The sequence below is a fragment of the Lathyrus oleraceus genome, chromosome 7 (assembly GCF_024323335.1).
Source record: "Lathyrus oleraceus cultivar Zhongwan6 chromosome 7, CAAS_Psat_ZW6_1.0, whole genome shotgun sequence".
Lineage (NCBI taxonomy): Eukaryota > Viridiplantae > Streptophyta > Magnoliopsida > Fabales > Fabaceae > Lathyrus > Lathyrus oleraceus.
In genome coordinates this window covers 134,729,776-134,801,864 of record NC_066585.1, presented here as the reverse complement: position 1 = coordinate 134,801,864, position 72,089 = coordinate 134,729,776, and the positions used below count along the sequence as shown (strand labels likewise).

General features: G+C 35.6%; 1 protein-coding gene across 1 annotated transcript; it reads left to right on the top strand.

The window, feature by feature from the left end:
* The first annotated feature begins 41,445 nt into the window (after window positions 1–41,445).
* On the top strand, window positions 41,446–52,879 carry LOC127100825 (mannosyl-oligosaccharide glucosidase GCS1). Its single transcript, XM_051038108.1, has 22 exons — window positions 41,446–41,854; window positions 41,954–42,027; window positions 42,511–42,762; window positions 42,963–43,137; window positions 44,131–44,217; window positions 44,339–44,407; window positions 44,899–44,995; window positions 45,368–45,450; window positions 45,638–45,745; window positions 46,734–46,855; window positions 47,058–47,165; window positions 47,252–47,325; window positions 50,506–50,631; window positions 50,716–50,789; window positions 51,175–51,324; window positions 51,398–51,448; window positions 51,550–51,606; window positions 51,727–51,876; window positions 51,994–52,085; window positions 52,160–52,269; window positions 52,345–52,408; window positions 52,497–52,879. Exons 1-22 carry the CDS (start codon window positions 41,570–41,572, stop codon window positions 52,639–52,641), a joined length of 2,553 nt encoding a protein of 850 aa, XP_050894065.1. The 5' UTR covers window positions 41,446–41,569; the 3' UTR covers window positions 52,642–52,879.
* The last annotated feature ends 19,210 nt before the right edge of the window (window positions 52,880–72,089 follow it).

The following is a 72,089-nucleotide window of genomic DNA, read 5'->3' as shown; positions in this document are numbered from 1 at the left end:
TTACTGCCGCCAATGTTAATCATCCGTCTTTCCCGTTCACATCAATCTCACCTGACAAAGAGTTTAGCACAAAAACCATGTCTATGATGGGATATATTTGGTGCAAGGAGCGGAGAAAATATAAGTTTGTTAGAAGAGGATACGTTCCTCCAAGTGCTGACAGTGATGAAAGCGAAGAACAAGACGATGAAGTGGAAAATGAAGAAGAAGAAGAAGAAGAAGAAGAAGCTAGGCACGATGCTGCTTACAATGGTGGAGACGACAGTCCTTCACCCGTTGGCACGCATGACTACTCCGGCTCTGCTTGGGTACAGCAGCCGGATACATATGAAGAAGATGTTTCACGATGGGGTGGCTGGGGGGAATGGCAACATACGGGATGGACAACTCAACGTGAATCTTACCAGCCGTATCACCAAGTTGAGGAAGAATTTCCTCCATCCCCTCCACATCAAGCTGATTCTTCAGAGCTGTTGGAGATGATGCGGAGCATGCAACTTGCCCAACAATCCTTCATGCAATCCCAGGATGACCGACTTGCTCAAATTAACAGTCAACTTCAAATCCAAAATGAGCGGCTCGACAACCTCTCCACAAGTCTAAATGAACGGTATGCAAATTTGGATCGGACTGTCACCGGGAGTCTTAGGCATCTGGAAGGTGTGTGTGATTACCTAGAAACTCTGGCTGACCCTAGCAGAAACCCAAGCGTCTGCTACCATCCCGGCCACCGTCACTTAAGACAATAGCCCTTCATATGCATATTACATGTTGCTTGTTGTCTTTGAATGCATTCCTGTTTTTTTCTCTGTTATGCATGTTTATGCAACCGTAATTTCCTTATGTATTTTCTCCTTTTAATTAATGACTATTAGTAAGAAATGATATAAGTGTGATATTATTTCGTTGGTATCTATATCTCTGCTACTACCTGTGAATTTTTTCGTTATTATCTTGAAAAATCACTCTGTCTCTCTTTTTGATGTTGTCAAAGGGGGAGAAAAGTGCTGACAAAATGTCCACAACTAACAGTCTGACAAAATGTCCACAACTAACAGTCGCTTTCGCTTTCTGCAAATAGCCTTAGATTACAAAAGAAAGGGGGAGTGTGCAAAATGTGTCAATACCGCATGCTGTTTGTTACGTTGATTTATACAGGTTGTCATCATCAAAAAGGGGGAGTATGTAAAGACAAAGTGTCATACAACATACGATATCAAGTTTCGATGATGACAAAAGACCATCATGCACGTCTACAAACAAATGCAACACATTACCCACCATATCCTTTTCTACGCTCCTCTAAATCTACTATAATCATCAAAAAACATGTAGACAAAGTGTGATCATGACTAAATGCATGAAAATCACAAATCACATTTTTTTGCAGATTTGAAAGCTTTGAGTCGACCATAGGGGTCAGCTCAAAGCTCACGGGTCAGCGCAAAGCTCAACCCAAACTGGAGGATGGTCAGCGCAAAACTGCTTGCGTCGACCATAGGGTCGGCGCATAGCTCACGGGTCGGCGCATAAACCCCTTAAGTCGACCACACGTCAGCGCATGGCATAGTGATGCTATCCACGGGTCAGCGCATGAAATGTTTGAGTCGACCATAAGGGTCGGCGCATGCCCCACGGGTCAGCGCACGCCGACCTATGGTCGACCGTTCGCGCGCCAACTCAGTTTTCTGAGTTATTTCAAATATTTGAAATACTGTTATGTTTGTTTGATTTTGTCTGTTACTATATATAGAAGTCAAAACACTTCTATTAACTAACATTTGTTAATTTGTTTGCAAGTGTTCAAGGAAACAAGAAAGAGTGAAAAAGGTGTCAAAGATTCATCATCTTCATCCTCAACAGTTCACAATACATCAACTGCACACAATAATGTTTGATGTGATTCGTGATAGATTGAAGGTGTTAAGGTTCGTAGCTACGATTGGAGAATCGGGTTCGAGTTGAAGTCTTGGCAGGTTCTTTCTTGAATAAAACCATTAGGGTTTTGTCCTCCAATACCGGTTTGTGTTTGGGGGTTTTTGGACGAATTGCTTCATTAACATTCAGCTGAGCGAAGGTGACTGATAAGAGAACGTCTTCATCAGTCTAGTAGCGGATTCGGTGTTTGTGTAGTGAAGGATTCGGGTTTGATTCGTTCGTGTTCGTGATCAGCCGGGCCAAGGGGTTGAAGAACGGAAGGTTCCTCAACGAGTGGCAGGAAACGGAGGTCCAGCATCAACGATCAAAGGTCTTGATTCATCTTGAATCAAGGAGCAAGGATAAGAAGTATCATTCAACACATTGGAAGTTCTGTTGTTTACATACTTTGAAATCCTTGTAAAAACGATTAAATCTCACAGGTGATATCTAATTAATCATCTCAATTCTATTTTTAGAATTGAGGGCAGACGTACCCCGAAGCGAGGACGGCGGGGGAACTGCCTCATCAAATCTGCGTCTTCTTTAATTTTCTGCATAATCTGTTTTTCAGCTTAAAATTTAAGTGATTTTAGTTTAAGCAATTTTTACCAAACGCTGATATAAGTTGAGTAAGTGATTAAAACTGCTGTTTGAATACTAAGTACAATAATACATTGTACTAGGACAAATTGATCTACTTACTCAACTCAAGTATCACTTGGGGTGTTTATGCACACCAAGTGTTTGTAAATTTGCTTAAGCCAAAGTTGTCTTAAGTTTACATTCTGTTTGATTTGGCATTTTGTATCATTGGAACTAGGCTTGCTAGTAAGTGAATTATTTCATTGATTGTGCAAATAATTGTAGTGGCTTGTATTCCAATTCATCTATTATCCATTAGCTTAACGCATATCCGGTTTTCCAATAACGGTTCGTTTTAGACTAAATTTTCCTCGGTCGCTTCCGCACCTAAAACATTTTTAAAACCAACTTTTCTTCTAAATTGGTAGCGCCGACTCGAGTTTTTAATTGGGATCTATTCAACCCCCCCCCCCCCCCCCCTTCTAGATCCGTGCCATAGTCTAACATCTGGGACATCGTCTTCGACATCTTCTTCAGTATCAAAACTTTCTCTGACCTTTCTCTTCTTGACTTCCACTTTACTCCATGATTTTGAAGGACCTACAGCAACAGCCTTCTTACTAGTTTTGGCTGTCATCATCTCAGCCACAGACCTCTCTTTCCTGGTTTTCATTCTCTTTGCAACACTTGGCTCCAAGTGATGAAGCAAGGTGTCATCTTCCTCATATGAGCTTTCTTCTTCCAAATCAATCACTTTCTCAGCAGTGTCATGCTTCTTAGACTGAGAAGCATCTATAGGTTTCTTGCTAGCATGGTTTTCCCTAAAGAACACAGTCCTTCTGTAGCAATATCTTTCTCTGACCTAGATGAATCATCATCTTTCTCAGTTTGAGGTTCCACCTCAGGTGAGGGGTCCCTTCTAGACAGAGGAATCAAAACTCCCTTGACTGAGTGTCCTTCATTTAGGATCCTTGTGACCATATTCTTAATAACACGATCAGTATAATGCATGTCATCCTTAGGAGGAGGGTTGTTAGAATTGTTACCTTGAGTGTTTCCTGTAGTGGAAGAAGGTCCAGGGCGTCGCCTGGGATTACTGAAAGAGGAATAACTTCCAAAACATCTTCATCCAGAAAATCCATGGAGGGAGTTCTTGCTTTGTGAGTGGGTTTTGAACCAGAAGATGACGGATGTTGTGACATTTTGTTGAACTTGTGAAAATATTTTTGTTGCCCTAGCAGAGATGGTCGATACAATTTGATGAAGATGGAAGTGGTTGTGCTGAGGTTGAGTGTGAGAGTGGTATAGATGGTAGTTCCAATACTAGGTAATGATTTACCATAAATGGGACACTTTCTTTTAAGTGGGCAGACAATATTTTTATTACCTTTTCCACTCCAATTTAATTGCTATAAACTCTCATTAATATAAATCCCAAATTTCCCTCTTAAACATTCAAACTGATTAGCATCCAAAGCCTTTGTAAATATGTCAGCTAATTGCATTTCAGTAGTAACATGCTCCAGTGCTATGATTTTCTCTTCCACAAGTTCTCTAATGAAGTGATGACGAATATCAATGTGCTTTATCCTGCTGTGTTGAATAGGATTCTTAGAAATATTTATAGCACTCAGGTTGTCACAGTACAATGTCATGACATCTTATGTGACATTGTATTCAGTCAACATTTGTTTCATCCAAACCAGTTGAGAAAAACTACTCTCAACTGCTATGTATTCAGCTTCAGCAGTGGATAGGGACACACAATTTTGTTTCTTGCTAAACCATGATATCAAGTTGTTCCCCAAGAAGAAACATCCACCTGATATGCTTTTCCTATCATCAGCACTTCCAGCCCAGTCAGCATCACAGTATCCAGTCAGCATGGATCCAGAACCAAGAGTATATAACATTCCATAATCACTGGTGCCATTGACATATTTCAGTATCCTCTTCACTTGGTTTATGTGATTGACTTTTGGTTCAGCTTGATATCTAGCACAAACACCTACAACAAAGGCAATGTCAGGTCTACTTACTGTGAGATATAGCAGACCTTCTATCATGCTTCTGTACAAGCTTTGATCTACACTAACACCATTTTCATCTTTGGAGACTTTCAAATGTGTAGGGACAGGTGTCCTTTTATGACTTTCATTCTCCATGTCAAACTTTTTAACAATGTTCTTGGCATATTTGCTTTGATATAGAAAGATAGAATCTTCCATCTGCTTGACTTGTAGCCCAAGGAAATAGGTCAACTCTCCAACAAGGCTCATCTCAAACTCATACTGCATTTGTCTAACAAAATATTCGACCATCTGATCTGACATCCCACCAAACACAATATCATATACATATATTTGTGCCACCATGAGTTTTCCTCCTTCATTCTTCACAAATAGGGTCTTGTCAATACCTCCTTTCCTGTATCCATTGTTAGTGAGGAACAATGTGAGTCTCTCATACCAAGCCCTAGGAGCTTGCTTCAAACCATAGAGGGCTTTCTTCAATATGTACAGATGCTTTGAAAGATTTGGATCTATGAATCCTTTAGGCTGTTCAACATATACTTCCTCATTTAAGTAGCCATTCAAGAAGGCACTTTTTACATCCATTTGGAACAGTTTGAACTTCAGAGTACATGCCAGTCCAAGCAATAGTCTAATGGACTCAAGGCGAGCTACAGGAGAAAATGTTTCATCAAAATCCACTCCTCCAACTTGAGTATATCCTTGTGCTACTAATCTTGCTTTGTTTTTAGTAACCACCCCTTGTTTATCAGATTTATTCTTATACACCCACTTTGTACCTATGACATTTGTTCCTTCAGGTCTAGGAACCAATTCCCATACTTCATTCCTCTTGAATTGACCTAACTCCTCCTGCATGGCATTGATCCAGAACTCATCAGTCAAGGCTTCCTTGACATTCCTAGGCTCAATCTTGGACTCAAAGCAGCCATGTGAGATCACTTCCCTTGATTTAGTTGTGACCCCTTTATTTGGATCTCCTATAATGAGATCTTTGGGATGATCCTTCTGAATTCTGATGAAGGGTCCCTTGTTGATTTTGTCATCTTCAGGTTCAGCTTGAGGAGGTTCACTCTCCTTATTTTTGTCTGAGAAATCAGCTGGGGGATCATTCAGAGATGTCTCAACATCGTCTGTGACATCGGTCTGTTGATCATCAACCACAACATTGATAGATTCCATCATTACTTTTGTTTTGGAATTAAAGACTCTATATGCTCTGCTGATTGTTGAGTAGCCCAGAAATATTCCTTCATCACTTTTAGGATCCATCTTCCTTATTTGCTCACGATCAGTCAAGATATAGCATTTACTCCCAAACACATGGAAGTATTTGACTGTAGGTCTTCTCCCTTTCCAGACTTCATATAAGGTAGTAGGAGTCCCTTTCTTCAAGGTTACTCTGTTGTGAACATAGCAGGCTGTGTTCATAGCTTCATCCCAAAAGTGGTAGGGCAATTTCTTAGCATGAATCATAGCTCTGGCTGATTCTTGAAGGGTTCTATTTTTCCTTTCCACCACACCATTTTGCTGAGGAGTAATGGGAGATGAGAACTCATGATGAATTCCTTCCGAAGAACAGAATTCAGCAAATTTGTTGTTCTCAAATTCCTTCCCATGATCACTTCTAATTTTGATAACTTGACTTTCCTTTTCTCTTTGAAGTTTGAGACAAAGATCTTTGAAGACTTCAAACACCTCAAATGTTTCTCTTATAAATTTGATCTAGGTGTATCTGGAGAAGCCATCCACCACTACATACGCATACTTCTTCCCACCAAGGTTTTCCACCTGCATGGGTCCCATCAAATCCATATGGAGGAGTTCCAAAACTTTGGAAGTGGTGTCATGTCTGAGCTTCTGGTGTGACATCCTTGTCTGTTTTCCAATCTAACATTCCCCACAGACTTTTCCTTCATCAATCTTCAAGTTGTGAATTCCTCTAACAGCTTCAACAGATATAATCCTCTTCATACCTTTAAGATGTAGATGGCCCAATCTTTGATGCCATATCTTTACTTCTTCTTCTTTGGCTAAAGTACACATTGAAGAATAACCAGTTTCTTGAGAACTCCACATGTAACAGTTGCCTTTAGACCTGACTCTTTTCATGATCACTTCACTTTCTTTGTTAGTAATCAAACATTCAGTTTTAGTGAAGTTAACATTTAGACCTTGGTCACACAGTTGACTGATGCTTATTAAATTTGCAGTAAATCCCTTAACAAGTAGGACATTGTCAAGGTCAGGAACTCCAGGGCAGTCAAGCTTATCAATCCCCTTGATTTCACCCTTTGCTCCATCACCAAAGGTTACATAGCTGGTGGCATGAGGATGAAGGCCAGTTAGCAGGTTTTTGTTTCCAGTCATGTGTCTAGAGCACCCACTGTCAAAATACCAATCTTCTTTGGCTGAAACTCTGAAGGAAGTGTGAGCTATCAGACTTGTAACATCAGTCCTAGGAACCTATTGCTTTTTGTTGACAGGTTTGTGATGTTTGGGTCTAGGTTGATGATGAGCAGGACTAGGATAGCCATACAACTTATAGCAGAATGGTTTTATGTGGCCAAATTTTCCACAGTAATGGCATCTCCATCTTTGATGTTTCCCTTTCCGTTGTCTTACTTTATGATGTTGTGACATATGATGTGACATCTCTAGTTTGCTCCCAGTGTGACTGCACTTAGGTTTAGACTTTGGTTTGCTACCAGAGTGGCTGCACTCAGGTTTAGATTCATTGAACCCAATGCCAGACTTGTCTCCTGTTATTTGTCTAGTCTGAAGAATTTTGTCTAAGGTGTCAGATCCATTGTTTAGCATTCTTACATACTTGGTCATCTCATCCAGTTTAGAATTCAAGAATACAGCTTCAGTCTTCAACTTGGAGATGGTTTCCACATGTTCTGCCTTCTCATTCTCCAGCTGTGCTATCACTTTCTTCTGGCTTTCAACTTGTTGACACACTTCTGCACTTCTGTGACACAACTTTCTGTAGGTAGTGGCCAACTCTTCAAAGGTTACTTCATCATCACTTGAGTCTTCATCAGAACCCCATCTTTCAGTCAAGGAAGTCACAAGATTTGCAGACTCTTCTGTTTCACTTTCATCAGACCAAGTGGCAACAAGACTCCTCTTCTGTTTCTTGAGGTAGGTTCCATATTCAGTTCTAATGTGTCCATACCCATCACATTCATGGCACTGAACTCCTTTTCCCTCTTTGGGCTTTTCATCCGACCTTGTTCTTCTTCCAACATTGTTGGATTTACTGATGTCAGATGAGATGTTCTTGACATTAGCCTTAGATCTTACATCCATCTTTTTCAGAAGTCTGTTGAATTGTCTTCCCAGCATTGCTACATCATTTGCCAGATCTTCATCAATATCTTGACCACCTTCCTCCTCTTCCTCCTCAGTGTTTGACATAAAGGCTATGCTTTTGGCTTTCTTTTAGATCCATCACACATTCCCATCTCAAATGTTTGGAGGGATCCAATTAGCTCATCAACTCTCATATTGGAGATGTCTTGAGACTCTTCTATGACTGTCGCCTTCATAGAAAATCTCTTAGGGAGTGACCTGAGTATTTTCCTTGCTAATTTTTCATCTGACATCTTCTCTCCCAGGGCTCCTGAGGCATTAGCAATTTCAAGGATATTCATATGAAATTCATGAATATTTTAATCTTCTTTCATCCTTAAATTTTCAAACTTGGTAGTGAGCAGCTGCAGTCTAGACATCTTCACTCTAGAGGTGCCTTCATGAGTGGTTTTGAGAATGTCCCAAGCATCTTTAGCCACCTCCCAGTTGTTTACCAATCTGAAGATATTCTTGTCTACTCCATTGAATATAGCATTCAATGCTTTAGAATTTCCAAGAGCTAGATCATCCTCCTCCTTGGTCCATTGTTCTTCAGGCTTCTTATCAGTTGTAGCTTCTCCTTCCTTAGTAACTACTGGATATTCCCAGCCTGTTAACACAACCTTCCAAGCCTTATTATCCAGATATTTTAGGAAGGATACCATTAGAGGTTTCCAATAGTCATAGTTGGATCCATCCAAAATAGGTGGCCTGTGAAAAGATCCTCCATCTCTCTCCATAGTACCAGAAAGTATCGTCCCTAGATCTCACCCAGAACCAGAGCAGGATGCCTGCTCTGATACCAATTGAAATTTTGGTATCAGATATGAGATGTCGAAGGTAATGTCACGACACTAATATCTGAACAATACAGACAGGATAAGAGATAAAGAACAGTAATGCAAGAGACACAAGCAATTGTTAACCCAGTTCGGTGCAAACTCACCCACGTCTGGGGGCTACCAAGCCAGGAAGGAAATCCACTAAAATAGAATTAGTTCAAAGACTCTCAGTAAACAACACAAGTTACAGTCTTTTTCACCTAATCTCTACCCGTGTGACTTCTACCTAAGAACTCTTAGATATGAGATCCAACTCACTCCCCCTCAATCACACCAGTGATATAAACAAGAATTATAATGAAAATAAGACACTCTTCAAAGACACACACTTGATCTTACTTAACAACTTCAATCAAGTAGACACACACTCATGCTTAAAAGCTTTGAGTGACAAATTATAACTCAAAAATCAGACCAATTCAATCATCTATGGATGAATTGAATGGCTTACAATACACATGACCACACAAAACTAAAACCCTTATTCTCTCTCAATATTTCATTTGTTATTTCTTGTGTATCAAATCAGGTTTTCCATGTCCTTTTTATAGAAGCATTTGGCTGGGCTTGGACATCATAAAACCCTAAAACTATTTTCCATTCATATCTTCTCATGATAGTTGATTAGATCTCTTTGGAAAATAAGTTAATCTCGTTGTAATTACTGATTGATAGCGTGTTTAATCATCTCATCAATCAAACATAGATTTGCATTAAAAATGCAATCACATAATACATAACATTCAGACTGAATGTTCTGTATACAGATGTCATGACATCGGGTCTGACATCCTGGAAAAATCCTGCATAATTACATTTTAAACATCTAGCAGGTACATGATATCTTATGTTAAGACAACACATGTGACATCTTGTGAACACTCTAGGTTTTACCAAAATTGCTGCCAACACAAGAACCAACAAAACATGATGGAACCTTATGTGGGAGTCCTTGTCACCTTTAAACGCTATTAAACATGTTGGATCCTTATGAGAGAGTCATTTCCGCCTTTGAAGGCTATTAAACATGTTATACTCTTATGTCAAAATCATTTCCACCTTAAAGGCTATCACAGATGCCGAATCACTACGCGGAACTTTCGTCACCCCTGAAGCAACATGAAATGCATTGGTAAGAATAATAAATCCTAAACGTGGGCGAGGAAATTCCACGATGAGGGACAACAAAAAATAAATAAATAAATTAAATATAAAAAACCTTTAAGAACGATGTTCAACATTAAATAAAAGGTCTCTAGAATAATAAATAAAATAAAGAAAATAAAAAGGGGAGAAGTCTGCAGATCACCGGCCCTCTTCAGAATCTAGATTTTCTTAAGAAGTATCTATGAGGGAAGTCACCAAAAAATTGGCATCCTATGATGTCTTGTCACCCTCTAGCTCAAATCGAACATCCATGGAAGACGAAGCAATAGGGTCAGAAGGCCAAGGACCATCTGAGACATCCATAAATTGGCCATCACAAATAATTTTGAAAATTTCCATAGGGCTCAAATTTAGCTTAAGATATAGAAAGTCTATATGCTTCTTAGCCTTCTCAAAGTAGATATTGAAGGTTTATACCAAATTATCCTTCAGTGTAGATACCTCGTCCTCAAGCTTTTTATGAGTGTTGAGGGTCTTTTCCAAGGATTCTCGCGGCTCATGCTCTTTGGGAGCAAACTTCTTAGAATTAGACTCTTCCTCTTGAAGCTTTCCCGTAATGGTATCCTTCACCTTCTATAATGTCTCAATTATATCATGCCCCTTGGCCAAGTATCCTTTATACTTGGAAAGTTTTGCCTTCATCTCTGTATCAACATTGGCATGCTTCTCCCTATCAACATGCTCTATAAGAAGGACCCTTAGCAGGTAAGCCTCCTTAGCAAGTGATCCTCTAATCTTCAGGGAAAAGAGGGAGAACACCTGTAAACTTTATGGTGTCAAAGGGGTCATCATTCCACATGGAGGACTTGGTTGCTAATACCTTATTTTGAGGCAATGTAGGGCGCCTTCCCCCTCTGCAGTAGTCACTTGGGCCACCTTACCCATATGAGAGGAATCATCCTCCCGCCTTTGGATCTTTGGGAACTGAGAATCGGCTAGAGTCTTGCCCTGAGGTAACCGTTTAATCCCCTGTGAATCAGTCCTTCAAGGCAACTTCGAGGGCAAATCTTGGACATGTTCTCTGTAACAAAGGCAAGAAAAACAGTTAATACGAGTTATATGAGCTATAGAAAAGAACAACCTCACTAAAACCTATTTATATATTTGTTCAGGGATCCATGCTCCTTTTGGTCCAAAATAATCACGGTACGATACTCCATGACTTTAAAATTTTCAATAACTCAGACCACTTCAACCTCAGTAATAGTATTACAAGTATTGTTGTACCTGTTGATCTTTGTGGGACTATAAATCCAGACGAGGGAAAATTTAGGGGTGTCATCTTCCCCAATAATAACTAAATAGGGACTATCTTGTCCCCTAATTCTCAAAGTTTCTCTTTCCAACCTTTGAAGGTTTGAATTCTTCCAGGAAAACTGGTCAGGGTTACCCAACCTTAGGGAACAAACACTTTGGTGCAATAAATATAGAAACACATTCCAATGGTTGGGTAAACCCCCAACCGTTGTTAGATGATCTCAAATTCCTTAATCAAGATCCATCTGTTAGGTGTGATTTAGGAGGGGCCAAGTCACTATAAGAACCTCTACCACAAAGGAAGAAAGAGGGAGGAAAACATCAACCTCACAAATGGGGAATAATTATAAATAAAAGGAAGAAGTATAAGAGGCATTAGAGGCGAACACGTTGACCCTTTGTGCCAGAGAACACGTCTCTAGAATAATTTCTTCATCATCTGAGAAAGATAAAGCAAGATATTGGTGAAGGGATGATATTTGGTCACCAGTGGTGTAGATAGACCCAACTTCCCTTACATACTTGGGCTAATGGTCAGATAACATTCATTCAAAAATCTAAATAAATGGTTCCCATTGAGTATATTGGACGTGAGAGGTGCTAATACTTTTCTCTTGCATAATCGACTCCTAAACCCAAATATGGTTACGACGACCATTTTCTTTTCTTTTTTCCTTTATGGGTTTTATCGATATTTTCCCTTTACTTTTGGAATAAATAAAGTTTGGTGGGGACTTTGTTATCATCTCGAGCGTCTGAACGCCCATGATCATTTTTTGCGATGCAATAGAAGTGGGTCACTCTCCCTTAAATATCAAGAGTAAAACCACCCATTCTTGGAATGGTTTCTACATCCTAGGAAGACTCGAGTCTAGGTCAAAGGCACTATAAATACATCAGTATCATAATACTCAAGAATTAACTACATCATAGAGAAAATACACACATAAAGTAGCTTCTCATCTCACGTGAGCTAGCTCTTAATATCACATCAATCCTAAAGCCTCTTACATCTCTTATTCACTAGGGTTTGTTACACATTTGTTTATTTAGCAAGTACAAATAACAATGTAGAGTTTTACACAAGTAAAACACAACATGATACTCAAATTTATAAACCTCAAACAACTTGATTAATCTCTCTCAGTTGACTGTGCCATAAGTTGTTTGATATCTTTATATAGAGATGAAGATCCATCCAAAAAGGACAATAGGGAAAACACAAAATCAGACCAAATCCAATCTTTTGAAAAAATATGTTTTTTAATCAAAGAAGATCCAATCGAATATTTTCAATCAAATTTTGATAATTAAACATTTTGAAACCACAGTATTTTTAAAAATATCAGTAGAATCTTGAGCGAAATTGATCTTTCTGAATCAAATATTTTTGAAATAAATCTAGAATCCAGCCATAGTAAATCTTTCCAAAAAGCGCACAAGAGGAAAACCAAGCTAGGATATCTCAAAAAAATTTGAGACATCTTGCTCAACATTTTCCTATAAAAATAAGTTGATACAAATGTAATAACAAACTCCCTTATTGGATATTTTTTAAGCAAAGGTTTAAATACTTCTTCTAGAACAATAGAAAAGAAAAAGCACGCTCAGAAGATAAAACCTACGAACAACATACATAAAACATAACCCAGATTAGAAGTGTGACTTTCTCCCCATATTTTTCTCAAAATCTCCAAGGGAAAAAGAATGTAGAGTCAAATAAATTGCAATAAGCAAGACAAGGTAATAAACAAGCGCAACAAAATAAATCGGCCCACAAAACAACAGCAAATGAATAGATCAACAAAGAAAATCAAAGAGACTGAGTAGCACAACCATTATCACATGCATATTTATCCATATCAGTACCACCATCTTAAATTTTAGAGTCTGATATACCTATAAATTGGATCCTTTTTAATATCAGGTACAATAGGTTAAGGTGAAGAAGCACCAGCAGATTGGGGAGTCAATATTTTGATAATGACTTCACACAAAAGTTTCCTTGTAGTGGACGTGGCAATAATCTATTTAAGAACCTTTGCTTCATGAATCAAGGCCTTGAGAATATGAATTTCTCACAGGTCCTGAAAGGGGAGAAACATCTAGCGTTTCTTCATCAAAACCCATGCTAGTTTCATCAACAAGAGCAATAATGGGTATTTCAATGTTATTAACATGTTTCTAGACAAACAACTTGTAACTAAAATTCAACACACTTGAGGCAACACTAATCTTATCATAACTAGTAACAATATCATTCTTTTGAGTATTCAAAATACCACAGATTAAAAAGGAAAAAGCAAAAGGTAACTTGACAACATAAGACTCAACATGATTAACAAATTGATAGAAAAACATATTCTCTACTGTTAAAAAGTGAATGCTTTTACGGGATATGGGTACTTTCCTCTAAGGACCTATGAGGTCACAAATATCATTTTGTAAAAGTAGTTTCTTTTTACACGTTTTTGTGATTTACTATGTTCGTTAGTGGTGGTGCAAAGATACATTCCTCTCAAGACCTGAGAGGTTATTACTAATAAATGTATGATTTACGGTTACAGGGTGACCTACCTCTTAGTACCTTGGAGGCCGTGAAAAGTAAATGTCATACTATATCAGAGTTGTTATAGAAGTAGTTATTAAAATTCTCATATTTAGGGATAGATGATTTGAAAGAGTTAATTAACCACTTGTATCCATTCAATTAAATATGTAGAATAGTTCACTACTCCATCCGTCTCATTAAAAGTGTCTCATTTATAGGGATAGATGATTTGAAAGAGTTAATTAGCCACTTGTATCCATTCAATTAAATATGTAGAATAGTTCACTACTCCCTCCGTCTCTTTAAAAGTGTCTCACTTAAAAAAAAATCTGTCTCAAAATAATTGTCCTTTTACAATACCAATGCAGCATTTATTATTATTTTTCCACTATCATACCCCTATTTATTAGCTTTCACTTTATTCAATCATTCTTTTTACTATAATTAATAGGAGTATTCTAGTAAATGATATTAGTTTTATCATCAAAACCAATACATCTAATCATTTTCTTAAGAACCGTGAATTATTCAAATTAGACATTTTTTATGAGACGGAAAAAGTAATTTATAACGAAATCAAATCAACCGCACTCAACAAACCCCATGTTTTGTTAATCAATCACGCACTACCATCGCAAATGAACTAATCTTATCATTGTGCAAGCTTACACACAATTATTGTGGATATAATAATTACACTCACCATATTATAGGTTTTTATAGACCTAATTACTAGGACTTATTTTCCATCAGGCAAAATGGTGCCACTGCCAAAGATTTTTTGATAACTTCAAAAAGACATCTGCGGGAGATTGTACTTAATGTTTTAGCGCATTTTAAATTATGTTAAAAATATTTTCTTACTTTATTTTTATTTTCTGATTTTAGTTAGGATCTATTATAATATTTTTCTATTTTTAGGTAGGATTTGTTTTCCCTTAATGTGAGTTTTAACTTAGGAATTTGATTTAGCTTTTATTTAGGGAGTTTTGTATTTTTAATTTGTTTAGTTTTTTTCTTCAAATTTTATATTTATTTATTTTTTTATGTTTTTTTACTAGATCTTATAGATGGTATTTGTCGTTTGAGTTCCATGCAACGCATGCTATAATAATGTCAAATCAATTTTGGAGGCAACATCCATATCATTGTCAATGAAAAGACATTATGTGTGAATACTTTAACGGCGGTCACATGAACGACCATTCCAACTCTGAGGATTTCTCGCAGAAGAAACTAATTATATAAAAAATTATCTGAAAAATAATCCATACTTCGATGCATGTAATCATGAGAGGAAAGACAATCCAAATCTTGAATGGAGTAATAATCAGAGGCAAGTATAGAATCCAAGAGGATAACAACATCAATAATATAAATGAGAGAATCTTTTTCATTTTGGAGGAAGCCATGACTTAAGACAGGAAAATGGAGCATGACTTCTTAGAAGCTACCAATTTGTTTTTCAAAAAATTGGAAACACAAATCGAACAATTATCAAAATAGCTAAATGTCCTGTCAAAATGAAGAATATATAGATAACTTTGTAGATAATTCAAGTTTCAATATAAATAAATTGAAGGGAATGAGACTCCTTATGAGTCCAAAGAAGTTGTAAAAGAGAGCCTTGAAAAATTGAGTAAAAATAAAGATGAGGGGGTAGTTGAAAAATTTGAGTTGAGAGTGAGGAGCTTGGTGTAGAAGAATAAAAACAGTAAAATATAGAGATGGAGTTAGAAAATATTTTGATAGAATTTTTTAAAAATTCAAAACTCATTATAGAAACGTTATTGAAAAAGTTGTTGAATTTGAGAAGAAGTTAGTTGAGGTGAAAATAGAGTATCGTGTAATAATGGTAAAAGAAGAAAAATTAAAGAAAAAATACATTGACATGGGAAAAAGTCAGGAGTAAGAAAGAGAGATTTGTATATGAGTTCTGAGTCTCAAACAATATAACGTAAGAAGAAAAATTATTCTGAGTTCAATTGTTCTCAAACATCAATGGACAAGTGCCCCAAGAATCTAGTTGTTAGGGCATGAGAATAATTTTCTCTCTATATGAAATACATGAAATTCCTATCTAAAATTAGATATATTATCTTACATTTTATCCTCCTTAACACGAGGTTGAGGTGTCAAGCTCACAGTATGATGAACAAGGGTTTCTTAGAAGGCAATCCAAGGGTGGTAACAAGTTTTTATTTTTAAGTTTAAAGTTTTATTTTTCCCTTCTATTTTGTGTCTGTTTTCACAATTGATGGGTAAGACTTACAAAACCAAAGTTGTGATAATTTATTATTCTTATCTCTAAAATTGTTTGAAAATTTGAGTTTTAATGTATCTTAATTTTTTATTTTAACTTTACACTGCTAATGATAAATACAAATGGATTGTAAAATAAATCACGTACCAACATGCGAATGTTTAAGATTCATGAAAGTTCGAAAATACTAAGGTAATGATAACAAGTGATGATGAAATTATGGCTAAAAAACTTTTCAATTTTCAAATACCAAAACAAGTAAGGTTTGAACCGAATAACTATTGTTTACGGATTTTTGTGTGATTATGCGTGTATCCATGTTATAGTAAAATTCTCTAGAACTTAATTTATTTATCTATAATTAATTGTGTTATTATATACACAGTGAGACATATTTTTCTTGAAGTCTGGAACACCTTAGGATTACCCTTTTATTTATGCTAATTTTCTATGTTACAAACTATATAATTTTTGATGTTTCTAACATCGTATATTCACTACTATGGATAATGCATTTTACAACAGTTGAGAAAGAGATATAATCATAGTTGATGATTCATGGTAAAGTAATGTGTGATTATAAGTGAGCTACTTACGACCATGGTTTATTTCTCGTGGTAATAAACTGAAAAACGCATTACATATCACCACAATTGTAATAAATAACCATAATGAAGAACCAAAAGATCTTGGGTTTGATACCCAATAGCATGATAAAAAATTTACTAACAAGTGTACTAGTGTCGTCATTTAAGTAATAAAAATAATTCATCTCTACAAGGATTGCAAACTTAGAACAAGGTGCATTGGGCGATGTAATTAAAAATAGTAAATTTGAGGTTTTTTAGATTTGTTTTATTGAAAACACAAGAAGTAAGTTTTTATAACAATTTTGATAAAGGCGGTCAAGTCTTATTATCATAATCCCCTATTTATACTTGATTGATGAAACATGTGTTAACAGACATGCAATGACTATAGAGTTACATGACAGATTAAGTCTACAGCTACACTCAATTCCTTAGCGTGTAACTCACTAGCCTAAGTGTTAATTCACTGACCCCTTAGGTCAATTATATCGTAAAACCATGCAACACAACACGTTAATCTATAAGTCAGAATTCATAATCATACTATCCCTAGTCAATTAGAAAATTCAATAGTTAAAGTATGTCAGATAAATAGCCCTAGGGTCAGTAGTCATTAGTTATCAAGATCAATTTGAATGTCATAACAAATAAAAGACAATGAGCACAATCAATAACTGAGTAATAACAACGATTCAGAACAATTAGATTAATATCATCTTATCATATGTCCCAATCAAGTAAAAAATATTCATCATCAAATTAGACCTAACCTAAGAGGAATCTAGCTACTCATGTTGAAATGATTTAATACCATAAGTATAGATTCGAAGAACATGAAGAATCATTGAAGAATAATCTCACCAATGACTTCAATGGCCTCCAAAAGCTCCAAACTCGCCCTTAAATGTCAGTTATCTGCCTTGGTAGTCGAGCCCCTCTTATTTCTCCTCTTTTTCCTCATAAAGCTTCCAAAAAGCGTGTCATAAAAAAGTTGCAACGTGGGTGCGTTGCATAATGATGATCTCAATGTGGGCTTGTTATGGGGAAGTGCGATCGTGTTTTTACCAGAAGCAAAGTGGTGTGTTTTTGTTCTTATTTTCACCGATATTCTCACTAAGTGATTTTCTACATGTAGAAGTGCCTTTTCAAGCTTTTTTCCCACTCTTTTGCTTCTAACTTGCTCATTCTTTGTCAGATTTATCTGATTTTTCTTGACAAATGACGTGCAATGACAACATGTCATCAAAATCCCAAACTTGAAATGTTACTTATCCTCAAGTAACCTGTTTGCACACCGAAACTTTGTTAGAATAAATCACAAACGTTACCACATGAAAGCCACTTATATTTTTTGATCGAGACTTTTGTTCCCTGCTTTACTTTAACCAATTCAAATTAGTTCTTCCAACACAAGTACTCAACCTATCTCTCTACTCACCATTATGCATTCAATTTCAAGAGTGTTCACTTAATCAATATACAAGAGTAAAAATCAACGAATTTGTAAGTTATCTACAAAATCAGTCTGATCATATTTAAACACACACATTATAGGACTTTTAAGATTGTATTTTAGCTTATGTCAGGGTAGGATAATTTTGGGATAATCTTCTTAAACCTTGTAGTAGGTACCTCTTTGTCCTTTTTGTTATCTTCTTTCTTTCATATCATTCTTTATTTCATATTGAGTACCAGAGAATTTTTCTTTTCTTACTTTTGGTCTTATTATTTTTTTTTTTATTTTTAAATGTCATGCTTTTTACATCTTATTTTTATTTTCTTTATCTTTTTATTTGACCAATTTCTCTAGTACCCTCAACCCCAAATTTAAATGTTGCTTACTTCCAAGAGCAACCTGAAACTTAGTGATTAGTATATACTGAAAATGAAATTTATCTACCTACTCCAAGGAGGGTGAAAATATTTTATCTTTCAATTCAAAGGCTTATAATAGGCTAAGTCATCGAAGGAAAGGTTAAGGCTCAAATTCGTTAATAAGGGATATCAGTTATTATGCAAGTGTGGTTTGCAAGGCAACAAAGTTTTCACAAACAACTGCCTATATGTATGTTTATCAGAGCAACTTAGTCCAAACAAATAAAATTAAAATTCTAGATATTAAAATTGCATGAATACATTAAAAAAAAAAAACAATGAAAATATTATGGCTCATACCTTACTTGCTTAGATATCTGGAGGTTGAGTACCAATTATGGTGTTCCTTTTCTTCCTCTATCATCACTCTGCTTAGAACTTTAATCTCAATCACTTTATTCACTTTTTATTGTGACTGCTTTTCTATTCAAAGGTAAGATATTAATTAAACTGAAAAAGAAATAGGCACAAACAAAAGTCATTAATCAAATAACTAAACATTATAACATTTGGGGCTGAGCAAATTTTTGGAGCTCCCTCTCTTCAATTGATTGGTACAGAGGAACATAAAAAGAAATAAAAACTAAACTAAACTTGTTGAATTAGAAACTATCATCTAGGCTGTAGAAGTCACGAAGCCTAGTCATTTGCTCATGGTATTGATGATCTTGCCTAGCCCAAGTGGTCCTCATATCTGCTCAGCGGTTGGTTAAGGCTTGATCCTGCTCAGAAAAGTAGGATTTCATGGTGTAGCAGTAAAAAAATTGAGTTTAAGCTATTAATTAACTTAACTCACAAAGCAAGAGTCGTCACCGCGTTTTTATTATTTTCAAAGGAAAAGGGAAAAAGTACAAACAAAACTCAAAGAAGTTTTAAAACAAAACTCAAAGAAGTTTTAAAACAAAACTAATAAGAAGAGATAAGGGTCCGGGGGTTGGTTATGCAAAGGGAATGTATGAGCACCCTAAACATCCATGGTACTCCATGAGAACCTCTTTGAAGATATGTATATTTTAGTTTGAAAAAGGTGTTGTTTGCAAAAGATTGGAGAGATGGAAAAATAAGTATTTTTTTCTTAATTTTTGTGTTTGTCAAGACTTTTGAAGTCTCATGCCTACGAACCAACAAAGTGCAATGGAGGATCAAAACCTCGTAATTCATGGTAAAAATAACAAAGATGTTTGTTTTGATTAATTTTTAATGAAAATACATTTTGTCATTTTAAGGAGAATACTCAACTAGTCATCCACAAGTATGAGAACTTTGCATTATCATGAGAAGGACTCCAACTTGGATAAAGATCAACAAGTATGCCACTAACTCTCTTAGATGGAAAAGAATTATCATCAATACTATGGAGATAGGAGAATTATATCTCAACTATTGAAATGACTTATGTATAAACTTTGAGAAAACTTTTAAAAGAAGAAGTGCAAAAAGGGGCACAAAATGATTTATGTGAGTTATGCATTTTTAAGTCTTTGAAATTGGTCTGAATATGCTTAAGGTGGATTAACATTTATTAAGAAAAATATTTTAAAAAATCACTTGACAAAAGTCAAGGTTTGTTGAGAAAGTGATTCAAGTTTAAACACAAGGGGCCCATTTGTTTTGACTTTTTTTAAAAATGATTTTTATAGTGTTACATATTTTAGTGTAAAAAAAAATTACAAAGAAACTTTTCATAAAAGTTTCAAATGAAAATTTGGTTTGAATAGTTATTCTTAAAATGTTATTTTAGGTATTTCATCATTTTATCGAAACTTTTTTTGGATATCAAATTTTCAAAAAATCACTTAATTTTGAAGCTATTTCAAAAAGCTTTTCATAAAAATCATTTTTAAGATACAACTTTTTGAAAAAATTGTGATTTTGACTATGTTTTGATTTTCAATAATGTATATTTATGTTATAGAATGAACAATTCAATCTTTTAATTTATAAAAAATAAATTTAAAAAAACTTGTAATATTTTGAAAAACATTTTTGTAGAATCCATTTTCAAAAATAAAAAGAAAAAATCCATTTTTTTAAAGCTAAAACAAACTGGCCCAAGAAGGTTTTTAAAAGAGTGAGGAGATTTTGAAAATTAAAGAAAGAGAGGAGAACAAGAGACTATCCTAGAGCATAAAGTAAAAGATAGGGAGGAAAAATTTAACCAAGAGATAACAAACTTTATGACATAAGTCAAGCAAGAATTCCCTCATTTGGATTAAGTCTCAAACAAGCCCAATATGCAAAGAATAATGGTTTTAGGACTTAGTGAAATTTTTAGAGTACTCAAAATATTTATTTTCCAAGCAATCAAATGAAGTGTAAGTGGATAAGATCAGATACTTATGTTTTAGAGGGCTGCAATTGTATACATATTCTATAAAACTCAAAGTATTCACATGTTTGTGAGAAAAGAGTCAAGAATATATGTATATGTGTTCTATTTTTTTTATATATATCAGAGTCTTTATCTTCGATCATTTACTGCATTTGAATTTCATTTCAATTATCTTTTGTTTCTTTATATTTTGATTTCAATGTCAAAATATACTTTAAACCATCGATTTTTAAAGAATATCTTGAGATCATTTTGAATTTAATCTCTTAAATAAAATCAAACTTATTTTATTTATTAAATTTTACTGTAAACACTGTTTATATGACAAAATACCAAAAGTAAAGTAAGATATGATCTATTCTCTCAAACTAATTGTGTTAATGCATATGAAAATAAATTAAAATTTATGATGAATAATTAAATATCGACAAGTGCAAAGAAATACAAAATGGCAAAACAGATTCATGCATAAATAATGTATCTATGTGACATCATAATGTACTATGTCTACAACTATGTGGAGCACATAGGGGCCTTGCCATAGGAAGAAACAAAATTAAATATTGATCACTTCATGTTTGTCCTCAATATATGTCACTAACATTGGAAAAGACAGTGAACCTTGCCACCTACAGCATTATTTAATTATTAAAAATTACTAATTTCAAACAAGAAAGACACTTGTAGATCACATGCAGGGCAAGTTGATAAGTCCAACTATCAATTCATTTTTTACCATAAAAGTGATTAAGCACCAACTAAGAAAGGAGATCTAAGTTACATATGATTAATTTGGTTTTAAGTGTGGGAGATTATTTTTAAAACCAAATATCTAGTAGAGTAATATAAGATGGATTAACAAAATTTATATTTAATTTTATTGATTTAGAGAAAGTCTATAATAAAATGTCTAAAAATTTCTAAACAAGAAAAAAAATTGAATTGCCTATAACCAAGATATCTAAATATATAAGAGGGGTTATTGTTTAGTGGCCGAAAATATGGTGAAGAGACAAACAGTTTTTCTATTATAATGATTTTTTTTTAAATCTCAAGATTAATTATTTGGATAAAAATATTATCCTAAATAAATATTAAGACATAATTTACACTATGTATCCGATCTTATTTAATATATATATATATATATATATATATATATATATATATATATATATATATATATATATATATATATATATATATATATATATATATATATATATATATATATATATATATATATATATATATATATATATATAAACTGAAGTTGCTAGAATTTGAAACATATATTCTGAATTAGTTTATCCTTCGATTATCCAATACAATCAAAGAAATATATAGTATTTTTTTAGAAAACAAATAGCACGTCCAAGAATTATACCTCGATAATATATTTTATGACAATATTTTTATCTCACATAATATAAAATTGAGGTATAATTCTTGGACGTGCTATTTTTTTTCTAAAAAAAATACTATATATTTCTTTGGTTGTATTGGATAATCGAAGGATAAACTAATTCAGGATACATGCTTCAAATTCTAACAACTTCAGTTTATATATATATATATATATATATATATATATATATATATATATATATATATATATATATATATATATATAGGCGTCTTTCTTTTTTATTTAGAAATTAAGTCATCTATTTCTTTGAAATTACTCTAATAACTGAGGCGTATAATACTCAGATTTAACTATAAAAGGATTCATTCTTTAAGTTATGCCCTAAACCTAACTCATATACAACCAATTCATACTCGTAAACATTATTCTTTGGGATGAATTGAAAGACAGAAAAATTCTTTGTTTATGTGATGTTGTTCTTCTCACATAAACCTTGAACAAAATATTTTTCTATTCTTGCAATCTTTCTCACATAAGGGTGTTGTTTTTTTTTTATTGTTGTTGTTGTTGTTGTTGTTTCCTACTCTTGCCAATGTTTAATGGTAAAAAGAAACATTGTTATATTTTGAAATAACTTCTCAATGTTGTCCGTCAATGAAAAGATTCTATAATATATTGATTTATTCGGTTGACAACATTGAGAAATGTACTCATAATTATACTGTAATGATGTTGTTTCACAAAATAATATCTTAAAATTTTTATTTTGAATATAGTCATTTGTTTGAATATTGCAACATCCAAAGAAATTAGTGAATGGTAAAAAAAGGTTACCTTGATTGATTTTGTAGCCGATGGGTAAAGTCCCTATTTTATTTCTTTAGTTAATAAATAAAAATAATAAAAAATTTACCTCGGTTTGGAGTGAGAGTCGAGGGGAAATGTAACACTGTTTTGTCTAAACGAATCTTGGTTGTGCATTCATAAAATAACAACGCTAAAGATATTGTCAACACACCAATCCACAAGAAACTCATTATATCTAATAAGAACGCAAACACATACACTATAATTCTTGGACGCTACATTGTCAAACTTAAATGTTGATATTGAAAGCATTTTTCATGAAAAAAGAGAAATATTAAAAATGAAAGAAGTTTCGAAAAGATATCTTGGATTGTTTGCAAGTGTAGAAAATGTTTTGGTTCAAGGTTAGTGCTCTTACATAATCTCTTATCTTTTATATAAATATTTATTTTATTTATCTAATATTTATTTTATTTTATATCATAAACAAATGCATACAAAAGGCATAGAAAATATATTGCATGCAAAGCAATGCATGCAACAAATCTATCATTGGTTCTTCTTCAAGACTGACACACAAAAGGCATAGAAACTATATTGCATGCAAAGCGATGTATGCAACAAATCCATCATTTGTTCTTCTCCAAGATTGACAGTGATGATAATGAATTAAATTCGTCACAAAATTATACTTGTATATTGAAATGAAAACAATGTAAAATAAGAAACTTCGTATTTTAATAAAACAATGGATATATATATATATATATATATATATATATATATATATATATATATATATATATATATATATATATATATATATATATTCTCGGGTAGTATAAAAATCGAGGTAAAAAAACGTATATGCAGTTACTAAGGATCAAACCCACTACAAGTTTCACCTTTCTCCTCAGTGTACTTGCAACTGAAGAAAAAAGGTTGAGACTTACCACGACACCCTTTGTTATGTCGCTTAGAAAACTGAGGTAACAACCCTTACCTAACCAAAGTAAAATAGATTATATATATAATAGAACCAAAAGGATTTCAAGAATACATTATCATAAAAACAAAACACGGGAAAACTAAGGCACATGGATTCTATAGAATCCCAAAAGGGAAAGAACCACTCAAAAACAAAAGAAAGAACATTGGTATAAGATTCGAACAACTACAACAAACATCAATACCACCAATGAGTATTATTTTGGGCAGGCGTCAGACCCAATACAAGAAAAGTCATGATTTTGTCTATTACATAAATACCATCATTTGAATAAAAATTGGAGATATGGTACATAGAACCAAGCTCCTAAAGCATACCACACACAAAAATAAAATGTGATGGACCTATCTTTGAAATTCTAGTTAACAGACTATCGATGTCACACGGGATGTTATGACATCCGATTTTACGCAGATAGGAATGTATACAGCAGGTAAATGTAAAGGACAGTAAATAACACAGACAATTGTTTACCCAGTTCGGTGACAAACACACCTACGTCTGGGGGCTACCAAGCCAGGGAGGAAATCCACTATTAGCAGTATTAATTCAGGCCTTAAACCAACTGTTTAATCCTATCACTTAATACCTACCCAATGCAATTTCAATCTAAACTAAGACCAGATTTCCTACTCACTCCCCCTCAATCACCATAGTGATTACAACCTTTAATTGGTTTAAAGTTAATGGCGAAGTTACACTTCAAACAACTCTTGATTGTGCTTAACAGCTTTAATCAAGAAACACAGCACTCACGCTTAAAAGCTTAGAGTGACACAACACTTACAACTCAATGAACACCCTAGTCCAATGCAATCATCTAGGTGATAATTGCTTGGCTCACAAGTTAAACCTAATACAAGACACAAATAAAAAATACAGCAGTGAAGTATGATGGTACACTTAATGCTTCACGCTTAAAACCCCTGAAGTCTGAAAGTAGGATTGTCATCCTTTTATATTGCAGCACTTAGGCATTGTACTTGTATTTCCTAAAAATAAGGTTAAGCAAGTTAACCTAATTTCCACATATTAGGGTGCTAACAAATAGGCTATTTGTTAGGTCCATTAATTGTAGCTCAGTTGTTAGTTTCCTGGATTTTAGCTCAGCTGTTAGATTCCTGAAAAATAACCTGAGAAAAATACTGAAACAGAAAAACTAACCATCTTACACTTTAGCATATGCTGTCAGGAATGAATGTCATAACATTCAGTTTGACGTCCAGAACATAGGCCATATGCTAGGTCTGTTATTCTCCTGAAAAATAGACTGTACTAAATGTTGAACTGTAACAGAAGGACCAACCAGTCTATAATTCAGTATCAGCTGTTAGAGATAAATGTCATAACATTCAGTTTGACATTTAGACAATAGGCTTTATGCCAGGTCTGTTATTCACCTAATAAACAGACTGAAATACATACTGAACTGTAGCAGAAAAACCAACCTGCCTATAATTCAGTATCTGCTGTCAAGGATGAATGTCATAACATTCAGTTTGACATTCAGACAATAGGCTATGTGCCAGGTCTGTTACTCTCCTGAAAAACAGACTGAACTCAATACTGAGCTATAACAGAAAAACCAACTATTCTATAGTTCAGTATCTGCTGTCATGGATGAATGTCATAACATCCAGGTTGACATTCAGTAAATCCTGTATTAGTTAAACCTGCAGCATACTACTCAAGCATGTCATGACATCAGTCAAGACATCAGAGTACAGCTAGTGTTTTAACACAAAATGCAGTCAATCAAACATCTACAAACTCCCCATTTGGCAAATTTTTGGCTAAAACAACTTGGCATCACAACAGAGTTCACAGCAGCGGAAAACACACATCCAAGCAGAGAATTAACATAGCTAATACACTCAGAACAGCAACACACTCAGCACACATAGAAGTTAAATAAAAACTTCAAACAGCAGCACACATGTAGATAGCAAACAGCATCACACTCACACTCATCACACATAGAAGTTAAATAAAAACTTCAAACAGCAGCACACATGTAGATAGTAAGCAGCAACACACTCATACTCATCACACATAGAAGTTGAACATCAAGTTGCAGCACAACCTCTGGATTAGAGGATCTTCAACATCTGTTCAAGCAAATAAATATGTTGTCCTGGGGTACAGGTGTTACTCCCCCTTTTTGTCAAAAATGTTGCCAAAGCAACACTTAAACTTACAGACCAAAACAAAATAAATTACACACAAATTTCAGAACCACGGGAAATGATCTATTCATCTGACTCAGAGTCAGCATCATCATCAGTGCCATTATCAGGACTGGCATCCTCTTCACCCTCTGCACTTTGTCTTGCAACTCCTTCTGCAGCATCAGCAGCTTCACCAAGCACATCACCTTCAGTCATCTCCAATTTGATAATCAAATTTTCCAAAGTGAGCTTCCTTGCCTCTAACTCCTTGCACGTTTCTTTGAGTATTGCAATGACAGCAGCTTTACCTGGTTGATTGCAAACACTTGATGTCTCTCCTGTTGTCATGGCAATGTCAGGAACATGCTTACCTAGGAACAGTTTATGATTGAAGGCCAAAGGGCTCTCTCTTCTTTTCACAAAATCATTCTCTGTTAGTATGTTTACAAATTGATTCAACACAATACCACATATGAGGGAAGGAAAGGCTATAGGCCCCTTCACACTGAAGCTTCCTGTATGTTTCATGGTTTGATAAAAAATGTAGGTTCCATAGTCAAACTTGGCTTTGGTTCCAACAGCATATATGAACTTTCCAAGCATTAAAGCCATTGTAGATTTGTGATTGGTGGGCACCCAGTTAGCAGCTCCAATTTTGTGCAGCATAGCATACTTGACACTTAGTTTGCTGGCCACCAACTTACCTTTTAGAGGCCACTTCTTGACTTGATTAGCAGTGATGACTTGATAGATTTTGTTGTCAGTCACTTCAAGCTCAGGTTGAGCTACATCAGGTCTTCCCAAATACATGTTGATTACTGAGGGAGAGAAGTTCACACACTTGCCTCGCACATATACTTTTCTGAATTCCCTAGACTTTCCATTAACACATTCTTCAAATACATTAACAATAAACTCCTTTACCAATATCTCATAGCACTTTGAAGGCTGAGTCACAGTCTTCATTAACCCTGTCTCTTGAATAAGGTCTACAATCTCCTTACATTCCAGGACATTCTGAGCCAGTTCCCTTTCCAAAGCCAACCTCTTGTGATAAACATACTTCCACCTGTTCACACTAGAAGCAAAATGGAACGATATGTTGTCAATTGGTACCTCAGGGACACTAGCTGCTAGCTTGCTAGTGGTTGGCTTCTTCTTTGACAGAGAGGCAGTGACATCACATGGGACATCTGAGTCAGACTCCACAACCACAGACTTGGTCTTCATTTTCTTGGGCACCCCTTTGCTCCAAGATTTTGTTGGACCATGACCTTTCCTCTTGAGGGAACTCTCTTCCACCTTTGGATTGGGAGAGATTGGCACATCAATCTGCCTTTTGGGGGACCTCTGCACCACTGATTTCTTTTCTCTCCTAGTCCTAACCCTTTTGGCTATGCTAGGGACAACTGAGGTCAACAACTCATTATCAGAAAACTCCTCTAGGTCTACTGTTTCAGCTTCACAGTTAGGGTTGTCACTGACATCATGAGTGACACGGACTTCCTCACCACCCACATTGTCTAAGGGTTTGTCAACATTTGACCCTTCATGAGCATCAGTTTGCTCAGCTCATCAGATACATTCTTTCCTAAGGAGACTGTATTTTCTTGACATGCAACATTATCAGGTACAATAGTGTTTAAGGGAATGGAGACCCCAAGAACCTTATGATTACCAGATAGTATTCCACTCACCATAGTTGCAATGGCATTGTGCACATACCTGGAGCCTTATCTGGTTTGTTCATCAAGCGCGATTGCAGAGGAGAAGCCGGAGACCGTTTCTTTAGGTTTTCTTGCATGAGAAGTATTCGCAGAGTTAGCCACAGGATCTTCCCTGTTAGGGTTGCATGATTCAGAGCTAGTGGAATCAGACATGGTTGAGGAGGAAGAAGAGTTGGATTGGTGCGACATGATGAATATCTTAGAGGCGAAATGAAAAGTTTCTTTGAGAGAAGACTTGCGAGACTGAAAGTTGAAACGATGGAAGAGGTAACGCTTGTTATACGAGCAGTATCTATTTTGTGTTGACCAATCAGAGCGAACTATCAAATGTTTAATAATTTGAATTATTAAACAGGAAATAACTAACATCATTAGTTGCTATAATTCCTCAGAAGGACACATTCCCACTTTGCCCCTTAATTGGTCAAACTGAGTAACATCCAATGTCATGACATTTTGAGTGACATTGTACTCAGTCTGCATCTGGTTCATCCATACCAGTGGGGAACACCTGCTACCAGATGCTAGGTACTTAGCTTCTGCAGTGGATAACGATACACAATTCTGTTTCTCCCTTGCAACTACACCATTTTGATGAGGACTAATAGGTGAGGACAACTCATGACTTTCAATCTGCATGGGTACCATTAAGTGCATGGGCACAAGTTCCAGAAGTTTGGAAGATTTTGGATGTCCCATCTTGGGATATGACATCTTGGTTAGCTTGCCCTCCTGACATTTTCCACATCCTTTTCTTTCATCCATAAGCAGATTTGGGATTCCTCTAACTGGTTCCTTGGATATGATCTTCTTCATTCCTCTTAGATGAAGTTGTCCAAGTCTTCCATGCCACAACTTCACTTCCTGCTCTTCCTTGGCTAAGGGGCACTCTGAGGAGTAGTTTGATACTTTAGATTCCCACAGATAGCAGTTATCTTTGGATCTGGCTCCTCTCATCACTTCCTGATTGCATCCATTCATCACCACACATACTTCCTTAGTGAACTGTACATTGAAGCCTTGATCACATAGCTGGCTTATGCTGATGAGATTAGTAGTTAGTCCTTTTACTAACAGCACATTACTCAGTTTTGGAACTCCAGGACAATCCAGCTTACCAACACCTTTGATTTCTCCTTTAGCTCCATCACCAAATGTCACATACCTGGTAGTATGAGGTTGTATATCCACCAATAAGTTACTCATCCCAGTCATATGTTTTGAGCAGCCACTATCAAAATACCAGTCTTGTCTGGTAGATGCCCTTAGAGATGTGTGAGCTAGTCTAACAACCCATTGTTGTTTCTTAATGGAGGCATTATGCTTAGATGCCTTCTGCTTAGGTCTGACTTGAGGGGTCTGGTTAGGATAACCATGCAACCTGTAGCAGAAGGGTTTTATGTGCCCAAATCTACCACAGTAGTGACATCTCCATCTCTGAAATTTCTTCTTCTGATGGTTACTCCTCCTGGTTCCCTGATGTTGTGACATTGGTTGTGACTTCTGCTTGAGTTTCTGAACTTCAGCCTTTGAGCTTTTGAGTTCAGTTGAGGATTTCTTAACAAAGCCTAAACCAAACATGATTCCTGACTTCTGTCCCACCTTTAGAATCTTTTCCAAGGTGTCAGTTCCTTTATTCAGCATTCTGATGGATTTTGTCATTTGTTCTAGCTTAGATGTCAGTAATGATATCTCACCGTTTAGACCATCTATGACTGTCAGATGCTTCTGTTTCTCAGCTTCCAGCTCCTTGATGAGTTTCTTCTGCTTTTCTCCTTGGATGCACACTTCTGCACTCTTGACACATAGCTCTTTATATGAAGCAGCAAGTTCATCAAAGGTAAGTTCATCTCCACTTGAGTCATCATCAGAGGCACAGACACTAGTTAGTGCAGTGACATGTTTAGCAGATTCTCCTTCAGATTCACTCTCAGAATCTCCTTCAGACCAGGTGACAGATAGCCCCTTCTTTTGCATCTTGAGGAAGGTAGGGCATTCAGCTCTAATGTGACCAAAACCTTCACATCCATGGCACTGGATTCCCTTGCCTTGGGTGACCTTTTCTTCATGTTTTGATCTTCTACTGATGTCAGATAAAGAGTTCTTGACATTAGGTCTGACCTTTTGATCAACCTTCTTTATGAACTTGTTGAACTGTCTTCCAAGCATGGTTATAGCTTCTGAAATGCTTTCATCACCTCCAATATTTCCTTCTTCTGAATCCTCTTCAGTATTTGCTACAAAAGCTATGCTTTTGTTTTTCTTTTCAACATTCTCACACAAGCCCATTTCAAAGGTTTGGAGAGAGCCAATAAGCTCATCAACCTTCATATTGCAGATATCTTGAGCCTCTTCTATAGCAGTGACCTTCATGGCAAATCTCTTTGGCAATGATCTGAGAATCTTTCTTACAAGTTTTTCTTCAGCCATTTTTTCTCCTAAGCCACCAGAAGTGTTGGCAATTTCAAGAATATTCATGTGGAAGTCATGAATAGTCTCATCCTCTTTCATCCTCAGATTTTCAAACTTGGTGGTCAGCATTTGAAGTTTAGACATCCTCACCTTGGAGGTACCTTCATGAGTTATTTTGAGAGTATCTCAAACTTCTTTAGCCAGCTCATAGTGATGTACCAGTCTGAAGATGTTCTTATTTATCCCATTGAACTGTGCATTCAAGGCCTTAGAGTTTCCAAGGGCTAATGCCTCTTGCTCCTTGTCCCACTCTTCTTCAGGAATTTGCATAATGATTCCATCTTTACCTGTCTTCGTTGGATGTTCCCATCCTTTGTTGACAACCCTCCAGACCTTGCTATCGAGAGACCTCAAGAAGGCTATCATACGAGGTTTCCAGTCATCATAGTTAGAACCATCCAGCAGGGGTGGTCTATTTGAGTATCCTACATCCTTGTCCATGGTACTAGAAAGTAACGTCCCTAGATCTCACCCAGAAATTAACAGGCAGGGTGCCTGCTCTAATGCCAATAGAAATTCTAGTTAACAGACTATCGATGTCACACGGGATGTTATGACATCCGATTTTACGCAGATAGGAATGTATACAGCAGGTAAATGTAAAGGACAGTAAATAACACAGACAATTGTTTACCCAGTTCGGTGACAAACACACCTACGTCTGGGGGCTACCAAGCCAGGGAGGAAATCCACTATTAGCAGTATTAATTCAGGCCTTAAACCAACTGTTTAATCCTATCACTTAATACCTACCCAATGCAATTTCGATCTAAACTAAGACCAGAGTTCCTACTCACTCCCCCTCAATCACCACAGTGATTACAACCTTTAATTGGTTTAAAGTTAATGGCGAAGTTACACTTCAAACAACTCTTGATTGTGCTTAACAGCTTTAATCAAGAAACACAGCACTCACGCTTAAAAGCTTAGAGTGACACAACGCTTACAACTCAATGAACACCCTAGTCCAATGCAATAATCTAGGTGATAATTGCTTGGCTCATAAGTTAAACCTAATACAAGACACAAATAAAAAATACAACAGTGAAGTATGATGGTACACTTAATGCTTCACGCTTAAAACCCCTGAAGTCTGAAAGTAGGATTGCCATCCTTTTATATTGCAGCACTTGGGCCTTGTACTTGTATTTCCTAAAATTAAGGTTAAGCAAGTTAACCTAATTTCCACATATTAGGGTGCTAACAAATAGGCTATTTGTTAGGTCCATTAATTGTAGCTCAATTATTAGTTTCCTGGATTTTAGCTCAGCTGTTAGATTCCTGAAAATAGCCTGAGAAAAATACTGAAACAGAAAAACTAACCATCCTACACTTTAGCATATGCTGTCAGGAATGAATGTCATAACATTCAGTTTGACGTCCAGAACATAAGCCATATGCTAGGTCTGTTATTCTCCTGAAAAACAGACTGTACTAAATGTTGAACTGTAACAGAAGGACCAACCCGTCTATAATTCAGTATCAGCTGTCAGAGATAAATGTCATAACATTCAGTTTGACATTTAGACAATAGGCCTTATGCCAGGTCTGTTATTCACCTGATAAACAGACTGAAATACATACTGAAGTGTAGCAGAAAAACCAACCTGCCTATAATTCAGTATCTGCTGTCAAGGATGAATGTCATAACATTCAATTTGACATTCAGACAATAGGCTATGTGCCAGGTCTGTTACTCTCCTGAAAAACAGACTGAACTCAATACTGAGCTATAACAGAAAAACCAACTATTCTATAGTTCAGTATCTGTTGTCATGGATGAATGTCATAACATCCAGGTTGACATTCAGTAAATCCTGTATTAGCTAAACCTGCAGCATACTACTCAAGCATGTCATGACATCAGTCAAGACATCAGAGTACAGTTAGTGTTTTAACACAAAATGCAGCCAATCAAACATCTACAATCTTAATCAAGTCCATGTTGATTCATCTGACACAAGGTCATTGATGAATCAACTAGCATTTGTTGTGTAGAGAAATCATTGGTCAATGAAGGATTGGGAAGAAAAGGGATTAAGATGAAGAGGGAAATGGAAATAGAAATCCGAATTGATCATGGGAGGAGTTTCATCTAATCAATATTATCCATTCATCTTGAGGGATGAAGTGTACACTTCATCAACCCCCTAAATCCAATAGTATTGATCAAATGGAAGTTCAAATCAACCATGATCAAGGCCAAAGGAAAGATCAAACAACACAAGGTCAACCAAATGGCTCAACAATATTTTTAAACAATTAAACAATTATCAATTTTAAAACGAATTAAAATGCATTTTTAAAAGGACAAAACATCAAATCCCTTCAAATCACCAAATAAATGGCCAAGGGACTTATCCTAGACCAAACAAGGTCAAATGACCTTAAACAATTTTTTTTGGAATTTTTAGAAAGTCAAAACTATTTTAAAATATTTAAAAACAAGTCAAAAATCATTTAATTCACAAAAAATATCAAAATTAATCCAAAAAATGATTTTAATTCAAAATATGGAAGAGGAAAATATTTAAAGATTTTTCGTGAAAGTCTCATATTTTTGGAGTAAAAATGAAACTTATATGAATTAAACAAAATAAGAATATTTAAAATAAAATCAGAAAATTAAAAGAAAAGGAAAAAAATATGGGCCATCAGACCTCTCTCATTAATTGAGGTAGGTGGCAGATCTGATGGCCACGCGCGTAGTGTTTATGATACACTTGAGTAAACACGGAGAAGAAGTGGTAATGCAAACCAAAGGCTATGATTAAAACGTTGGAGCAAGATCAGATGGATGGGATGAAGCCAACACATCACTGGAGATAGGGCTCCAATCATCTTCTCCGGTGGACCTCGCTAGACTGGTCCACCACCAAAGTTCACCAAAACTCAATCTTGTTGCCTATATTGATAGGGCTTCATACAACCAAAAATCAAGAGAAATGATGGATAATTGAGGGAGAATCGAAGAAGAGAAAATTATGAAAAATCACCTTCTGTTTGCAGCAATGGAGCTCAATCTCTCTTCCAAACTGCCTTGCCTTGCTTCTATCAACTTGCAGGAAGTGAATTAGATGTGAAAAGAGCTTGGACCCTTGGAGTTTCAATCCCAAAACAGAAGGGGAATTGAAGCTTGATTTCAAGTGAAATCTCAAGGTTATCCTATCAATGGAGGGTGGGAATGTTGCAGGATCAAAGCTTAGGCAAAGGGGTCCTCAATTCTGAGCAGAGGGCAGTGTATTTATAGCATGACAAGTTGCTTTCGACACACTTTCCAATTTTGTCCAAAAATAGCAATATGGTTGCATGCTTGCATGAGTGTGTACAAGACCCAAAAAATGATATGAACAAGTCCCAATTCGTGTGCTAATGATGTTGAAACCTTAATATGAAGCCATGCATTGTGAAATGAAAATTGGTCATGATAGTGTCCAAATGGGGCCATGCATTACACCCATGCGCAAGTCACTCAAAAATAATATAAATGCCATGATCTTGGACTTTTTGGAAAGCTAATATGAAGGGTAAAAACTTTGATGTTGAAACATTTTTCTTTTGGAGCTTGGATTATGATGAATCTTGATGTGGAAGTTGGAAGAATCAAACATAGTTGAAAATTTTCTAAGTTAAAAGTCAAACGACCACCTTTTCCACATTGAATAACTTTTTCTATGAACTTCAAATTAAAATGGTTCCTTCTTCAAAGTTGTATCTATTTCCATCTTCTTCAATTTGGTCACAAATTTGATACAATTTGAATCTTGCATGAGGGAGTTATGAAATTTAGAAGTTGAGAAAAATTGTTTGTTCAATGATGATGGCCCAAAATGACGTATAATGTTTCCTCTTGGTACATGCCCTTGTAAGTGAAATTTGACCTTTCTCAAAGGAGAAAAGTTGTATAAGACATCTTGAAATTGATCATGAATCTTATATGGCCTTCATATCATAAAAATTGAGCAAGTTATGGTCTTTTGGAGTTGATTTTCTATCTAGGGCACAAACAAAATGACCTATAATACTTCACCATAAAACATGAATTGCCAAGCAAACTTAGCTATTGATGCCAACATAAAAGTTGTTTGTAATATCATAAAGATTAACGTTTATCTTGGAATCATTTTGATATGACAAAAATTATAGGAGATAGGGTCTAGGGAACCCTAGATTTGACCAGTTGACTTGTCTGGTCAACCTTCTTGAACCAACTTGCAAACTTGAGGTTCTTTTGATCTTAGGGGCTCATGTAGAATCATATATGAATAAAATGAAGTTAAATTAAGTATCACATAATATCTTTGACCAATTGTTGAAGAAACTTGCTGAGGAAGTCACACAAGATACCTAGATGAATTAGGGCTTCAAAGGCAAACAAGCTTCAAAATCTTGATGAATTCTTGATAAAATTGACAAATAAAGAACATGGGGATCCATATATGAATCTTAGAACCATTGTGATCCTTTCCTTGATTGATCCCTTGTATTGAGGGTCTCAAACCCTAGATGTGAGCTTGATGAGGCACAGGTGGATGCACACACTACCTACAAAAGAAACAAAGCTACACATAGACATATTTTTGGTATTTTTGTTAGTTAACAAAGAAAAACAAAGTATGATACAATCAAAAATGCTTGGTGATCTCTCCCAATGCAAACCCAATGAATGAGGGGTGAGGAGGATACCAAGGTCTGGTCCCAAAGCCAATACAATTGATGAGATGACATAAGGGATCTTAGGGTCAAAATTGAGCTCTTACCGTCATAGCACACACTTCATAGAGGTTTGTGTTAGAAGTGAAAGCCTCATTCAGAGCGTTAAGTCTGGCAACAACCGCACCTTTAAACTGAGTAAACAATTCATCCAGAGATGTAGGGTAAATGTTGGTTTGAGAGGGTGTTTTGTCAGAGTAGGGTGATGGGTTCTGTCTGGGAGGGATATGAGCTTAACATATGACTCAATATCATAAACAATGTCTGGTTCTACAATAGGGATGTCAGAGTGAGTGGGGAATGATGATTGAAAAGTTTCAGAAGGAGTTTGTGAGGGAGGGTTTTATGGTTGAGTGAGTTGGTATAAGAGGGAAAGTGGTAATATTGGTTGAGGTGTAGATGAGATAGTGGAAGTTAGAATTTAAGAAAGTGATGGTGAGTATGGTGGAATGGTAAAATTTGGATTTGTAGTTTTGGGAGCAGAGAAAGTGAGGGGGTAACCTTGTAAAGAGGTATGTGGAAAGGGGATAGATAAATGGAGTGTGGTTGTTGGGATGGATGAATTGTTATCAACAGTAAGTAGACGAGTTTCAAAAGGAACAATCGTTCTAGAAGCAGTTCCTTCAAAAGTATCTTCAAAGGCATTGGGTTCTTTAGCAGAAGTATCTTGATTCTCCCTAGAGGCCTTAAACTTCTTGGCCATCCTCCCATAATGCTTCTTAGCAATCTTCCTCTTCTTCTTTTGATAAGTATCTAGATTCTCCCTAGAGGCCTTAAACTTCTGTCATAATATCATATGTATGACATTTCTCCTGAAATCCTACCACATCTTCCAGAGGATATGGCTTTGAGAAGATATGCAAATCTTCCAAAGGAATCCTTCTGTTGTGGATGATTTCCTTGGGCATTTCAGCAAGAGGGGTTATTACATCAATAATGATACCCATATTCTTAAGACCATCGTTAAACATCTTTCCAGCCATAGGTTGCATACCCTTGGAGAACTGATCATATGTTAGAGAGTTAATCAGTTTGATCTTCATCAAAATGTCTGAGATCATCCTACCAAGAGGAATGTAGCTCTTTGTCCTTTTTCTACCATCTCTAGATTCCTTCACACTATCCCTTAAGTTCTGAAAGAGTAGTGCAGGGAGATTCACCTTCTTCTCAGTAGCAATGTAATAAAGGATGTATTTCTAGTCATTGTTGATGTAGTCAGAAGAACTTGTTGATCTTCTGTGTTGAACACATCCCATAATGATTCTAGCTCAGACCCTAAGTTAAGAGTGAATATCCTTGATCTTTCTAGAGTGTTTTCCATATATGAAAATCACTTTGGAAATCTCATCCATATTGGACTCCTTTTCCAAAATTTGTTCAACCCTTATTCCAGACCCATCATGACCAATGAGTTTCGCAATAAGCTTTTCCGAAATGACAATCTTCTTTCCAAAAACAAAGGAAGTAACTTGAAAGGGAGAAGATTTGGCATGAATCCATAATTCTCTAACCAGATGATAGAGACTGGATCTTGAAGATGGTTGAATAATCTTTCCCAACCTTGAAATATAACAACAGTTAACAGATCAACACCATTATCTTTCATGTTATCAAACTCAACAAACAATTCACACAACACTTCCAGATTTGCAGCTTGAGTACTCAAAGTAATCTCAAGAGTATCATAAGCATCTTCAGTATGAACAAGTTGACCTGAAGAAGATTTCAAAGAAACAACTTGAAGCATATGAGGGAGTTGTGGTTGTGGTTGCAATGATGATGAAGAACCGCGACGAGTTTGTTGAGTAGAAATAATAACTAGTTATTGAACTTGTTCTCATTGTTGAGCTTGTTGAGAAGATTTTTGTGAAAAAGCCATTGTTGATGAAGAACAATGGGTTTTAAGGTTTACTGAAAGTTTTAAGATCAAAGAGAGAAAGTGCGGGGTTTAAAATAAAGTTTTTGCAATCATGAAAAAAAATTGAATAGTGCAAAAATTTGACAAGGGGTAAAGTGTGAAGATTTTACCTAATCTCAAAATTCATTCACCCAACATGTCACATCAGCATATCAAAAATGATTCAGTTTTCTAAGACATCTGTCTTAAAATAGTTCCACTAATCGAGACTGATTGATGGTTATTTAATGTGATATTGTTCAGTATCCATAAAGCATATTTATTTAACCAAACAAATTCTGTCTAGATATATCTGAACTTATGAAACCTTCTCACTTCAGAAGACTCACACTTCCTACACGTGTATAAATTCAGAACCCTTGAAAAAAAATACAAAATTTCCCTTTTAAAGCCTTCAGAATTGATCATAACGCGCCAGAAAAAGCCCAAAGAAAGAGCCATCGCGCGCGTGATAACCTGCATAGCTGGATGCTTTTGCTCCCCTTTTCACTTGATTTTCACAAAGTCCCTATTTCTCCACACTTAGTCATTTTTTCCTCTTTCTTTGGCCTTTATTCTTCATTTTTGCTCCTCTTTAACTTATTTTGATCTGTTTCTTCGACCGGAAACATGCAATGACAGAGTCTCATTAGTAGACAACAAGCCCTAAGTTATCTTTGCTAGTTCCAAGCCTCGCCGACAATAATTTAGGGGTGATAAAGGCTATCCAAATCTCAACGGCCTCGACTTGGTGTTCAACAACATGGGTAGGAAATTCTCTTCTAAACCAATCTGGACCATGACTCCGACTAACGAAAGGGGCCATAGAAAAAGTGGACACATAACGCCTTATGAACATCATAAAATACTCAATAAAGACTTCTTGCATCGAACACCCTCTGTCAGTTTGGGTAATTAGGGTAAGTCTGGTGCCTTCAATCTGTCGGTTTTCAATTTCTTCAGCCGGTTGGTATTTTTGCCTTCAAAGAGGACTCGAACATGGAATTGAGCCAAATTTGTAGTAGCCAAAAAGGGCCTGCAAACAAGAGGTTGACTTTAGGTTCAATGTTTATTAGGGCATGAGAAGTGAGCCCCAGTGATTCATAAATAACATTAACTAACTTAAACAAATGTTTCGCGCTTCATGTAATTGGTTAGCCAAAGTGACAAACTTCTTGGCTACTTTCAGATATTTAGAACAGAAAATGTAGTGTGATAACCAAAGTGTCAAAAAAAAAGATGTGTTCTTCATCCAACACATTTTCAGTTTGGTCTTCAAAATGGTCAATGATGAAGTTGATATAGCTAACATGTCTGAAGTTGAAGTTGATGGTATATTCATCCTGCAAAGTAGGGTAAAAAATGTTACCAGTCTGTCGAAGACCAGTGATAACGACTACGTCGATCATATTCAATGTGATCATCCCAAAACAAAGCTAGATGGTGTTTTTCGAACTTTCCCATAATTGAAATGTTGCGATGAGCATGTTTAAACTGTACGTAGGGCCAACCCTAGACAGTTGGATCAAGTCGAAGAGACCTTATTTCTTCCAAAATTACGCTTTCTTCGACTCCACCTTGTCTAGCCACTGGATGTACTAGCGAAAGGCGCGAGAAGAGGCACTCATGAAGCTCAAATCATAGTTTTTATTCAAGAAAACACGAGGTTTGGTGCGATAGTAGAAAGGGAAGATTTCCCTCACTTTCTTAATATTCACAATAGGGTTAGGAAATGGACCAAGAAATGCATGTATATTGTCCGAAATGGAAAAGTGAATCAGTACCTGAGATTTCCATATTAGTGCTTTTTCCTCTCCATTGGTGGCTCGGGAACATAAGTTTGGTTCCCATCAAGAATGCAAACTTTAATGGTTGCAGCAAGAGGTAGCGTTTTCTCTGGGTTTAATGAAAACGCCATTGTTCAAAATTGGTGAGTATCTTTGAAGAAGATGAAGTTTTGAAGGAAGTTTGCGGTTTCTTTTAAACATTGTCAAGTTAAATATTAAGCGGGGAGAATAAAAAATGGTGAAAGAAGGGATATTTGTAGTCATATGAGAAAGACTCTTCATTTCTCCTTTTCTCTCTCTTGAAAGTAAACAGTTGGCACTCTTTAGTTGACAAATGTCTTTTCATTCTGAGGTGGAATGGAAAAGGGTAATTGTTGGGTGACCAACATTCTTCCTGGGAAAATGGAGCCACGTGCACGTATCAAAAAGACATTTTGATAAAGTGGTTATGATGACGATGGTGTCAGTGGACCACTTTGAATAGTATTGAAAGTTTAAAAAATGCCACCTATCTCTCGGATGGTCGAAAGTGGCATTTTTATGGGGAAGTTTGTTAGCATTGAATTCTCGACATGCTGAGTTTGGCAATGATAATATGATGTTGAGACGATACTTAGTTAAATATGAGGACATACAGTTATGTGTGTGACAAGAGTATTGTTCGACCATGATGTCGAGTTCGACACATTGGCCATGGGTTTTAGACTTAACATTTTTCCTAGATTATGAGAATGCTTCTCCTCATAACTCGACAAGTTGAGCCATCAATTGTGACGGTCGAGACGAGGTAAAATGATCAGATTGAGTAATTATTTTTTGATCTTATCCAGACATCGAAGACATGTGGGAATAAGTTAGAAGGTTGGAACACAAAGGGTTATATGTCGGAAGTTGAAGATATGTTTGTTATAGGAAGTTACTTTTATATCAGTATATATAATGGTTCTAGCGTTAGGAATCAGGTGGCAATATCATTACAAAATATCTATAGAACTCAAAGTAGCCAAGTTAGAGCGAGAAACGAGTTTGTGAAGAATATGTATGATTATGTACACTAACTTCCATTTATTTAATCGAAATAACCATGTTATCTTTTTCTTTACTTTGTTTTAGCCTTTATTACTTTTCCCAACTCATTTCATAGTGGATTTCGACATAGTCAAAACCTTTAACTTCTTTTCACATTCAAATTGTTTTCTTGTTGCTTTATTAAACACTTCACTTTAAACTTATAACAACATTCTAACACTTTTCCTTTAGAAATTATGCACAAAATGCTTTAGGATTCTCTAGTTTGATCTTGTAAGTAACTATTCAAAACTAAGTGATTGTTTACCAAAAACACCGGTAAACACATACCCAAACTCCTGAATGTCCATACAAGCCGTCCTAGTTGACATGGAGGAAATGACCATGTTTGCAAGAACCAAAGAACAAATGCAGGAATTAGTTGGTAAGGCGAATAAATTTAAAACGCTAAGAAACCCTAAAATTGACGAAGGAGAGAAGATAATGAAAAACTCAAGCACCAAAACCTAGAAACTGAACCGACAAGTAGAAAAGCTCGAACGACAGGCCAACCTTCACACCGAGAGAATCTCTATAGGAAATACAGGAATAGGAAAAACGCTCCTCGAGAAAGTCAATAAGCAGCCAACAAAAAAGAGTGAAGTCTATTCAAATAATTGAAGGCCACACGATTATTCCCCACTATCAATAGTTGAAATCTTCCTATGACTCTTAGGATGACACTCTAACATCTTTAGTACAATAACATGGACGACTAACGAGGATGGAAAACACATGTTAGTCATTATATGCCTCTGAAAGCGCCACATGCGGATATTGTCCTAAAAATGCCTTTTCTTACGAACATCGACGTCTCATCAGACCTTTCTCCATCATGACTTTACACACGTGTAGAGACCATTACTTCAAAACCCTGCCCTTCAATGACAGAAGACGAGGACTTGGGGGACAACTGTTTTAGGCCGGTCGCAGAGGCCCAAAAAGGAGCGTAAAGCTCAATATTAGAAGAACGCAAAGTGTGACGAAAACAAATAGATATAATGTTAAGCTTTCTAACGCTACCCCCATTTGAGAATATGTTCTACACCGTCAGATATCTCTTGCGGCCACCCGCATTTCACATGTTGCTAATAAACTATCATGTTTAAAAGGAATTAACACACCATTTATAGATATACTTTTCACTCTTAATTTAAAAATTTACTATTCATTTTTTTCACTAACTTAAATGTTGGAAGTATCAGTCTTACATGTTAACTTCATCCACTACATTGAAATTTATCTCCACTGCTACACAACAACCATTCCTATTCTTTTTTATCCTTATTCTTCTCAAACATTATAAATAGTATAAAAAATTCACATGTATAAATTAAATCTAAACTTGAATACACGAATCACACAAATATATTTCTATATCACATATTTATTTTTTAAAGGTATTCGTTATCATTTCTTTTTAATATATTTAAAGAAAAAAATTAACAAATATTTTATAGACCTATATGAAAATCAAAAGGAAAAAACTTAAAATTCGTATATTTAATTTTTTTAAATGATTCATTTTAACATATATTCAAAAATACAATTTTTATATTTAGTTAGTTAGTGTGTCTCCCGCGCCAAAGATCAAGGACCTTCCACTATAAAACTATATTCATTTTTTAAAACTATTTTCTTTTCCTCGACCAAATTTTCCTCTCTTTTTCCATTATTATATAACTTCTTCTACTCCAAACTTCTATCACTGTAAATAGTCGTTGGCCGTTACACTGCAAAGTGCTAACACCGCTCTACTCCGTCAGTCAACGATTCACCAAAAATGATCGGAACTGAAAGAACAACCGCTCGTAGCAGACTCAGATCCTCCTCCCCTGAACCCGACGCCGATTCTCTCCACGAAAGTTCTGATCGTGGCACAGGTAGAAGCAAACACCGAAACTCTATTCCGTCGTTCAAAAATGTCAAAATCAAAGTTCTTCTTGCCATCACCTTCTTGTTCATCACTCTGTTTCTCATTCGTCACATTGTTAATTCCGTTGCAGAACCTCGTCTTCCTCGCGTTGCTACGCCATTTCCCGCGCCAAAGATCATGGACCTTCCGCAGGTTAACTTCTACTTCATCCTTTTCTTCACTCTTACTCGTTTTGTTTTTAGGTTTCGTAAATTTGGTTTATCTGAATGAATCGGTTCGGTGTTGTGGCAGTTTCAAGGTGAACACAAGGAGAGTTTGTATTGGGGAACCTATCGTCCCCATCTATATCTTGGAATTCGTGCAAGGTATCAATTTTTTTTAAATGCTTTGTGGTGTGTTTTGGTTTATTTATTTATTTATTTATTGATAATACCGCGAGGGAGTTATTTGAGGCATTATTTTAAACCGTTATTTTAGTCCCTAAAGCATCACTATACTATAAATTTAGTATGTAAATTATATGAAATCTGTCACTTTAGTCCCTGCTATTTTGATGTTAGAAATTAACATGACTGATTTTCGTATGATTTAGGGACTAAAATGACAAATTCCAGATACTTTAGTCCCTGCTATTTGTGTCATTTTTCTATTTACATACTAAAGAGTCTTTGTTTATTTATTTATTTTTATATTTTTCTATTTTTCTATTTACATACTAAAGAGTCTTTGTTTATTTTTCTATTTTTCTATTTTTCTATTTTTCTATTTTTCTATTTTTCTGTTTTTCTATTTTTCAACATCATTTGACTTTCTCAGATTTTTCTGTGTTTTTTGTATGTCTATGTCAGGACTCCACAATCTTTGATGGCTGGGTTAATGTGGATTGGTGTGAAAGATGGCAGTAATCACTTGAGGCATGTCTGCAGACATGAGGATGAATTAAGTGCTTATGGTTGGATAAAGCATAATGGACGTGATTATGGGCATCAAGTATTAGTCGACCATGGCCTGATCTTGACTACTGAGTTCTTAAAATCAAATGGGGATGGCAGCGGTTATGGAGGCGACTGGGCAGTTCGAATTGATGTGCAGATTGATAAGTAAGTGATGCTATTAACTTCAAAATCAAATCACTTTGGTAAAAATATTATGGCAGAACTACTTTGTTTCTGGTTTTTCCTTAATGAAAAGTAGGTAGTGTAAGATTTGTTCCCCTATATGAGTATCCACAGCTCTCAGTATTGCTATATTGAATGCTTTTTATCAAATGAACAGCTTTGTTCTTGTGGTTTAACCCCAGGTCTAAGTGGAATGAGGAATTTGGGAAAGGTGGCCAGCTCTTTTTCTATTTGGCTGATGAAGGTGGTAATGTTCTTGATGTAGGTAGAGAAAAATTGAACATTCGCGAGAGTTCATTACTTGCATCTGGCTCTCGAACTGACATTGGAGACTGGCAGCTACATTTAAAGTCAACGGTAATGCTAGGAAATGGTATTATGATTGAATGTTCAAGTATATCTTGTTTTTACTACCATTAGACGTATTTTTGGAGTTTATGTTTGATTGCATGTAAATAAATTTACAATCAATCTCATTTACTCTGCTTTAAGAAGACTTGATTAGGTGCAAAATATCTGGCTACTATATGAATGATACAAATGAGACTCATTGCTCTAATTTGCAAAGCTTTAACTCACAAAATATTTGTTTCAACTTTCAACCTAATAAGTTCACATGTAGTCTAAGAGTCATAGCTTGTTGATCTGTCTCTCTGATGGATTGTAGCAATAACATTCTGTTTGCTAAGAAGAACATAACAACTAGTGCTTCATCATCGATAATTGGGGCATCCAGCCTAATACGCATATGTATTTGCAGCAACATTGGTATGACCCATGCTCTTATAAGTTATTTCTTGTAGGGAGATCTTTTGATATATCAAGATTCGAACCACAACATCCCAATGACTATTGCGAGGAGAATTAAGGAATTGACTGAAAGTTTACAGAAAAGGCTATGACAAGTTTAGATATAGTATGGATGTTTAAACTTCTGAACCAGTCTTCAATATCTAACCAGTCTCGATATTGCTTTGATACCAACTTGAATAGGACCATAAAATTGATATTGAATTGCCTGACAGATTAATTCTTAGCCTTGTGATTTTTATAATGATAAACGAGCAAGTATAATCCCTTGGTTATAGGGATTAAATCCGGTAACTACAACCTATATCTTCTTATAGTCTTTCCTAATTAATACTTGCATTTGAGAAAATGTACTAGGAATGAATCAATATTTATATAGAGGACATGAGGGATATCTCTACATTGCTCAGCATATATAATGTACTTTTATTTAGTTTCTATCTGTCTACATGCAAGTTTTCAGACCTATTTTTCGTTCTTGATTATCTGCAATGTAATGCCTAATCCAATTATTCACTTTCTTATGGTTTTCTTTTCCAGGATGATCTGAAACTGCATTACTCTGGATTTCACACACCTCACTTTCACAATTTGTCTGATCTTGTTGAGGAAAAACTTGCATCACAAGTATGTTACGGAATTTCAGTTCAATTTATCTAATGATACAATTTTAATGTAACAGAAGATATGTGGTTACAAACTACTGAGGGTTTTGCTGATATCTCTACTTATGTGCATGTCTTGATAGACAAGAAACCATGCTCAAATGCAGCTATCTGACTCATCAGATGATTCTCCGAATGTGTTAGTTTTTCAGGTAACAGAACATATGCACTTTTTGAGACCCATTTTAACAAAACTTGTGCACACATTTGTGAGTGTCTGTGTAGACACACAATCTAATTGTCTATTGAAAGCATCTTTCTTAATTGTTTTTGCTGTCACCACTCACTTTTGCTTCTGTTTTTTAGAAGTTAAATATGCTTTTTGGTCTATAAAAAGTCAATGAGTTTTGGATTTGGTCCTCACAAAAAAAGTCACTTGGTTTTCATCTCTACAATATGAAATCACTATTTTTGGTCCCGAATCTAATATGGCATCCATAACATGTCTGTGTCTAAAGTCACTCACACGATCATCCAATAATATCAGCGGTTCCATGTTGTCATGTAACTTACCTAATTTTTTGTATACCCTAATGCTTTTTTGATAACCCAAAAAAAATTGACACAGACCAAAAGCATATTTTTCTCATTTTATAGCAACAAAAATCATATTTAATCCTCACTTTTTTACTTCATGCTGCAGATTGTTGGTGGCTTTCCTTTCACTACAGATATTGCACTCATCTCTGGAACTGATTCAGATAATTCTAGTGTAGAAGATCGTGTCAATAGTCTGACAGGTTTTTACCACTTTTGTATAGTCTTTTTTTAAATGGCGAGTATATTTATGGGCTTTCATGAAAAGGGAGAACAAACTTAGTTATTTACTTATTTGCAAGGGTGTTTCTTTTCTTTGAAAGCCTTCTCAGGTTTACAAATAACATGGGGATTTATACAATTGTATTGCTTATATGTGCTCATTAATTTAATGACTTAAACTTGGAAGATATGTCTATTTTGTGTTCAAACTCATTTTTGGTTTTTGACTCTTTAGACGTTTAAGTTTAAATATTATTTTATTTTAAAGAAAACTAGGCTATTCTTCACTAATACTTAGTTAACATCAATGTTCTAAATCAATGAGTAATTGTTGTTTCTCTGCTCAATGTTAGGAGCCTCACTGTCCAATGAACTGAAATATAAAGAACAAGCATTTGATGAAAAGATTGAGAAAACTTTCAATTTGGCTGAGAAGGTACCGAGTTCATTGTCCTTTTAACTTATTCTTTTATTTAACTTTCTCTAATTTAATTTAAGGATGTATGCCTGTTTGATTTTTCAAAATTATTATGCATCTCTCAAATTTCATATGATTGGGTAAACTCATTTAGACGTATACGCTTGGTAGAAGTAAATTCTTTATCATGCGAGTGGATTTCCAGGTGGATTCAGAATCCATATCTGTTGGTAAGGCTGCTGTTGGAAACTTATTAGGTGGCATCGGCTATTTCTATGGCCAGTCAAAAATTGCTCAGTCAAGAACCCTTAATGTAAGTTCTTACTTTAGTTTTGTCAATAGTCTTTATTGAAAAGTATGCCACCATTTTATATCATATAAGTGATACGATTATCATTAGTTTCATAGTTATCTTTCATGTGATTTATTTAGTCTTGGTAAATTATACAATTTAGAGACAACAAAGAAAAAAAGTACAAGGCAGAAGATTGCTAACAAATAAAGGACTGAACTCTTACTAAATGACCTTATGTCACCGAAAACCAAGACAAGCTTATTAACTAGAAATTCATGCTGATGCTTAGCAAAGAAATCGCATAGAAATAGTTATTAGCTAAGATATAAGGAGCAAATGACCATTTTACCATACAACGAACCAAAAATTTTATTCTTGAAAGCTGTGGCATATATCTCTAACCATAAGCACCAAATAACTGCAATGCACACCGCTGAAACGCCTTGCACTCGTTGCCTTCTCTTTAGAATTTTCAAATTGGAATCAATTTACATATTGGAAAATGCTCCAACCTCTTTGCACAAATTCAAGATTTTCCACATTCAGCGGAAATAAAGCAGTACAGTAAAGGAGTATATGGTAGTTAATTAGTTAATCAGAAGAGGTTCAATTCGATGAATAGGGGGTAAACCACCACAACCGTATACAACCAAAGGCTTCTTAGACACAACTGTTATCATGCACAGAAGCTCCTTTAATGAAATCCCTATGATAGGTGGCCATTCTCTGGTCCATTAGAGAAGTCAAATTAGACTTGGTATTGCAAAGAATTTTTCTATCATTTAATTAATCTCTTAGCGAGAGAAACAGATTTTCCCTTTTCAGATAGATCATTACATCCTGGGATACATATCTGTTGTTTAGTTTCTTTGTTAGTATCAGTCTGCAGTTATTTCAGTCAGTGAGTCTAGTTTTCCTTTCTATACAGTCATATTATTACTATGCTTTAAACTTAAAGAAAGATGTCCGTAACTTAGGATTCATAGTGGGTTGTTTTTGTTTGCAGCATAGAGAACATGACGCTTATATATCATATTGGCCTGCTGAGCTTTACACGGCTGTACCATGTCGACCAATCTTCCCAAGAGGATTTTTATGGGATGAAGGTTTTCATCAACTTGTAATCTGGTTAGTTTTCCAGTACTAGTAATATAATAATCCATGACCACCATCACAAACACTATTAGTATTGTTCTTGTTTAAAATTCTCCGAAAGTGCAGATAAATGGTGTCTTATCTTGACCGTGCAAGCCATACTGGTATTTTTTAACAAACAAATCATATTTGGTCAGTAAATTTTGCTTTATTTGCACTCATGCACATTAAGCAGGCGTTGGGATATTCATATTTCATTGGATATCATTGGACACTGGTTAGATTTGATGAACATTGATGGATGGATACCACGAGAACAAATTCTGGGGGCTGAAGCACTAAGGTTTAGTATTAAACTTTTTTTTTCTTCAAATGGTGGCAGCAATCTTTTTAGCTATTCCTGTGACATTGATTGTTCTGTACTTGCAGTAAGATCCCAGAGGAATATGTTCCTCAGCATCCAACAAATGCAAATCCTCCAACTCTGTTTTTAGCATTAAGTGGTATATCATCTATAATCTATACCATTATATAAACACTCTTAAGTTAACTACCGCCTAACTACTTTTTGGGCTGGAGCTTTTTATAGAAAAATTTATCCTTAACAATTCAGTTATTTTCCAATTCAAATTCAATTGTATACGAAAATTTCAAAATTAATTACCTATTTTGGTTGAACATGTCTTTTTGTAAAAAAAAATTTACATTTAAAAACATAAATTAAATATTGAAAGTGATAATTAAATAATTTTAGATAATATATTATTGTAAAATTGAAAAAAGTTAATTACTAAATTCAAGTAAATATACTACAAAAAATATAGTGATAAAATAGAGAGTATACAACATAAATTATAGCTTATGTTAATGTTAATTTTATATTTTCCCCTTTTATGTTATTCTTCCCCTAGTTATGACTCATTGAGAATCACTATTTCTTCTTAGAGATAAAAATGTATTGCTTTGGGTAAGCCACCTCAATTCTTAGGAAATATTTGAGTTTCCCAAACTCCTTTATCTCAAACTCTACCGATGATCCCTCTCTAAGCAGTTCTCTCTTAATCAAATATTCTTTTGGAACAATCATATCCATATAAACAAGAAGTTCAATAATTTTTTCTCCATGTGAATGTTTAAAGAATAGAGTGTGATCTTCTTAGCTTTGCTTCGAAACGAAGCACACCATTGTCTATGTGAGTCTTCCAAATCACGCACAAAGGGATTGCTTTAGTACATATAAAGTCTTCTTCAATCAACACACTTTGTTGGCTCCACCCGTGAGACTAAAGTCGGATGGAATCTATAGTTACACATCTTCGTCAAAGTTTTCAAGTGAGAATGTATTTATTTTTAACATCAAATTTTAAAATAAGTAGCAAGAGATAGTAAAATCCAAACAATATTCATTTATTTCACTAGAAATGTCTACTCATAATCATTTCGATGTGTCTGAGTATATTCTTTTGCTACTACTTGGGCCTTGTAACAATCAATGATGCCATTTAATTTATTCTCTACTGTATAGACCCACTTGAATCTAGTTTGCTTCATGCCTCCTTGTCCCTCAACAATCTCCCAAGTGTTATTATTCTCGAGTTCTTTCATTATCCAACATAGTTTTGTTTTTCTTATGAATATGTAGGAAAGTTAGACTCCTAGATACTCAAGACTTTGCATGATAGAAACAAAATTAAAAATGAGACCAATGAGACCATACAGTGAACATGTCTAACATCACTTAAAATAAAATGGCAATCAATTAATTAGATCTATTGTCAAAATTGTTTCACCCTAAATATGATTTTGGTACATATATTTGAAAGACAAGAGCTCGAGCAGCTTTAAATAAGTGACGGTTTTTTCTTCCGGCAAGTCCATTTTGTTGTGGTGAGTCAACTCATGTAAGTTCATGAATAATGCGTTGTTTACTGTTTGTTAAAGAGTCCCACATCAGATGAAAGATGTCTTGAACATATGTTCATAAGTGGGGGCAATCTTCAATTTTAAAAGGTTGTGTTAGGCCAAACCACAATTCTAATATGGTACTAGAGCCTTGTTCAAGATCCGTTGGATCACTTGCTATCTAGTTTCTGCTATCAATTCTAATATGGAATTTGCAACAATTTGAATTTTCGATGTCAAGAATGCTTTCCTACATGGCAACCTTGAAGAGAAAATTTACATGGAGGTCCCACCTAGGTTTAACTTTGAGAAAGGAAAAGGTTGTAAGCTAAGGAAGGCTCTTTATGGACTGAAATAGTCCCCTAGGGCCTGGTTTCTGGCAGGTTTACTACTGTGATGACAGGCATGGGGTAAAAACAAAGTCAATGAGATCACACTTTGTTTACCAAGCATTCAGCCTTAGGGGGAGTTACTGTACTAATTGTTAATGTTGATGATATAATTGTAACAGGAAATCATCAAGTAGAAATAGACAGTCTAAAAGTGTGTTTGTTGAAAGAGTTCGAAGTGTGTTTGTTGAAAGAGTTCGAAGTAAAAGAATTAGGCAGATTAAAATATTTTTTGGGCCTTGAGGTGACACACTCTCATCATGGTATTTTCATCTCTCAGCAGAAATATGTGTTGGATTTATTATCTGAAACTGGTAAATTGGGATGTAAACAAGTAGAAACTCCAATTGAACAAAATCACAGACCTAGCGAATTTGTTGAAGATGCAACCATGGACAAAAATCCTATCAAAAGTTGGTTGGAAAGTTAATCTATTTATCTCACACTAGGTCAGACATAACTTATGCAGTGGGAGTGGTAAGTCAATTCATGCATAATCCCAAAGAAAATCATCTTAGAGCTGTTTGTCGAATTCTGCAATACTTGAAGGGCACTCCTGAAAAAGGAATTCTGTTTACAAAGGATCAAGAAATTACTTTGGAAGCCTATAGAAATGCTGACTATGCTGGATCTGTAGATAACAGAAGATCCACCTCCGAATATTGAGGAAACTTGGTGACTTAGAGGAGCAAAAAACAAAATGTTGTTGAAAGGTCAAGTGCAGAAGCAGAATTTCGGACTATGGCCTTGGGAATTTGTGAACTCCTAAGGCTGAAAATAATTCTACGTGACCTAAAGATTGAATGGAATGACCCATGAAACTATATTGCGACAACAAGTCAGCAATAAACATTGCACATAATCCGGTGCAACATGATAGAACAAAGCATGTCGAAGTAGACAGACATTTCATCAAAGAAAAATTGGATAATGGGACAATATGTATACCATTTGTATCCACTGAAAATCAGCTGGCAGAGGTTCTTACAAAAGGATTAAGTGGTTCTACATTTCAATCTATCATCGACCCTTAATTATAGAATTGAATATGGGAAATGATTAGAATTTATTAGGAATTTCCTTTATAATTACATTATATCCTATATTTAAGAGCATATGCTCTTCTATCAATCATATCAGAAAAATTATTTTAACAAAAACTGTACAAATACTAATTGCTTAACTAAAATTCTATCCTTCAGAATAAAGGAAGATTTATATGACCATGGTGCATAAAAAATAAAAGCATATAGCAGTAATGCATCAATCGGATTACAGCGACACAATTATGCAGTAACTTTTATCTTTTTATTTTCAAATCTGTTCTGTGCATCCCACCGATAGTTAGTTAGCGATCTCCTAATCAAAGAGAATCTAAATATGTTTTTATAGGTATAGTCAATAGCTTGAAGAATAATGAGTTTAATGCGATGGAAAGAAGTGAGATTTCTCTGTTCCTGGAGTGTGCCTTCAGTCGATTAGAAGCATGGTTCCAATGGCTTAATAAAACTCAGTCAGGTATAAGTTATACTGCAATGTGGGATGCTGGAAACAGATTGCTTCTTTCTGATCTCTTATAGTTACCATCTCTTTTTAACGCAGGGGAGCAAATGAGTAGCTACTATTGGCGTGGACGGGACAATGGGACAACAGTTGAATTGAATTTAAATCCCCAGGTTCTAATATGCATTCATAAAACGACGGATTTAACAATGAAACAATACTATCTGACCTTATATATAAGTTCAATTCCAACTATTCGGCAGGTCAACTTGACCAAAACAGCTATGGGCATGCTTAAAAACAGAAACTATTGCTAAGGAAAATGTTCTTATTTTTCCAGAAAGATTAAGCTTATTAGATGGCTTTCTCTGTTTGTTACTAGAAAGTTGAATGTCATTGACACATGTCTTGGATGAGTCTAAAACCCACTCTCTCTTGTGGTTATGTTGTTTCTTTGAGATCAATAATAAGTAGACACAGGCTTCTATTATGATAAATTCTTTGTTGTCTTGAACATAGATATGTGCTTGTAACTAACATTATTTCTGGCACTTCCAGACGCTTTCCTCTGGATTGGATGATTATCCGCGAGCTTCTCACCCAAGTTCAGATGAACGCCATTTGGATCTTAGATGTTGGGTGTTACTTGCAGCACAATGCATGCATTCCATTGAAGGGTTGTTGAATAAGGGAACCGAACCTGAAAAGGTACAATTTAAAAAATAAATGTAGGCAGAAAAAATCACCAAATTTAATTGACATGTTGAATGAAATGATGCAGAATTATGGTTCTACTGTGAAATTGCTATCAGATCAAGAGTCACTGAACAAGGTATTTAATCAAATGTTTGCTTGGTAATGGTAACACTAGAGAGTCAGTTACTTGCGACTGAAGTTATGTCCATCCCTAATTTGTGCTTTTTGTCCCTTCAGATGCATTTTGACGATGCGTATGGCGCTTACTTTGATTTTGGAAATCATACTGAAAAGGTATGATGTCCAGTTATTTATGTTTACTATCAGTGTGCTTACCGTTCCATGATTAATAATACATGGGTTCCATGTTCATGTCTGAGATTGAGATTCTCTTTACATGCTCAACCAAGCTAGGTTCGACTTGAATGGAAAGAATTGAAAGCAGAAAACAATCATGTGACTCGTCAGCTTGTCCGAGAAGTTTTAGAGAGCCCTGTGTTGAGATTGGTTCCTCATATTGGTTATGTTAATTTCTTCCCATTCATGGGAAAAATCATTCCATCTGTAAGTAGTGCACTTAATTCTGAATAGTATGTCTTTCTATATTTAGACCATGTTAGGTTAATTTCACTATTAGATGATAAACAAAATGACATTTTTTAACCTCACTGTCTTATTCAGGGATCATGGATCCTCGAAAAGCAGCTTGAACTCATTTCGAATCGTAGCCTATTATGGAGTGACTACGGACTTCGTTCTCTTGCCACAACAAGGTCTCAGCGTACACTCTAATGCATTTTTAATGGATCAAAAGTGAACATAAAGTGAAGTTTTTTATATTGTCCAGTTCCTTGTACATGAAATACAACAATGAACATGATGCTCCATATTGGAGAGGTTCAATTTGGATAAACATGAATTACAGGGTCCTTTCAGCACTCCATCATTACTCTGAAGGTATATCTGCATGTATTCCAATTCTATTAATTGCTTCTCAAAACTAAAACTAATGCTTAGGGTTGAATCTTGCAGAGAATGGGCCATATCAGGACAGAGCGAAAGCCATGTACAAAGAATTGAGAAGCAATTTAATTAGGTATTGTTTGATTTTGTCTGATACAGCTAAAATCTTGGTTAAAGATATTTACAGTTTTTTAAAATGATGTATTTCTCTGGTGCTGCAGAAATATAGTTCGAAATTATCGACAGACTGGATTTCTGTGGGAGCAGTACGATCAGATTAACGGAAATGGAAAAGGTGCACATCCATTTACAGGTTGGACATCACTTGCTGTGTTAATCATGGCGGAAGCATACGACACAATTTAGGAGGAGAAACTTTCTTCTCGGTGTTCATTCACAACTATCACCGAGGTAATATATCGTGCTAGACTGTAATTGAAATATTAAAAGATTTATTTATAATTTCCAGCGTGTATTAACATCTATAGGTATCTTCTCAGCTTTGACGTATATTTCACAAACCCACCCTAAGAATCTGTATAATCTTTATTTGATAAATAGCCTTATATGAATATATGAGCATGTTTTCTCAACTTATTTTGAAGTTCTTTTTTCAACAACCTTTATTTTCAATAATATATATCTGAGCATCATATCACAAGTAACAATAGTTTGAAAATTGAGTTATTTGTATAATGTACTTTTGACGATGTTTTATATATCTTAAAATAAAAATATATTTAACATATATTTAGATGTAATATTAAATACATTAATATTTTAAATTTAGGTAATTAAAATTGGACCAGCAGACCTTGGTATCTATGGGATTCAAGGTTTTAAAATTAGATAGTTATTGAACCCAATTGAATCGCTTATAAATAAATAAATATTTTATTTATGTAAGAATAATAATTACAAGAATAATTATGAGTTATAATGGTATAAAAAATTTAATGATAATTTTATAATAGTTAAAACTTAATATTTTATTAATTTTTATAATCTTTTATATGTTTAAAATCTTATATTCAATTATTTAAAAATATTTAAAAATTCAATAAATAACAATAAAGTATCTAAAATAGTCTGAATCTCATCTTTTTGTGTTCAAGAAATACAATTTACTCTATATTATAGACTAGGTAGGTCCAAAACTTTTATTTTAATAATAATAATAATAATAATAATAATAATAATAATAATAATAATAAAGTAAATAAATAATGTAATGTGTACTCTATATAACTATATAAAATTCATTTTTATTTATCAAATGGATAGAAAACAAGAAAATAATAGATAATAGTTTTTATTTATAATGTAAGAGTGATTAGAGAACAAATGAGGAAATTAAATCAAGTAATATTTTGGTTTAAAATGAAACCGTTTATATGTTTTTTATAAATAAAAAGCGAAATTTACTTTTGATTTTTTTTGGTTTTTGACTGATTTTTAAATTTAAATTTCAGTTCTCCTGCATGCGGTTTTATAGTTAAACAAATTGGTTAGGGTTTCCATTCCTAATCTGATTAGGGTTTCCGTTGTCAAAACTTATATTATAAAAAATATATATACAAATTTATAGCAAATAAATAAACTATAGACAATTAAAAAAACAAAAAGAAAGTTTGAAAGTGAGAGACTGCACTTTTTCAAAATATGGGGGAAATAGTATTGGTGCTTTGTATGCAGAATTACAGGAAGCAACATCATCAACAAAAAAACGCATAAAGATAATAATGAAATTCCACAAACAAAAAATAATAGCAGCATTGCAACTTTCTAGCTACACAAAAACATAACTAATAAGAAAGAAACGAAAGAGTTACGAACTTTACTGAATCGCCATTGTCATGTTTTTGTTATCTCCTTTTCTACTCCATCTATTAATAATCATAATTTAGGGTTTATATTTTAGGAAACAAAAATTTCACTTATTTATTTACACAAAATGTCACATTAAACTCTATTATTAATTAGAATAAATTTGATAAATTTATATTTTCTTTATAAGAATGTGTTTTAATGAATTGGTTTAATTATTTTCTTAACTATGGATTTTAAAACATTGAATGAGCTAGAATTTAAAATAAGCATTACTCATTATATCTCATGTCATGAAATTCCAAAAATATTCTTAGAATTAAGAAATTCTCTCATAAACAAATCACATCAAAGTTTAAAATATATCTGAATTATCAATTTATGGAAATTATAATTTAAATGCATCTAACACTTCACACCAAACCCAATCTCAAAAATAGCAAAATAAAAAACTAAAAAATATATGGATTTTGAAATCCTGATATTTAACGATATTCTTTTTGGTTCAATAATCTTTTTGATCTCGTATATTAATTTTGAGATTCATTTTAGTCTCTTAAATTAAAAAAAAGTTTATAAAAATATTTTTTCTTTGATTAACGTCGAATTTAATGACCAAATTTTCAATTTTTTGGCCACTAAATAGACAAAAAGAATTAACATGATAGATTTTGAATAATTAAAGGACAAATATGAAAATTTTTTAAGTTAAATGATCAAAATGGATCCTAAATATAACCTACGAAGGCAAAAAAAGATATTATGCTTTTTTTTTCTTTTCAATTTGCGGGGTTTTAACCTCAAAATGATATATTTTCTTTAAATATCTAAATTTTACTTTATTTAACATCTAATTATTATTTATGTTATTTAAATTTTAATCATAATATTTATAAATTGAACTTTATATCTTAATTAATTATATATATTTCAATTTTTTTATTTTCTTAATTAAAATATATATAATTCTATTTATAACATTAAAAAATAAAAATTAAGATTATAAAGACCCATATTTTAATTTTAGTCCCTACAAAAATTCTCTTCAAATAATGATCCTCGTAAAAAACTTCGTCCATATTTTTTGTCTATATCATTCAATTGCTCTAACGGAACGTGACGTGTACTAACAAGTGACCATTTTTTTTATTTAAATAGGAATTAACAAATGTCACGTATCCAAGTACTTATAATGTTATGTTATTAATTTATTTTATAAATCAATTTTAAAAACTCATACTTAAGTAAAAAAAATATAAGGTTTCTCCCTCTTCACTCTTGCATAATCATTCGTCATTGTTGTCATCCTTAAAGGTATGTTCATCGCCATTGTCACATAACTCATCAATGTTGTCACATAACTCGTGTAGTGGAATAATAAATGTATCCTAATGTTGTGGTTGTAGGTTTGTTTTCCATATGTTATGTAATGACATGAGTTTATTTAAGGTAGTATTCTACACCAAGGGTTATTTTGTAAAAGACTCTATGTTAAAGGTATGAGGGTGGGGAAGTGTATGCATTCAATGGCCAAGATCATGATTTTTTGTCATTTTTTGAGATGTGTGGTTTAATAAAGAGGATGGATCCAAGGTTTGAAGATAAGACTGTGAAAATATGGTGGAAACATGATGGTGGTAGTTTAGAAGATGGTCTAAAACCCTTTAAGGATGATAGAGATGCACATGAGTTAGCTACATATGTTGAGCATTATAAATGTGTGGTAGAAATCTATACTGAGCCCAAACCAAATTAAATGGAAGCAACATTCGTGGAGAATGTAAGAGAGAGGTTGAAGGGAAAAATTGAAGATGATGTTGACAGATCTAGTGATTTTAGTGATTCTAGTGATGAGTATGTCAAGGGTATTCATTTTAATGATGGTAAAGAAGAAATGATGAATGAATTTGATGAAGGTTTTGATGAGGTTTTAGATAATGGTCAACCAAGAAATATAAGTGATGATGATGGTGTTGCAGAGATGGGTAAAGAAGTTAACCATAGTTTTATCATGCCAGAGATGGGTAAGGAACATAATATAGAAGAAAAGTATATGATTGATGAAATTGACAGTGGGGCTAAAGATGACAGTGGTGATGATAGGCTAAATATAGTTAGGTTCGATCAAGAAGATGAAATTATAAAATATTATAATTTCAAGGTTGGAATGAAATTTTCCTCATCGAAGCAATTTAAGAGTGCTATACTGGAGCATAATATTTTGAATGGAAGGCCAAAAACAAATTTTATGATCAAGGAATTTTCCTATGTAAAATGTTATGAACAAGGAATCACCCCTTTAAACGGCAAAAACAAATGGCTCAAGACCACCGATCTTGTGATTTTGCATCCAACATTCAAGCTTGGACCAGGAAGGCCAAAAAAGCTTCGTAGAAGGGAGCTTGATGAATCAAAACAAATAAAATGGCAAAGATTAAATACTAGCCATATGTGCAAGAAGTGTGTGGAGTATGGCCACAATGCTAGGACGTGTAAGAAGAAAAAATAAGGTGTACTTGTAACATAAGTAAACACAACAAATGAAGTTCCTACACAAGCTAGTCCGACTAACAATGTCTAGAAGGCACACAAAAAAAGGTTACCTTCTTAGCTTAACTAAATATTTATCATCACATCAAAAATAGACAATCACATCATATGTATTTATTATTTCATTCTTTCATGGGGGACCTAAGGACTCAGTGAATAAAACCAGGCCCAAGAAAAAGGAAAATATAGGCCCAAGCATGCAAAATGTAGGCCCAGGTGTGCAGAATGCAGACCCAGGTGCGCATAATGCATGCCCAAGTGTGTAAAGTGTAGGCCCATATGTTCAATTTAATGGATAATTTTTGGACAAGTACCCTCGGATAGATCCTGAAATATTAGCATCAGTGTTGAATGATGTCAACAATGATGTCATGCTTGACATTGAACCTCTTAGTGTTGACAACAATCCTGCCCACCCCAAAAAAAATCAGATGGTGTCAAATCCTTCATTGGGAAGGCACCAAAAGTTCTTAAGTCCAAAGCATTAAAACCTCCAGAACTTGTGAATCAAAGTATCAATGATCCTGTAAGTGTGCTCATGTCTGAATATTCCATTCGTATAGTTTTACAAATATAGATAAATATTCAAACAAATTCAGTTTCCATCATAGGTAAATAGCATGTTGTAGCGGTGTATTCGTCGTTATATGATCTATTGATTAAATCATAAGCAAGAGATACAATGATTTTCGAGTCGCCACCGCACTTTTATTTATCCAAAGGATTGGCTAAAAAGCGAACAAAAGCCTAAGAAGTTTTACACGTAGAAAACTAATAAAAAGATCAGAGAGTCTGGGTAAGGGGTAAATTACGCAATGGGAAGGTGTTAGGCACCCACTACGTCCTAGGTATAGGGAGCCCTTTTCACACTTGTTGTATAAAATTGTTATTTGTTATGACATAAGTATTGTGCAAACATGATTGGGATGATGAGAAAAGAATATACAATTTTATTATTGGGTTTGAACGGATGAACCCGCTGCCTACGTACCTTCCATCAAAGGTAAGGATCAAAACGCCGTAGTTCGGCTAAAAGATTTCCAAAAGTTGGTGGATTCAATTTTAAACAATAGCACCGAGGCTCTTCATTATCAATGGGAGAAAACTCGACCAAGACCAACATCCACCATGCGAGGATAGCTTCGACGTACTAGAGGGGTTAGCCCTGTTTTCAGTACGGAAGTCTTACTGTCGACTCACTAAAGATAAGGTGAGGTTTACATCAACCACAATGATAATTGAAACCTATGGCTAATGCATGAAAAGATTAACAATGGACAAAGCCAAAACAAGTGAATGGGTGAGGTAAATTGATTGTGATTATGAAAATGGAGTCAAAGTATGATTAAGATTGATTCAAAAGAAGTGTTATGAAATGGAGTTTGAAAAAAGTCAAGGACTTGGAGTCCAGGTTTTTAGTTTGAAAAGCATGAAGATGTTTGCACAACATTTATGTCAAGTTTGAAAAGTAAAGTGTGAAAAAGTCTAGGACATAATGGGGATGAATGGATGAAGATGGATTGTAAAACTTCTTAGAAGGTTCACCTCTTGAAATCATATAGGAGATGATTCAAGTGTGTCCTTTGGAATAAGCAATGGATAATAACAAACAAACAAAGAAGAAAGTCAACAAAAGCGGATATCGGATGCCAATCACTGGGCTTATACCAATCTCCTAAAACAGAACGGGATATCAGAGGCCACTCAATGGTCTTACACTAATCTCCTAAAACAAAAAGAAACTTGGATACCGGATGCCAATCTGTCTGGACTTATACCAATATCCAACATATGATCCTAGGAATACAAATGCCAACTTGCAGGGACTTATAATTGCATCCTCACATAAACAAACAAAAGCAAAACATGGATGTCAGTGTAGCGGTGTATTCGTCGCTATATGATCTATCGATTAAATCATAAGCTAAGAGATACATGAAAATTTTCGAGTCGCCACCGCACTTTTATTTATCCAAAGGATTGGCTAAAAAGCGAACAAAAGCCTAAGAAGTTTTACACGTAGAAAACTAATAAAAAGATCAGAGAGTCTGGGTAAGGGGTAAATTACGCAATGGGAAGGTGTTAGGCACCCACTACGTCCTAGGTACTCCTAGGGAGCCCTTTTCACACTTGTTATGCAAAATTATTATTCATTATGACAAAAATATTGTGCAAACATGATTGGGATGATGAGAGAAGAATATACAAGTTTTATTGGATTATTGGGTATTGGGTATTGGGTTCGAACGGATGAACCCGTTGCCTACGTACCTTCCATCAAAGGTAAGGATCAGAACGCCGTAGTTCGGCTAAAAGATTTCCAAAAGTGGGTTAGGTTCAATTTTAGACACAAACCCCAGGTCTTACGTTATCCACGGGAGAAAACTCAACCTTATACAAACAACAACGTCCACCATGTGAGAACAGCTTCAACTGGCCAGAGAGGGGTTAACCCTATAATAGGCGAGGAAGACTTACAATTCAATCACTAAAGACAGAAAGTGAGATTAACATCAACCACTAAGATAAATCAAACCTATAGCTCATGTATGAAAACATTAATGGACAAAGCCAAAACAAGTGAATGAGTGGAATTACTGATTATGATTATGAAAATGGAGTCAAAGTATAATTAAGATCAATTCAAATAAGTATTATGAAAATGGAGTTTGAAAAAAGGTCAAGGACTCGAGTCCAGGTTTTTTAGTTAGAAAAACATGAAGATGTTTGCACAATACTTATGTCAAGTTTAAAAGATAAAGTGTGAAAAGTCTAGGACATAATGAATGATGAATGAATGAGGATGGATAGTAAAACTTCTTAGAAGGTTCACTTCTTGAAATCATATAGCAGATGATTCAAGTGTGTCCTTTGGAATAGCAATTAATAATAACAAACAAACAAAACAAAGGCGGATATCGGATGCCAATCAATGGTCTTATACCAATCTCCTAAAATAGAACAGGATATCAGATGCCACTCAATGGACTTACACCAATCTCCTCAGAAGAAAATGAAACAGGGAAGTCAACTGCCAATCTATCTGGACTTAGGTTAACTCCACAGTATGCTCACAGGAAATCCAATGCCACATCACAGGGACTTACAATGGATCCTCACATACAAGAACAAAAGCAACAATATGATCACAGGTATGCAAATGCCAACTTACAGGGACTTATAATTGCAACCTCACATACAACAGATAAACAAATCAAAATATGATCACAGGATAACAGATGCCAACTTACAGGGGCTTATAACTGCAACCTCACATACAAATCAAACAGATCAAATTATGATCACAGGATAACAGATGCCAACTTACAGGGACTTATAACTGTATCCTCACATACAAACGGATAAACAGAAGATATGAGTGACCAATGAGGTCTTACACTCTATCCTTCCATATCACAGGAGCAATGGCCGAAAGAGATGGACTTACAATTGTCCTCAATGGGCAAACAACAAATGATAGCATCACAAAACAGATGAGATGATCATGCATTAATGGCAACTGATGATGATGATAAATGCATAGCATACAAGCAAGCAAGTGCACATGAAGCAATCAATCAATCAATGAATAGCAAACAGCACACTCTATAGCCAAACAATGGGGGGCTCACACAAGAGGGTTTGACTTTGAAAGTCCACTGTAATGGGTAAAGGTCGCTCTTAACCTGGCCATTGAGGGGCTCAGGTGAAGCAGATGAATAGGAGATGAGGGGTGTGCCTCATTGCTTCTATCTCAAATCAGAGAGAGCATCAAAGAAAGTGTGGGAGTTCAGAAAGTAGGAACTCTCTCCACATTATTGACTCGATTAGATCTTGGGTATTTATCTCATTGCTTCAACCAGGTACTGGGAGCAAAGAGAGGACACACTGAATAGTGGGGGATAGATTACTTATCCCTACCTTCCACCAATTGCCTTACTTGAAGGACTTTTCCTGTTTAGGACAAATTTAAACAAACACAGGCATTGCCTCTTAAGGAGGACTTCAGACAGTTTGCCCGGTCAAATAACAGACCGGGTCTCCAGACTACATGAAGAAGAAGTAATTATACCTCAAAGCAAATGCTAAAAAGCAAAGCAAGCAATCAAGTTCAAAGAACTTAGGCAACTAAAGCACCTGAAAAAGTCAAACTCATTAGTAAACAAGTCAACAGTCAAAACCAAAAGGAAATGAACCAATAGTCACACAGAGGGACCAATTGTGCAAGGCACAAAGACTCAAGCATGTGAGTCAACCTACAAAACAAAGGTTAGCACAATATAAACAATTCAAATCAGGCACATTAGAATGATCCTCAAAGCATTGGTGCTTAACCTGAAACAGATGAACTCAACATAAGCTTAGAAGACCACTAGGACTAGCCTAGGGTCAAAGATGAAAGAAAAAAAGTCAAGGCAGCAAGCACTATTCAATCAAAGTCAAACTCAATCATGTAGGAAGCAAACACAATTGGATTCAAACTTATATCATGCATCAAGGTCATTTCATATGCGAAAGAATGCAAAGCATAGCAAAGGAAGCATGCAAAAGTCAACAGCAAAGACTTCAATCAAAAGTCAACTCAAACATTTTCAAAAATCATGAAACAAATCACACTCAATCCTAACATCTAACATGGTATACATGCAAAATTTCATGGCATTTGGATGAGAGGAAGGCAGTCAAATAAAATCATGAAGTCAAATCAAATTCAAGTCAGCATGGTGAAAGTCAACAAGCATGGGTCAACTTCAAAAAATCATATCAATTTGAAAACAGAAGAGAAATGAATGAAATTTACACCAATGCAAAGCTTGAGATGTCTAGTTATCACATATGAAATTTCATGGACATACAATAAGATTTGAGAATTTCACAAAAGATTTGGCAAGGCATAGCACAAAAAGTCAACAAATGACCACATATGGAAGAAAATTCTCAAATAAATGGAAAAACAGCAAGATTAATTCCAAGAAAATTCATACATCAATTAGACATACAAGGGATCATTCATGCAAAATTTGGAGTCATTTGGATGTAAGGAAGTGTATGAACAAAAATTGGGAAAATGCATGATCATGGTATAGCACCAAATTCAACACACAACTTCAAAAAATCAAAGCTCTCAATCCACAAATGATAAATGCACAAACTTTATATGGAAATGAAGATCAATGTGTCTAGTTTCACCACAAAAAATTTCAAAGGCATTGGATGTAACATGAGTATTTCACAATTGATTTGGCACAATGTATCAATTTGGCATACATGTCAAGAAAATAATTATCAATTAAAAACCAGCCAATGGAAAATTAATTAAAATTCACCATTAAATAATAGACATCTTTGTGATCAACATGCAAAAAAAATCATAATTTTTGGAGTTGAAATGAAAGAGCAAATAATTGTGGAAGTTTGTGTAACAATTGGAGCAAAAATGAACAAAATGCATGGCAATGCTGGTCAACTAAGGAGTCAACGAGTGGCATGGCTGTAATTCTGAGCTCATTAACTTAAACTACTGCGTTTTGATGCATGGAAACGAAATGTTCTCATTGGCCAAAGGCCAATGGAACAGTAAACACCAAAGAAACTTCATATTTTCTGATTTTTAGAAACCCTAGTGTTTAACATACAGCAGGGCAGCTCAAAATGCTCATCTTCAATTGATTATCATGGCCAACAAACCTCAAGCAAAATCACACAGACCAACATGGTAACACAAATGTGGTATTCATGCAGCATAGAACAACAGCAACCAACAAGACAATATGGGAAAGGTATGAGTTCATCATCATAAAAATGAACTTCAAGCAACATCACACAATAACATGGCATTGGGAAAAAATCTGGAAAAGGCAAATGGTTTAACAGCAGCACATCATCATAACAGCCGCAGCAACATTCAGCGCTCATCATCAAAGCATCAACCATAAAACAAAACAACATAACATCATTACTAATCATCAGCTAACAACCAAACCAACACAAACATCATGAAAAATTCTGGAAAAGATGTCGGGTTTCAAAACTGCATCAATCTCATGGTGTCTTCAAGCCAGCATCAACAATCATCATGCAATCAAATCAGCACATAACAGCATAGCATTTTATGTAATCCACAACCAAAAATTCAACCAAGCCTCATGTAACAGCAGCAGTATTTTAGCAGTAACATTATGTGTTCAACATCAGTGTTTATCACCAAACCAGTCCAACAAACAACATAACAGAAGCAACATCCTCTTCATCAAACAGCATTCCACCAAAGTCACACAACAGCATGAATTTTAGCAAAGGTTCAAGACAGCAACATGGCTCTAGCAGCCTGGCTTGGAAACAACAGCAGGGCAGTTGCTCAACATTCACACAGGCAATTTCAAACAGACATAATGACCAACATGGCCAATGGAACATCAAGCAAACTTTGACCAACAACCAAGCAAACAGTAATCCTGGAAATTCTGGGCAGCATAGGTTTCGAAACAGCATGGGATTTCATCATCAAACAACAATGTGGAAATCACATGGCAACAAACATTCATGATGCTCATATAGCAAACAGCAAAACAACATACATGAGATGGATTTCTGGGAGAAAGTAACAGGGTTTATCAGCATGGTTCAGCATGGTTATCATGTTCAAAAAACAACAACATTAAAATCAAGCCAAGCAAAAAAAAAGACCAACAGCATATACTAACAACAGCAGCACAATGCATTCATCATCATGTACTTATCATAACAGCATCAAGCAGACAGCAATGGTAATGATCATTTATCATTTTAGCAAGCCTAGCTAACAGCAAACAACATAATCATGGGAGTTTCTAGTCATGGTTTGTGGTTTAAATAACAACAGCAGGTTTTAGCTAGCAGGGTGTAGCAGCATGGTATTCATCATCATGATTCAAACAACAAACCAAACAACAACATTCAAATGTAGCTCATGAGGGTTTATCATAACAGCCTGGTATAGCATCATGTTCATCAATCATCATATTAAATTGAACAAACAAAAGCAGCAACATGTTCCAAAATTGTAGCAGGGTACCATGAACATCACATCCTCATAACAGCAGCAAGCACACATTCATCATTAAATGTCCATCAACAAATCAAACAAAACAAACAATAGCATACAGCAGCAGTATTCATTCATCACTATTCAAACAAGAAAATTTCGAAATGCCCAGAACACTCAATCAAGTACACCAATAGAATCATCATATCATGTACATCAACATTTCAGTAATGGATTTCACGAAGTCAGCTTAAACAAACCAAATCGAACCAAAAACTTATTTGAGCATAAACAAAGAAGTTCAAATTTCTCACAGCATACTCAACCATTTCACACCATTTGAAGTTCATGAGAATCAGTACAACACCAACTAGCTAAAACATAGCATGGCATATAGAATGAAGAGATCGAATCACTTACTTATTTCTGAAGAAAACTGATGTGCAGTGTTGTTTTGGTGATTACAGCTCGAAACAGATGCTTCAAATGCTTGGAAAGGATGAATGGTTGGATGACTTTAGCTCAAGAATGCTTGGAAACAAACAAATACCCATCTGCCATTGTTGAGCTTGATGAAAAAAACAGAATGAGAAATGGCTGCAGGTGATGAGTTGTGCTTGGAAAATGCTTCAAGATATTGTTTAGGTCAAGAAACAATCAAAAAACTGCTCGAGTATTTGGAGTTTTTTTTGACAAAAGAGGTAATCAAGCCAGAATGGGAAATGAGAGAATGTGTATATTTCTGTGATGGCTGCTGTCTAGGGTTGTGAGAATGTCAGAAAAATGCATTTATATTGTCTGTTTAAAGTTGGTTTAGAGAATGATAATCTTGCTTAACTTAAAATGTGGTTTTTGCCTTTTTGCTAAATGTGTACAAGTGGAGAATGGGAGGTATATGGCTGGTCGAGTTGGGCCTGTGGAATGCTGCAGAAAGACCATGCCAGTTGCTATTTGTTGTTGTACAAAAGCTGCTGTACCTTGCTTTTACTTAATGCTACCAATTGTACAATTTGCCAACATTGCTCTTTGGTCCAAAATGGTAGTAACATGGTGATATGATGATGGTTTAAGGCTTGAGACAAGTCCCAAATATGATATGAAAGCATTTCCAATTGGCAAAATGGTGAAAAAGTCCATAAATCAAAAAGTCAAAGTTTGGTCAACCTTTGATTTTAAATGCAAAAGGTCCAAAAATGCCATTTTGAATGGTGAGGTTTTAGGTCATGAAATTTATATTTTTGGAAAGAGGATGAAAAATGTGGTTTGTAGGAAAAAACCCCACCAAATTTGGCCTTATGGTTTGTGAGTTATGGCTTGTTGAAGTTCAAAAATTGGTGAAAATGATTTGATCATATCTTGACAACCACACATGGGATTTTGATGTTCTTGGACTTTTTGAAAATGGGAAGACAAGATCTTCAACTTTCATGTTGGGCAAAAATTCATTTGAAGCTTGTATCATGATGTAAGTTTAAGATCAAGAAGTTTCCATTTTTGGCAGTTGAAAATACAGGTCCACTTTCTATTTCTGGAAAATTTCTGATTTGACTTGATTTTCTTCCATGATGAGGTTGAACATGATAGATGAGACTTATACAAGCATGAATGAACCCTTTCAGATCAATTCTATCCATCAAATCCTTGATTAAATCAACTGTTGACCAAGTTTGACTTTTCTAGGGTTTTGGACTGACTGATCCTCTTCTGATGATTTCCAAACCCTAATTCCTTGAGAACTTGACTTCAAATGATGTCCCAAGATGTATGAACTTTTGATTATTGATCATGGTGCCCAAATCCTGCAAGAATGGCCACCATCCATTGCTTTGACTGATCAATGACTGACTTTGACCTAATTGCTGATGATTGCTTCCACTGCAAGCAACAAGGTTAAACAGACAATATTTTTGTATTTTTTTGAATGATAAACATATGAAAGCAAAGATATACAAATGCAAAGTATGCTTGGTGATCAAGAAACAAACCACAAGGCAATCTACCCACTAGGAGGGGAGCAAAGGCATGCAATGATCCTTGAGGTTATGATATGAATGATATGGGCCATGAGGGATCTTAGGGCCCAAAATTGGGGTCTTACAGATGCCCCTATTTAAGGTCATTCTAGCCGGAGAAGTGAAGTTTAGAAATCTTCATCTCGACGCGGTAGAATGGACTTAAATAACAGTAATGAGACAAATTTTGGTCCCTAAGAGACCTCATGATGCAAATGTATGTATGCAAAAGACACAAATTCTGTGGGGAATATGATTCACACAGAAGAAAAGACGATCCATCGGAGTAGTACACTCACCAGGAACAGAGACTCTAACAAGACTCTATGGGGATAATAAAAGAAAAAGAAATGCGTGAACAATACACGACCCTAAACTGGGGAATAACAAAACTGACATAACGTGAATAAGACACGACTCTGATTAGGAAAACAGAAAAACAGACTGGAGAAATCACTGGGGAGTGAAGAACTCACACTGGGAAGAGAATTCCGAATGGAAAATAAATCCATTGGGGAGACACAGGCTGACTCCTGGGGAGAAGCAACAAAAAGTTCCACTGGGGAAGTAACAAAGAAATGAGATGTTACCAGGCATACGGGTAACAAACTCAGGAAAATCTGACTCCACAGGGGGACCGAGGTCATAATAGGGAGCAGAAAGGAGGGAACACCAAGGATACCGGTTACTGGGTATATAACAGGTGACCGACCAAAGCGTGAATTGGATTTCACTTCCAAAACACTCATCATCCTGAAGAGAGCTAGAAAAGCAAACTTGTTTATAGGATGGACATTCAATTCCACAAGGAAAATGAATCTTACTCATGAGGGGAAAACAATCAAAAGATCGACTCAAGGGCGAACGAGATATAATATCCATTACCGTCAGAACGTGGATAGAATACTCAGATGAGACATATTATTCATTACCGGCAGACCGTGAATAATATACTCGAAAGGAAAAATTATCCTGAACCGGTTACTGGGTTGTTTATAGGATAAAAATCCGAAGACGTGGATTGGTTTTCACTTCCAAAACACTCATCATCCGAAAGGAGGGCTTGAAAAAGCAAATCGACTTACAGGATGGGCATTCGAATCCATAACGGGAAAACGAATCTTACTCAACTGGGGACACAAACCCAAAGAGTGCATGAGATACAATATCCATTACCGGCAGACCGTGGATAAAATACTCGCATGAGATCTATTATCTATTACCGTCAGAACGTAGATAATAAACTCGCATGGTAAGAAACACCAGAGATACCGGTTACTGGGTATATAATAGGTGATCTACCGAAAACGTGAATTGGATTTCACTTCCAAAACACTCATCATCCAAAACACAAACTGGTTAAAGGATGGCTATTCGATTCTACAAAGAATACGAATCTTGCTCAGTTGGGGAAAATCAACAAAGGATTCCAACTAAAGAGCGCATGAGATATATTATTCATTACCGGCAGACCGTGAATAATATACTCGAAAGGAAAAGACACCAGAGATACCGGTTACTGGGTATATAATAGGTGACTAACCAAAAAGAGAGACAATCGATACCAAGCATCCGGGTAAACGAAAGACAACTCAAAGGGATAAATTGCAAGCATCCGGCAATTATCCAACAACAAGAAATATTCGACTCCACAAAGGGAAAAACGAATCTTACTCGACTGGGGAAACACAAAAGGCTTCGACTGAAGAGTGCATGAGATATATTATTCATTACCGGCAGACCGTGAATAATATACTCGCATGGAAGACTATCCACAACCGGTTACTGGGTTAATAAAGGATAAATCAACCGAAAAGAAAGGCATCGGGATACCAAACTAGGTATATAATGATAACCAATCAAAAGGAGCAACAAACATTACCAACAAAAGGGTAAATGAAAGGCGAACTGCTGAGGATAATTTGCAAGCATCCGGCAATTATCGACAGAAGACTAGCTGGGGATACATTGATAAACAAACCAATGATCCAGGGAACAAATCACTAGCATACGGTGAAAAGACCCACTGGGGATAAAATTGCTAGCATACGGCAATTATCCACAAAAGACTTGCTGAGGATATAAGTGCTGATCTGAGCAACTTATACAAGCAAAGGAAAATCGTCATCAAATATTGAATGAAGATAACCACAAAATTAGGGTTTACATCTACCGAATACGGGGTAGAAGACCAACAACTCCGCGTGGGGATAGAACAAATCACAAATCCGCACGGGAAACCAAAACAGGGTTTATAACAAACCATAAACTGCTGAAGAGCAGGAAAAATAGGATTTACAACTACCGGGTAGGAGGTAGAAGACTAAAACTCTGGCTAGAGAATAAAAGGTGTATAACCACAAATTCTGTTAAGAAAGCCAGGAAAAGTAGGACTTACAACTACCGGTTACTGGGTAGAGGCCCAAAAACATTCCGCTGGGGAACAACCCACTGGGAAGCACAAGATATCTGACAAATAGCCGATTCGGGAATGATCCGAAAAGACAGACTGAATAAAGACACGTCCTAATGAGGATATAACTCAAATAGGAAAATCCATCCCAATATATGTGTTGGGAGGATACGGAAGAAACCGTCATCCACGAGGATATATCTCAGTGGGGAACTGCAGAAGGAAAAACAATATTTTCTGCTTATGGGGCTGACTCTATATGGAGAGATTTATAAACTCCCAACATCTGCTTGGGGAGATCTGTAAAGAGATCTATATCGCCAGAGCAGGAGACACGACAAACAAAAGATTATGGCAAGAAATGCAACATGAATATCTGAATGTTTATGAATATGCATGAATATGCGTGATTTATGTTTGATGAATGCTGACAAAACAGACAATTCTAACACAAACAGGTTCAGGAACCAAACGTCCGGTATTATACTTCCAGGGGAAAAACCAGCTGGAGAGCCAATCTGCGGAGATCCATATGCTGTAAAGCAAAGATCTGCAGGTACTGCTGAAGAAGCAGAGAATCAGAGATATCAGGAAATGACCCAATCAGGGTACAGAAAGTCATAACGGGCAAAGCGGCCACCAAGACAAATCTGTAGGGGAACAAGAGAAACCCCAAAGTATCTGCAGGGGATCCCAGTGTCAACTGAGAAACAAAAGAGTGCATAAGCACAAGCACAAACTGCTGTAGAAGCAAATCCACATAACTCCGCTAGGGAACAACCCACTGAGGGAGAATGATAACATCCAGATAGAATCTTACTGCATAAGCAACTCTACTGGGGAAAGTTGTCGGCTACACTCTCTTGGGAACAAACCACTGAGGGCGGACAAATCAAGCAAATATATTCTGCAATAAACCACTCCACTTGGGGAGAATACACAGCAAATTGATCACAACAAGTAGATTCTGCAATACAAGCCACTCTACTTGGGGAGAATATACACAGCAAATTGATCACAACAAGTAGATTCTGTAATATAAGCCACTCTACTGGGGATCACAAACAGTCAGGGAATTAATCCGTTCACTGGAGGCTAAAGCCATCATCCAACCATACGGGGATTGAAGGGAGTATTCAACGGGCGAAACTGCCACGACAAACATTCTGCAGACTAAGCTGAGGAAAAGATGATTGAAAATACACTGGGATGTCAACCCAAATCAAAACTGCTCAGGAAAATAAATCCTGCTCTGCTAAAGAGAATAACTCTGATGGAGAGATAGCAACAATTCCACAGACGACCTCGCCGGGGAAAAGGTAAAGTACCGGGTATCAAACCACTGACTTACCGAATCTTCAAAAGAAAACAATCATGCTGAGGAAAAAGACAGTTCCTGCTGGCATACTGCATGGGGAGAAGAGGCAACAACTCCACTTTCAACCCTGGTGGGGATATTAATAACAGCTCTACTCGCGACTCCAAGGGGAGTATCAATCAATCAGTTACACTCATGACTGTGCTGAGGAGACAAATAAAGTCTGGGGATACAACCCACTGGATAAAGTGACGGAGCACCAAGGTAACGAACCATCAACCGCCGAAACTTCTATAAGAAATACCCATGCTGGGAAAACTGCTGCTGGAGAAAACGAAATCTTCAACAACACTCACTTGCAACTGTACTGGGGAACAGCCCCAACAACAACTCTGTCTGAGGAACAACCTCAACAAAGATCTGAAGAAAGAAAGATACCACCAAACCAGGAATATGAACGAATGTCTTACCTGTTGGGAATCATGCCACCCTCGGGAGAGCACTGAGATATTCTTGAGTATCCTTTCAATCTTGTTAATGTTCTTTTTGTTTAAAACAAAAAATTTTGAAAAATTTGATTTGTTTAAAACAATGATATTTTATCAATTTAAAACAATGCAAAACATTTGTTGAATCGAAACAAATAAGAGTGCAAATAATTGGATAAAAAGCTCGAATTGATTTGATAGAACGGTAGTCTGCAAATGGCAAGACTCCATAGATCTGTACAAATTTGAAATCAGTGATATATATTGGAAGAGGGCTACATTGAACATAATGATCCTTCTCTACCAATTTGAATCTCGATGTATCCGAAGCTTCGGTTGACGACGAATCGAGAATCTTCTGACGAAATGACGACTGATGAACCAGAAAGTCTTGTCAGGATGCAGTTACTTGCCAAAATCCCTAATTTTGCCTAGATTGCCCCAGAGTGAGGTACTCAATCTAGCGGGATGCAAATATATCCTTTTTTCAAGTCTCTAATTTTTGCCTGGATTACCCTTGCGGGTTCTCCACCGAGACGCTCATTTTTGCCTAAGCCGCCCTTTCGGGTTTTCAACTTAGCGAGCTTTCTGTTTTTTTTTCATTCTTTTTTCATTTGCATATACTTTTTTTTTTTTAGGCAAAGTATCTCTTAACTGCATCTGAATTCACAGGACGAGTGAAATCCTCCCCATCCATTGTTGTAAGCATTAAAGCACCGCCTGAAAAGGCTCTCTTAACAACATATGGACCCTCGTAGTTTGGAGTCCACTTGCCCCTGGAATCGGGCGTGAAAGACAAAACTTTCTTGAGCACGAGGTCACCTTCTCGGAACACACGAGGCTTGACCTTCTTGTCGAATGCTTTCTTCATTCTCTGCTGATATAACTGACCATGGCACATGGCAGTTAAACGCTTCTCTTCAATCAAATTCAACTGGTCATAACGACTCTGAATCCATTCAGCATCAGTCAACTTGGCTTCCATCAAGACTCGCATTGATGGGATCTCCACCTCTACTGGGAGAACGGCTTCCATGCCATAAACAAGAGAGAAAGGGGTTGCCCCTGTTGAAGTGCGTACAGACGTACGGTATCCATGCAAAGCAAATGGCAGCATCTCATGCCAATCTTTGTAGGTGACAGTCATCTTCTGGATAATTCTCTTGATATTCTTGTTAGCAGCTTCAACAGCCCCATTCATCTTAGGTCTGTAAGGAGAGGAATTATGGTGTGCAATCTTAAATTCAGCGCACAACTCATCCATCATCTTGTTGTTCAGATTGGATCCATTATCAGTAATGATCCTCTCTGGCACACCATAACGGCAAATCAACTGGTTCTTGATAAACTTCACAACCACCTGCCTGGTTACATTCGCGTACGACGCGGCTTCAACCCATTTGGTGAAGTAGTCAATTGCTACGAGAATAAAGCGATGTCCGTTGGACGCTTTCGGCTCAATCATACCGATCATGTCGATTCCCCACATAGAGAAAGGCCATGGTGACGAAATCACATTCAGGAGTGTCGGAGGAATATGAATCTTATCCGCATAAATTTGACACTTGTGACATTTCTTCACATACTTGCAACAGTCAGACTCCATTGTCAGCCAATAGTAGCCTGCTCTCAACATTTTCTTAGCCATGGCATGTCCATTGGAATGAGTACCAAATGAACCCTCATGGACCTCAGTCATCAATAGGTTTGCTTCGTGTCTATCCACGCATCTGAGCAAAACCATATCAAAATTTCTCTTGTACAGCACTTCACCACTGAGGTAGAAACTGCCTGACAACCTTCTCAAAGTTTTCCTATCCTTGTTTGATGCCCCAGGCGGGTAGACCTGGTTCTGGAGGAAATTCTTGATATCAAAATACCAAGGCTTGTCATCTTTCACGTCTTCAATTGCAAATATGTGAGCTGGTCTATCCAAGCGCATCACAGTAATGTTGGGAACATCATTCCACCATCTGACAACTATCATAGAAGCAAGCGTTGCAAGGGCATCTGCCATCCGATTATCCTCTCGAGGAATATGATAAAATTCAACTTCTGTGAAGAAAGTTGAAATTCTCCTTGCATAATCTCTGTATGGAATGAGACTTGGTTGATTTGTCTCCCATTCACCTTTGATCTGATTGACAACCAAAGCTGAATCACCATAGACATCAAGATATTT

What these genes read in the sequence shown, in the direction of transcription:
- LOC127100825 (XM_051038108.1), top strand. Translation starts at nt 41,570, where the DNA reads ATGATCGGAACTGAAAGAACAACCGCTCGTAGCAGACTCAGATCCTCC. An exon ending in TATCTTGGAATTCGTGCAAG is followed by an intron (nt 42,028 to 42,510) that starts GTATCAATTTTT and finishes TGTCTATGTCAG; the next exon opens with GACTCCACAATCTTTGATGG. An exon ending in TTGGAAATCATACTGAAAAG is followed by an intron (nt 51,607 to 51,726) that starts GTATGATGTCCA and finishes CAACCAAGCTAG; the next exon opens with GTTCGACTTGAATGGAAAGA.